The sequence below is a fragment of the Bubalus bubalis genome, chromosome 5, assembly GCF_019923935.1.
Source record: "Bubalus bubalis isolate 160015118507 breed Murrah chromosome 5, NDDB_SH_1, whole genome shotgun sequence".
NCBI classification, from domain to species: Eukaryota; Metazoa; Chordata; class Mammalia; order Artiodactyla; family Bovidae; genus Bubalus; species Bubalus bubalis.
Window position 1 is genome coordinate 43,786,028 of NC_059161.1, and position 61,964 is coordinate 43,847,991.

Consider the following 61,964-nt stretch of genomic DNA (forward strand, 5'->3'; position numbering starts at 1 on the left):
AATGGAGAAACAGACAGAGAAAATAGACTTATGGACATGGGGAGAGGGGAGGAGAGGGTGAGATGTATGGAAACAGTAACATGGAAACTTATATTAGCATATGTAAAATAGATAGCCAATGGGAATTTTCTGTATGGCTCAGGAAACTCAAACAGGGGCTTTGTATCAACCTAGAGGGGTGGGATGGAGAGGGAGATGGGTGGAAGTTCAAAAGGGAGAGGATATATATATATACCTATGGCTGATTCATATTGAGGTTTGACAGAAACCAACAAAATTCTGTAAAGCAATTATCCTTCAAGAAAAAAATTAAAAAATTAATATATAGAAATCTACATTTCTATACACTAACAACAAACTCTCAGGAAAAGAAATTAAGAAAACAATCTCATTTACCATTGGGTCAAAAAGAATACAATATCTAGGAATAAACCTACCTGAGGAGGTAAAAGGCCTATACTTGGTAAACTGCAAGACACTGATGAAAGAAACTTAAGATAATACAAACAGATGGAAAGATATACCATGTTCTTGGATAGGGAGAATTAATATTGCCAAAAGACCTTATTATTCAAGGCAATCTACATTCAGTGCAATCCCTACCAAAAGACCAATGACATTTTTCACAGAACTAACTTTAAAATTTGTATGGAAACAAAAAGACTCTGAATAGGAAAAATTTTTGAGAAAGAAAAACAGAGCCTGAGGAATCATGCTTCCTGACTTCAGACTATAATACAAAACTCTAGTAATCAAAACAGTACGGTACTGACAGAAAAACAGTCACATAGATCAATGGGACAGAACAGAGAGCCCAGAAAGAAGCCCATGTATTTATGGTCAATCTGCAACATAAGAGGCAAGAATATACAATGATGAAAAGACAGTGTCTTCAGTAAGTGGTATTGTAAAAACTGGGCAGCTACATGTAAAAGAATGAAATTAGAGTAATCTTTGTTTTTTATTTCTTGTCTAAGACATCTAGTGCAATACTGAATAGCAGGAACAGTGGGATCTTGTCTGACTACTGATCTTAAAGGGAACGTTTACAGTGTTTCACTACTCAGTATAATGCTTAATAAAGATTTTCTTTTAGATAACACATTACATTACAGAAGTTTCCTAACATTCTAATTGTTTTTAAATAAATGGATGTTGAATTTCACTGAACATTTTTTGTGTATATTGAGAAGTTTACATGCTTTTCTTCTTTACTCTCTTAATATGGAGAATTACATAACTGATTTTCTAATGTTAAAACAATTTTGCCTTCCTGGGGCAAATCCCAATTGGTCATGGTACATTATGCAACCTCTTCATTGTTTACATAGTTCACATAAGGAAAGTTGAACTAAGGGAATATAAGCCACTTTCCCAAGGCCACACAACTCAGGTACTTATTAAAAACCAACTACTGAAAGCTCGACATTCTGAGTAAAGTAGACTGGAAAAAAATGGATTCGACCTAAAAGGCGTTTAGTGATTACCAGCAGACCACTTTGTTCAGAAAGAACCACTCCGTCCCTTGGATAATAACATCTAGTCCTAAACTTGCCTTGCAGTAGTAGGACCCCAATGTTTCATTTAGAGTTATTCAGGGTCCCCATCATCTCATAACCTCTGAGAAATCTCTGAGAAAAACAATTCCATCTTATCAAGGGCCAGAATCCATAGAATTATTTGAGCCTCAAAAACTCAGACTTGATGTGATTACTTTCAGCTAAGTGACTTTATATAGTTGCTGTTTTTCCAGTTCTTTATTATATTTTGATCTATTGTTTAATGTCACAGCTGGAGTTAATATGTATTTTGTTCAATGACTCATTTTGATAACCAAGATACTTGGGTGCCAAGTATTCCAGAGTATTTATGGAGTTTTGTTTTTTTTTTATTATTCAGGTTCACATGTTTATCTGAATTCTCCTCTTTAAGTCTAACAATGCAGTCCCCAGAAATAACATAATCTTTTAAAAATGGGCAAGAACTGAATAACTACAAAAGCAGCAGCCAAAAACCCATGGAGCAGTTCATGTTTATGTCTTGGACATCTATATTTTCTGTCGTTTTTCACCTCGGTTGAGCCTGCCACCATTCATACCTCACTGCCAGTGACTGTACCAAAGTCCCCAAGCTTGTTAAGTGGAAAGTATCCCAGTTTTTTGTGTTATAGTCTCAAAATATTACAGATTAGGTAAACTCTAGTAATCTAAAATAAAAATGAGAAAAATTAATAAAATTTAGAAAATTTTAAAATTTTTCATAAAAATTAGAAAAAGGAGATTTTTGTTGCAGTTATTTACCAGTTTGGTGAAGCTTCTTAAATTGGTAGTTATTTATCAGTTTGGCCAAGTTTCTTAAGTTATAAAATTGATAAAGTGAGCATTAGAGCAAAACTGAAGAAATGAGCACTTTCATACCCTACTAGTGATAGAATTCAAATTTATATTTTTATCTGGAGAACGATGAAATAGTTTCTGTCAACATTTTAAATGCACATAGGTTTTGCCCTAGTAAATCCACTTCTAGTAATTTTCCTAGAGAAATTATAGGACAGATATAGGCAAATATAAATATCCGACAATGTTTTGCAGTATTATTTATGATAGCAAGATTTTTATCAATATGGGATATTTTAAATAAGTTATGGCATATTATATAATGGAATATTATGCAGCCCTTATGAAGGCTGATGTAGGTATATATTTATTAATAAGAAAAGATGTCCTTAATATATGGTTTAGTTTTAAGAACCAAAATATAAAAATAAAACTGTAATCTAGTTTTGTCGAAAAAATTTTTCTGAATATATGAATTAAAAAATTCTGAAAGCCTACCAAGTTAATAGTGGTTATCTTTGGGTGAGGTGATATAATGGATGATTTTCACTTTTCTTTTAAACTTTCTGTATGGGTAGGGATCCTTTATAAGAGAATATATTACTTTTATATTTTCATTTCAGCAAAAGACTTCCTGTGGAAAGTTTTATTAATTACATTGACAGAAGAGCTAAAAATCATAATTTTACTGTAATAACAGAGTAAAACAACAAATTTATCTATAGAAAGAGAACATTTGGTACACATAGTTTACTCATGAATGAGTCAGCCAAATTAAAACCTCAAATTACACCTTTTCCTGTCTCTTTATTGTTAAAGGAGAGCAAATCCCTAGGAGACTATTATAACTCTTGGTAAGACAATTCCCTTTTATCAGGAGCCAGGAACATGGAATTATTTGAAGATTAAAAATTTGGGCTTGATTTGATTACTTCCAGCTAAGTGGTTTTATACAGCTGCCATTTTCCCATTTCTCTATGTTATGATAATCTATTGTTTAATGCCATGGCCAGAATTTACATGTATTTCAATAAATTGCACATTTTTATAACAAAGATATTCACAAGGAAAGGAAGCAATTTTTAAATTTACATGCAAATAATTTTGAAGCATAATTCAAAATTACCTATCCTTGTAGGACTCACTCAGGGTTACCCTCAGGCCAGTAGAAGCCACAATTAAAGCTGCATTTGTTCTAATTATGCCTGGGAACTCTACATCCTCTGTGTAAGAACTCGCTTGGTCAGACTGCACAAGCAGGCTCTTCTGAGTCCCAGTTTCAGAGCAGAGACACTGTTCAGGGAGTCATTTCCCACAATACCAGTGTGCTGCAGTCCACAGGCTCACAAAGAGTCAGACACAACTTAGCACCTGAACACGCACACACACAATCTATCTGTTAAAGAAAAAAGACCTAGTACTTCCTTCAATTCTATACATTTTTGTTCAACTGAAAAGCATGTGGTGGAAGAGGACAAGGGGTTCATGGCTCTGAATGCAAGAACATTCTGTGAGCTATGGGCTAACGCAGGCTGTGGAGAGGGTGCCAGTCCAACCAGGGCTATGGAAGAGCATTGAGTGTTACAGGCAAAGACAGTATCACTGCTCTGAATAGATGGCTGGCTGAGAGAGAAAACTTCTCAGATGCCAGGAATCTGATGTGACTTGAATAGGTTTTTAGTAAGTACACTAAGAGCCAGAGGTTACAAAAGTGCCTAAGACAGAGTGCCTGCACTGGAGAAATGTACAGTCTTCTGAGGGAGCGTGGGGTTCAGGCCCAACCAGCAGAGGAGGTACTTATGGTTGCCCAGAGTACCTGGCACTCAGATGAAAGGCCACAGCCTTGCTTTTCTTACAGAGCCTGCCGCTGCCTGTACAGCCTTTAGCTGTGTGCTGGTCCCATGCCGACCACATCAGGTGTCACAGAAAATATAGATCCTTTTCCACACAGCAGTCCTTCAAGTACTTGAAGAGTTACTGCTGATGCCAAACCAGAATCACTCCCGTTCTCCAAATCCTTTGTGAAACTTTCCTTTTAGAGTGAAGCAGAGGGTGTTTACCTTCCTTGACCTTCCTGACCATTCTGACCTTCCTGGACTTAAGCCAACCAAGAAAGACTGTAGGCTCCTCTCTTGCATTCTAGTCTGTCTGCTCAGTCTCCCTTGGCCTCCTCGCCTACCGTTTAGCCTTGATGCTGTTTGTAGCCTCAGGGTTTTGGCTCCTGATCTCCTTCAGGATTTGGTCCCGGACTCCCCAATCACTGGCCCCTAGGGTTTCCCTCATTCAGTCTCCATGGACTCAGCCCTAAGCTGAAATTGGCCTGATACTGGCCCCTTAATAGTGTTCAGACTCTTCCTGCCAGTGCAAGTCTAGGGTCTCAAAGAAGGACATACATTTGAATCTGACTTTAGGAACTTATAATAGGGGCAAGCAATAAAGAAAAAGGAAAACTTGTATATTCACCAGATTCATACATTCATTACAGTAAAAAAATGTGTGTATGTGTGTGCTCATTCACTTCAGTCGTGTCTGACTCTTTGTGACCCTATGGACTGTAACCCAACAGGTTCCTCTGACTATCAGATCCTCCAGGCAACAATACTGGAGGGGGTTGTCATTTCCCTGGCTAAGGGGTCTTCCCGATTCAGGGATGGAACCCATGTCTCCTACGTCTCCTGCATTGGCATGCAGATTATTTACCACTAAGCCATGTGGGAAGCTCCCATAGTTAAAAATAACACTCTTTAAAAAAAAAAGTGTATGTACAGTGTGTGTACATATGTGTGTGTGTTTGTCTGTATCTGTGTTGGAAATGTAGAATACATTTCTCCCCTGCAATTCTTCTCTTCTTAATCTGAAGTTGTTAAATTTCTAAAACCCAATAAATATTAGCACTTTAAGAAATACACTTGACCCTTGAATAATATACATTTGAACTGGCTGGATCCTCTTATATGCAGATATTTTTCAGTAGTAAATACTACAGTGTTACATGGACTGTTGTTGGCTGAATCCCCAACCGAATGTGGAAGGACCATAGATACCAAGAGCCAATGGTAAATTACACATGTAACATGAATTAATACTTTGATGTTGTTCAGAGTCAAATGTGATAGAACAAGCTGTCTGTTTGTGTGAGCCACATGAGGCTGACCTCGCCCTGACTTGTGGGTTTGGAGCAGAAACCACAAGATGCACCTCCAGTTCTGTACCCTTCATGCGCCCTAGCTCATAGCTGCTCTCTCCTGAACCCTGGTGGCCCTAATTATCCTCCTGGGCATGCATTCTTTCATTTAGGCTTTTCTCCTTTATTTGCGTCTGGCTTATATCTCCAACTAGATTGAAAGGTCCTAGAGGCAGTGTTCCATGCAGACTTAGCAGACCAAGTGTCATAACTTTGTGAAGTCCCAAGTCCTAGAACAATGTTCTACATGTAACAGACATTCAATAAATGGTTGTTGATGGGAATGCTATTACATAGCTGGATATTGGTCTAAGAGGCCTGACTGCACAAATTGCTTAATCCTTAAATAAAAAGCTTAATTAACTGGAAGGAGTACTTTTCTGAACTACAGGTGGTATTTTGAATGCTAAATTTGTATTTTTATTCTGTGTTTGGTGCTCTTGCCTCTAGAATATTGTAGGGGAAATCAACCTGGAGAATGTGTGAAGCTGTTATTAGTCTTGATACAAGAAGTAGCTTGATTTAGTTTCACTCTTGATTCATCTTTAATTACCAGAGTTCATGCATGGAACATTCACCAGAAAATCAAGAGAAGGGGGTCAGAAGGACCACTTCTTCTTTTTCCAGAAAGTGCTTTTTAATGAATTTAATGGAAAACCCACATTTTAGTATGGTCATTTCAGCTAAACTTGAGTTTGAACCCCCTCTTCTTCATTTATCAGCTCTGGCATGCTATAATCCTCCAAGTTGCAATTTACTTTTTAACAAAATGTATATCATAATAATATCTGAGTAGATGAGCCAGCTGTTCAGATGGAACTAACCCAGAAGACTGTTATGGGAATTCAATGATACACAGGCTTTAAAACAGGGGCTCCATAATAATAACTAAAAATGTAACAATATCTCTGTTTCACTTCCTCAGCAACTTTGAGAGACTATCCATGGTATTCATGTACAAAAAGGTCACCCATTTAATTGGGTTTTTAGTGTTCAACTGTAGGGTGATAACCCTTCTGTGGTTATCACAGCCTTCTGGTAATCAAAGGGCCCCAGACACATATGCTCCTCGAAGGATAAAAATACTTTTAATACAAAAACCACTTCCTAATTCATCTGCTGAGTTTAGAGTATTTTTGTGCGTGCATGTCCAACCACTGAGCTTGCACAAAAGAATCTGACTTATTTTACTCAGCTCAAGGGTCACCTTCTCTAAGCATCCTTTCCAATTACCTGTCCACTGCCACCATCAGACTGAGGTAGATATCCTTTTGTGGGATTCGCACATGTGTATACATAGTCTCCTCCATATCGTTACAATTAAATTTCTATATTTATCTCTTCACTTGGTCTTTGAGTTCCATCAGAACCAAGACTGCATTTTTTTTTTTAATACGGCTTCTTTTTTTATTTTCTTTTTTGGCTGCTCTGGGTCTTTGTTGCTGTGTGTGGGCTTTCTCTAGTTATGGTGAGCAGCAATTTTATAGTTTCAAAGCATGGGCTTCTCATTGCAGTGGCTTCTCTTGTGGTACATGGGCTTAGCTGGCCCTTGGTATGTGGAATCTTCCTGGACCAATGATCAAATCCATGCCCCCCACATTGGCAGGAGGATTACTAACCACTGGATCACCAGAGAAGTCCAGAACTGTATCTTATTTATCTGTATGTCTCCAGAGAGTAGCTTATATGATAGCACAGAATAGACCCTATAAAAATGTGTAGAACAAATAAATGAAACCCTGGATGGGGCTAAGTAGGTGTAAATAGGGCAATGTGGAGTGTGTCCTGAGACTCTGACTTTTATTTAAGGTTATGTGGGTAGACAGTTTTATGAACATTCATGTTTGCTGTTTGAGACCTTTGCCCAGATAACTGATTCCTTTGCCTTTCCTTCCCTTTCAAAAACTGGAGAGCAAGATAGAGACACGAAATACTAAGAATACCACAGACCAATTTAAATAGAACTTCAGCAGGAAGAGTTAGCAGTTCATGAAATGTGTGTCGGATATCTTTCGAAAACTATGTGGGGAGAGATAACATCTTGGACCATGACTGCGCCAGCCATCAGGGGAGTAACAGACATGTAGGTTTTTTTTTTTTTTTTTCCAGTTGTAACTAGAGAAAAAAATATTACATCAAAAAAGAGTATGATATATTATCAAATGAAAAAAAGCACTGTGCCGAATACACAGTGTGATTCCAATTCCACAGCTGACAGTATTTTGGATGATATTTTTCCCTTCTCCATGCTTTTCTTTACAACAAACATGTATTATATTAACCAAAAGAGGGAAAAGTTATATGTTTTTTTTGAAGTTCTAACTTGTCATCCTATGGACTATTCTGTAGAAAGGACCCTTCTCTGTGCAGAGGACTAGCTGTGCAGGTGGAACTTCCCTGAGGAACTAACTGTCTTCTGCTTGACCCAATGACAGATGCTACACACGATGATACAACTTTAACATGGCCTGTGAGATCTGGCATGGTGTGGGTGCTCCATAAGTCCCCAGCCTCCTTCACCACTGTCCAGCCACTGTGCTTGTCTGGTAGCTCCCAGGCTGCTCCAAGCCTCAACTGGGCCCGAATGTTCTTTCCACATCATACTTTTTTTTCTTCCTTCATTAACTGTGTGATTTTAATCTAATATTTAATGCCCACGACCCAAATAAAACAACTTTGCTCCATGAGCACTCTACTCATTACTGAAACCCTAGTGTTAGCACAATGCCTGAAGGAGCATAAACATTTCTTTCTTTTTAAATAAATTCATTGGAACTCTTGGATTTGAGCCTTTTAACTTTTTTAGTTTTATATATATTTTTAATGAACGATAATTGCTTTACAGAATTTTGTTTTTTTTCTGTCAACATCAACATGAATCAGCCACAGGGATACATATATCCCCTCCCTTTTAAAAAAATTTATTTATTTTTTATTGAAGGATAATTGCTTTATAGAATTTTGTTGTTTTCTGTCAAATCTCAACATGAATCACCCATAGGTATACATATATCCCCTCCCTTTTGAAACTCCCTCCCATCTCCCTCCCCATCCCACCCCTCTAGGTTGATACAGAGCCCCTGTTTGAGTTTCCTGAGCCATACAGCAAATTCCCGTTGGCTATCTATTTTACATATGGCGATGTAAATTTCCATGTTACTCTTTCCATACATCTCACCCTCTCCTCTCCTCTCCCCATGTCCACAAGTCTATTTTCTCTGTCTGTTTCTCCATTGCTGCCCTGTAGATAAATTCTTCAGAACCATTTTTCTAGATTCTATATATGTGCATTAGAATATGATATTATTCTTTCTCTTTCTGACTCACTTCACTCTGTATAATAGGTTCTAGGTTCATCCACCTCATCAGAACTGACTCAAATGCATTCCTCTTTATGGCTGAGTAATATCCCATTGTACATATGTACCACAACTTCTTTATCCATTCATCTGTCGATGGACATCTAGGTTGCTTCCATGTTCTAGCTATTGTAAATAGCGCTGCAATGAACAATGGGATACATGTGTCTTTTTTCAACCCTTGTTTCCTCCAGGTATATGCCTAGGAGTGGGACTGCTGGGTCATATGGTGGTTTTATTCCTAGTTTTTAAAGGAATCTCCATACTGTCTTCCATAATGGCTGTATCAATTTACATTCCCACCAACAGTGCAAAAGCATTCCCTTTTCTCCACACCCTCTCCAGCATTTACTGTTTGTAGACTTTTTGATGATGGCCATTCTGACCAGTGTGAGGCAATATCTCATTGTTGTTTTGATTTGCATTTCTTTAATAATGAACAATGTTCAGCATCTTTTCATATGTTTGTTAGCCATCTGTATGTCTTCTTTGGAGAAATGTCTGTTTAGATCATATTCCCACTTTATTCCCACTTTTTGATTGGGTTGTTTGTTTTTCTGGCATTGAGTTGTATGAGCTGCTTGTATATTTTGAAATTAATCATTTGTCAGTTGTTTCAGTTGCTATTGTTTTCTCCCATTCTGAGGGTTGTCTTTTCACCTTGCTTATAGTTTCCTTTGCTGTGCAAAAGCTTTTAAGTTTAATCAGGTCCCATTTGTTTACTTCTGTTTTTATTTCCACTACTCTAGGAGGTGGGTCCTAGAGGATCTTGCTTTGATTTATGTCATCAAGTGTTCTGCCTATGTTTTCCTCCAAGAGTTTTATAGTTTCTGGTCTTACATTTAGGTTTTTAATCCATTTTGAGTTTATCTTGTGTATGGTGTTAAGAAGTGTTCTAATTTCATTCTTTTACATGTAGCTGTCCAGTTTTCCCAGCACCATTTACTGAAAAGGCTGTCTTTGCCCCTTTGTATATTCTTGCCTCCCTTGTCAAAAAGAAGGTACCCATAGGTGCATGGGTTTATTTCTGGCCTTTCTATCTTGTTTCATTGGTGTATATTTCTGTTTTTGTGCCAGTACCATACTGTCTTGATGACTGTAGCTTTTTAGTATAATCTGAAGTCAGGAGGGTTGATTCCTCCAGCTCCATTCTTCTTTCTCAGGACTGCTTTGGCTATTCAGGGTCTTTTGTGTTTCCATATGATTTGTGAAATTTTTTTGTTCTAGTTCTGTGAAAAATGCCTTTGGTAATTTGATAGAGATCGCATTGAATCCGTAGATTGCATTTGGTAGTATAGTCATTTTCACAGTATTGATTCTTCCTACCCAGGAACATGGAATCTCTCCATCTGTTTATGTTGTCTTTGATTTCTTTCATTGGTGTCTTATAATTTTCTGTTTACAGTTCTTTTGTGTCCTTAGGTAAATTTATTCCTTGATATTCAATTCTTTTTGTTGCAATGAAGAATGGGATTGATTTCTTAACATTGTTTTCTGATTTTTCATTGTTAATATATAGAAATGCAAGTGATTTCTGTGTGTTGATCTTGTATCCTGTGACTTTGCTAAATTCAGTGATTCAGTTCAGTTTAGTCGCTCAGTAGTGTCCGACTTTTTGCGACCCCATGAATTGCAGCACGCCAGGCCTCCCTGTCCATCACCAACTCCTGGAGTTCACTCAGACTCACGTCCATCAAGTCAATGATGCCATCCAGCCATCTCATCCTTTGTCATCCCCTTCTCCTCCTGCCCCCAATCCCTCCCAGCATCAGAGTCTTTTCCAATGAGTCAACTCTTTGCATGAGGTGGCCAAATTCACTGATTAGCCATAGTAATTTTCTGATACTATCTTTAGGGTTTTCTATGGGCAATATCATGTCATCTGCAAACAGTGACAGCATACTTCTTCTTTTCCAATATGGATTCCTTTTATGTCTTTTTCTTCTCTGATGGCTATAGCTAGGATTTCCAGAACTATGTCGAATAACAGTGGTGAAAGTGGACACCCTCGTCTTGTTCCTAATCTTAGGGGGAATGCATTCAGTTTCTCACCATTCAGAATAATGTTTGCTGTAGGCTTATCATATATGGCTTTTACTGTGTTGAGGTAGGTTCTTTATATGCCCATTTTTTGAAGAGTTTTAATCATAAATGGGTGCTGAATTTTGTCAAAGGCTTTTTCTGCATCTATTGAGATGATCATATGGTTTTAATCTTTCAATTTGTTAATATGGTATATCACATTGATTGATTTGCTTATATGGAAGAATCTTTGCCTTCCTGGAATAAACCCAACTTGATCATAGTGTATGAACTTTTTGATGTGTTGCTGAATTCTGTTTGCTAAAATTTAGTTGAGGATTTTTGCATATATGTTCATCAGTGATATTGGCCTGTAGTTTTCTTTTTTGGGGTTTTCTTTGGTTTTGATATTGGAGTGATGGTGGCCTCATAGAATGAGTTTGGAAGTGTTCCTTCCTCTGCAATTTTTTGAAAGAGTTTTAGAAGGATAGGCATTAGCTCTTCTCTAAATGTTTGATAGAATTCTCCCGTGAAGCCATCTGGTCCTGTGATTTTGGTTTTTGGGAGATTTTTTGATCACAGCTTCGATTTCAGTATGTATAATTGGGTTGTTCATAATTTCTATTTCTTCCTGGTTCAGTCTTGGAAGATTAAACTTTTCTAATAATATGTCCATTTCTTCCAGGTTATCCATTTTATTGCCATATAGTTGTTCATAATAATCTCTTACAATCCTTTGTATTTCTGCATTGTCTGCTGTAACCTCTCCTTTTTCATTTCTAATTTTGTTGATTTGATTCTTCTCTCTTTTTCTTGATGAGTCTGGATAAAGCTTTATCAATTTTGTTTATCTTCTCAAAGAACCAGCTTTTAGTTTTATTAATCTTTACTATTGCTTATTTCATTTCTTTTTCATTTATTTCTGCTCAGATCTTTATGATTTCTTTCCTTCTGCTAATTTCATGGGTTTTTCATTCTTCTTTTTCCAGTTGTTTTAGGTGTAAAGTTAGGTTGTCTATTCCATGTTTTTCTTGTTTCTTGAGGTAGAATTGTATTGCTATAAACTTTCCTCTTAAAACTGTTTTCCTGCATCCCTTAGGTTTTGAGTTGTGTTTTCATGTCATTTGTTTCTAGAAATTTTTTAATTTCCCTTTTGATTTCTTCAGTAACCTGTTGGTTATTTAGAAACATGTTGTTTAATCTCTATGTGTTTGTGTTTCTTACAGTTTTTTTTTCTTGTAATTGATATCTAGTCTCATAGCGTTGTGGTTGGAGAAGATGCTTGATATGATTTCAATTTTCTTAAATTTATTGAGGCTTGATTTGTGACCCCAAGATATGGTCTATCCTAGAGAATGTTCCATGTGCACTTGAGAAGAAGGTGCATTCTCCTGCATTTGGATGGAATGTCCTAAAGATGTCGATGAGACATCTCATCTAATGTATCATTTAAGATTTGTGTTTCCTTATTAATTTTCTGTTTTGATGATCAGTCCATTGGTGTGAGTGGAGTGTCAAAGTCTCCTACTATAATGGTGTTACTGTCAACTTCTCCTTTTATGTCTGTTAGTGTTTGTCTTATGTATTGAGGTGCTCCTATGTTGGGTGCACAGACATTTACAATTGTTGTGTCTTCCTCTTGGATTGATTCCTTGATCATCATGTAGTGACCTTCCTTATCTCTTGTTATATTCTTTATTTTAAGGTCTATTTTGTCTGATATGAGGATTGCTACTCCAGCTTTCTTTTGCTTCCCGTTTTCATGGAATATCTTTTTCTATCCTCTCACTTTCAGTCTATATGTGTCTTGAGGTCTGAAGTGGGTTTCTTGTAGATAGCATGTATATGGGTCTTGTTTTTGTGTCCGCTCAGCCAGTCTGTGTCTTTTGGTTGAAGCATTTAGTCCATTTACATTTAAAGTAATTATTGACATATCTGTTTCTATTCCCATTTTCTTCATTGTTTGGGGTTGATTTTGTAGATCTGTTTTCTTCTCTTGTGTTTCTTGACTATATAAGTCCCTTTAACATTTGTTGTAAAGCTGGTTTGGTGGTACTGAATTCTCTTAACTTTTGCTCATCTGAGAAACAAAATTGATTGATTTCTCTATCAATTTTGAATGAGGTCTTTGCCAGGTACAGTAATCTTGGTTGTAGATTTTTGCCTTTCAGTACTTTAAATATATCCTGTCATTCCCTTCTGGCCTGCAGAGTTTCTGCTGAAAGATCACCTGTTAAGTGTATGGGATTTCCCTTGAATGTTACTTGTTGCTTCTCCCTTGCTGCTTTTAATATTCTTTCCTTGTATTTAGTCTTTGTTAGTTTGATCAGTATGTGTCTTGGTGTGTTTCTCCTTGGGCTTACCCTGTATGGGACTCTGTGCCTCTGGGACTTGAATGACTATTTCCTTTTCCATGTTGGGGAAATTTTCAATGATAATCTCTTCAAATATTTTCTCATTCCCTTTCTTTTTCTCATCTTCTTCTGGACTCCTATAATTTGAATACTGGTGCCTTTGATATTGTCCCAGAGGTCTCTGAGACTATCCTCAGTTCTTTTTACTTTATTCATTTTACTTTATTCTGCACTTCAGAAGTTATTTCCACCATTTTATCTTCCAGATCAATGATTCATTCTTCTGCTTTAGATATTCTGCTATTGATTCCTTCTAGAGTATTTTTAATTTCCGTAATTGTGTTATGTGTCTCTGTATGTTTATTCTTTAATTCTTTTTGTCTTTTTAATCGATTCTTGCATTTTATCCATTTTGTTTTCAAGGTTTTTGATGATCTTTACTATCATTATTCTGAATTCTTTTTCAGGTAGTTTGCCTATTTCCTCTTCATTTATTTGGACTTCTGTGTTTCTGATTTGTTCCTTCATTTGTGTAGTATTTCTCTGCCTTTTCACTTTTTTTTTTTTAACTTATTGTATTTGAGGTCTCCTATTTCCAGGCTTCAAGGCTGAATTCATTCTTCCTTTTAGTTTCTGCCCTCTAAGGTTGGTCCAGTGGTTTGTGTAAGCTTTGTCTAGGGTGAGATTTGTGCTGAGCTTTTCTGTTTCTGTTTGTTTTTCCTGTGATGGGCAAGGTGAGTGAGATGCTAATCCTGTCTGCTGATGATTGGGTGTGTATTTTGGTTTGTTTGTTGTTTAGATGCAGTGTCCTGCACAGGGTGCTATTGGTGGTTGGGTGATGCCACGTCTTGTATTCAAGAGGTTTCCTTTGTGTGAATTCTCACTATTTGATACTCCCTAGGGTTAGTTCTCTGGTATTCTAGGGTCTTGGAGTCAGTGCTTCCACTCCAAAGGCTCAGGGCTTGATCTCAAGTTTTGCATGGGTCTATATATTCTTTTTTCTGCTGGTCAGGTACTCCTGTCTGCTCTCAGCTGGTGTCCTGCATGCACTTCTGTGTCTTAAGGTATATTCCTGATGTATCCAGGATTTGAGGGTTGTTTTTTTTTTTTTTTAATTTTATGGCTGTGCTGGGTCTTTGTTACTTTGCACAGGCTTTCTCTATTTGTGGCAAGCAAGGTCTACTCTTCCTTTCAGTGCATGCACTTCTCATTGCAGCAGTTTCTCTTGTTTCAGGGCACAGTCTCTAGACTGCAGGCTCAGTAGTTGTGGAACACAGGCTTAGTTGCTTGGCAGCATGTGTGCCGGGAGCCATCACGGGAGACCCCACCCATGACAAGGTCATGTGGAAGAGATCTGATGAGCAAGGCAGATCAGAACTCGAGGGACCCCCTGGATCTGCTTGAGCATCTACCCCAAAACCAGAATCTGTCTGTCTTACTATTTTGTGCCTTTCACCAACTCTTCTGACATTAACAGGGGGGTTATCCCCAACCACCTTTCTCTGGAAAAAGTCAACTTAGGGCTTTAGTTAATAAGTCTCCTGGGCATGATAGGAGTGTTTCAATTCAAATCCCTCTGATGGCTTTCTAGCTTGCCTGATAGGTTTATCCAGACTCTTGCAGCTACACATGTGATTGTTCACAGCCTCCCAACCATGAGAGACATGGGAAGCTTAAAACATTCTAAAAATATAGAGCCTTCCGAAGAGTTAAAAACTGTTAGAGTAGTGCTTGTGTAAGATTTCATTGTTGAGCCAATGCTTGCTGCTAAGTGCCCATATCTCTTATCCATTGTGCACCTGGGAGTGCATTAGTTAACATAGTTGGAATGTAAGAAAAACAAGTGGTAGCCTTGGAATTAACCACATCAGACCTTTGAGCTAATTGGTTCTTTCTTTGTTGTAACTCACTGCGCCTTTGCTCCGTGAGAATATAACTCTGTTTAGCACTTTCTGAGGCTGACATAGATTAGAAATATAAAGAAAAAACACTTCAAGGGAAAACAAGTTTTCTGATTGAGCAGCCCTTATCAAAAAAGGGTCATAAAATGTCCACAGGCCTCCAAAGCCAGAAGATAATGTACACAACATTGTTTATGGGAAAGGTATGCAGAAAAAATCCTGTTTTCAATAAAGACAAAACAGATGTAATGTTTGGGCTGATTCTGCATGACTTTGCATCTTTCATTTCCCTCTATGTACAAGTCAAGGTATAAAAGTTCCTTTTGAAAATAAAGTTATGGGCCTCACTTACTGAAGCTTGGTCTCCCCGTGTCATTCTTTCTTTCCTTTTCTTTCTTTCTCCCTCTGTTCTTCTTTCAGGATGACTCCTTGGGGCACAGGGGCTCTCTGAATTCACTTTTTTGCCTGGGCTTCTAAGACCCAATCGGGAAGGCACCCTGCGTCTTCACCAGGGAGGGGGCATCCTGCATCCTCACCCCACCGAGAGGGCACCTACAGCCTCCGTGAACAAAGCAAGTTCTGTGCCAGGAGCTTTATTGGCTTTCTGTGTAAACCAAGGAAGATCAAGCCTCTTTCTCTCCCCTTTTTTTTACTTTCCTTATCGCTGATGCCATCATCCTGAGGGTACCCCCGGATCCTGCTGGGGCTGGACCCCGGCACATGTGGAATCTCCTCGGATCAGGGATTGAACCTGTGTCTCCTGCATTGGCAGGCAAATTCTTATCCACTGTGCCACCAGGAAAGTTCAGCTATTTATTGTGTATATAAACGAATCACTGAAATAATACAAACAGAAATCAGAGAGGAAGATGAAGGAGACACTTTTACTGTGTCTACCCAGAGTCATAGATCTAATCAATGAATCAACAAGTATTTGTTGGGTGTCTGATTGCTCTCTGCTGGATACTACAGGAAAAGCAAGACTAATATAAAAAGAGGTGTCATCCTTTGGGAATTTCTAGTACAATACAAGATGAGAAAACATGTCTGGAACATAGAAGAAATACTATTAATCAGATTATATTGGAATCATCATGTTTTTAGCGTCCACCTAATTAGAAACAATATAGATTTTTCTCCTAGACTAAATCCATTCAAGCAAATGGTTTCAGTTTGAACAGCTTTTAAACAGTCAATGGTATTTTCCTTCCATTCCTATTCCTTGGAATTCTTTTCTACTTCCCTCACACTCCTTACAATTTAACATTATCCTACTTAAAACATATTGTTGATAGAACCTAGAGTTTATCTAGTGCCTTCCCTCATATTCATCTGAGAAATGTTTTTAAATGAAGCAATGTCAAAAAGAGAGTCTAGAGTGTAAAAATAAGAAGGGAGGAAGGCAAGGCAAGTCTTAGGAAAAAAAAAATAGTGAACACATCCACTGCACTTGCACTGTGCCAGGTATTGTTTTGAGCACTTCAAGTGTAAATCCATTTAACTGTCCAAACAATTCCACGTGGTGATGATGACTAGTGACTTATCCTTATTTGTTAGTATAGTTGAGGGAACTGAGTCACAGCAGGAAAATACCTCCACAGGTCACACAGATTGTCAGTGATGGAGCCAGGCAGTCTGGCTCTGAACCCTTGCATCACACTGCTCAAAGATCCCTGTACTTTCCTATCTCTCAACATCCCTTGTTCCCCTGCTTCCATCCCTCCATCACTGCCTCCTTTACTAGGCTTTCTATTTCTACCATGTGTTAACCCTTTCCTCTTCATTCCAAACTCCTAAGTTCAAATGCAGCTCCAAGGTCCTTAAATCATCTTTATCTTTGGACTTCCAGATTTTTCCATTTTATTCCACTTTCAATCAGTCCATGAGATGCCTACTTACAAGCTGTAATAATCATGTAGTGAATGAAAAATAACACCCACTACTGCACAACTGAATTCTGAAGGGATAAACTGGAGTTATGGTTTTCTGACTTGACACTAAATGCTTGATACTTGGTTTTACTGCCTGATGGCATGTCTGAAAAGTAATAATAGCCTATATTCATTGAGTGCCAACTGTGGGCTAGTTATTGTTTCAAGCATTCCACATATCAACTCATTTAATCACATAACAACTCTGTAAGGTAAGTTCTATTACCATTCTATTTCACAGTTAAAAAAAAAAAAAAAAAGAGGCATAGAGAGTTTAAGCATTTTTGCCTGGAGGACAGCCACAAATGGAGCCAAGAGGGGTCTCAGGTAGTTGACTCAAAGAGCCCAAGTCTTAACCACTGTGCTACACAGACTTTTACTTTCCCAACACTAACCATTTTCACATTTTTTTTTCTAATTTAAGAAGCAGAAGTTTCCTTCTAAAGTGACCCATGTCTGTTTTATATCTCACTCCAAAACTCTAACAATCCCTCCAGATGCCAGAAAACCCTCAGTGGCTTTCCCTTTCCCACCTAATTTTTTTTGTAACTATTTTTGCTCAGAAAGCTGCTGGAATAGAAAACATTCCCTGAGATTTTACAGTAACTGGAAAATTTACATTAATGATTAAGACCAAGTGTGTTTTCCGATATATGGCCTTAAATTGGAGTAACTTATCACAGATCATATCAAGGAAACTTGACCACTGGGGAACGTGGGTATGATTCCTGCACTACCCACCCTGGAATGTCCAGAAGTGATTCACACTTGCCCCCGTCTGTCTTCAGACCACCTCCCATGGAAGTCTGCACCCCCCCTCCCTCCCCCTTCCTCAGTGACTGTTATTTCTAAGTTGCCAACATCGCTCCCATATTATCAACATTCTAACTTCGTGGGAAGGGCTGTGGTGACTTTCAGGAAAGTGAATAGGAAGTGCTTTTCTAAACAGCCTGACAGCTGAGGGGTGGCAGCGAGATTAAAAGAAGTCTGGGCCGGACAGACAGCAGAAAGCCAGCCGTGTCACAAGAGAGATGGTAAGTCCATTTCTTTTTGCTATGGGAAGTGGTTGGATGGAAGAGGTTTGGAGTTGAGGCAGGCAGATAAGGATTCCTAAAATGTGGAATAGCAGTAGTTATGGATTTTTATATTGAGTAGCCCCATGGAGTTTGTAAGAATTTCAAAACCTGCTGCCCGCTTTGATCCTCCCAGCATCCTTTTGAGTTGCTATGCCCATGTTACAAATGAAGCTGCTATGCCTTCCAGAGAGGCTAGGTGTTTGACCTAAGGTGCACTGTTGGACTGGATGTGGTCTGGATCTGAATTTCTGTCCTCTTGCTCCACAGCTACTGTCTTTCCTAGCAGGGCTTACAGGGACTCTCTTGGAGCAAATCCTGGTTAACCCTCAACTCTTCTCCAGGACTGCTCTTCTGTCTGGGTTGAACACAAGGCTGAGCAAGTGCCCTGGTATAAGACTACAGTCAAATGGTTTCTCATCCCAGCTCTCCCATTTCTTTCTCTGTACCCTAGGAGTCTGCTGGGACTGATGTGGACTAGCCACACAGTTTCTGTTTCTGCCACAACTCTCATTCCTGCTAGTGACTCAGTTTTCTCATCTGTAAAATGGACAGAATAATAGTACTTTACTTTGTAGCATCACTTTGGGAATTAAATAAGCTGAAAAACAAGTAGGTCTGAGCCTGGCACATAGTTGTGGGTTAGTAGATGTTAGCAATTATTGTTATGAGAAAGAAAAGATTCTATTGTTATGAGAAAGAGAAGGATCTGAAATCCAGGAAAGATCCAAGGAAAAGGGCACTCATTAAATAAGACACAAACACATAGTTTTACCCTTGACTTGTGAGGTGTATCTCATACAGTCCTAGGATCTAAAAGCTTTCAGTCTGTGGCGAGAGAGGAAGCAGACTGTCCCTGTTTTTGAGCTCCTTTCTATGGAATACCAGAAGAAAGTACTGCTTATATTCACTTTACCCCCATTTCTTTGTTTTACTATAGAACAAATTTCAAACACTTTAGTGAGGATTTTCCAGGTTGGGTTGAACAGGGATAAGAGGATGATGAAAAGAAGAGGAAGGAGTTTAAGTCTGTCCTGAGTGTGAACTCCAGTTGATGTAAGAATGTAGATTTCTTTTATCTCTTTATCTCTTGCATATTTTTCCTGAATTGGTCAACTTAAATGAATAAACAGTTATTTCTTTCTTCCATCTATTCTCCCTGGGATCCTCCTTTTAGAGGAATGTTAACAGACTGAATCATGGAGTTCTTTGAGATTCTAAGAAAGGTGCAAATCCTTTCCCAGATGAAATGCCAGACATCCACATAAACATTGAGCTTTATGGATAACTGCAGGGGGTCCCCAGACTTCCATGTCTAAGAACCCCACTCTTTCACCTCTTGTGTTTTAAGCTCAAAATTTCTCCATTGGCTTCTTGGAACTAGGCTGGGACTCTGCAATGAAGTGCTAAGAACTCCAGCCCTGGAATTGTTTTAAATATTCCGAAGACAAGACCTCTTCCTTTGCCCTGGAGCACATTTGTCTCTTGGGATTCGGGAACCCCAAACTCTGCTTGTAAATTCAAGTTCAGAATGGTTTCAATTAACCCTAGGACATGAGGAAACATATTAAGGTTTATCGGCTGGTGTGTTTTCAACCAGATGGATCTCAGAATGTGGGAGCTCTAAATGGGGAACTAACAGTTAAATTATGCCAGCGTTAGGGTATCAGTGGGCTAAAGAGGAGGTCTGGGTTCACTTTCGTCTATGCCTTTTAACCATTTTAGGTCTGTTAATTCTAGTTCTTACTCTTCCTTTCATTAGCTATTTTTCAAAACATGATTAAATGGTTCACATTCTCCTGGGCTGGCTGCTAGGTCTTAGAAAGTTCAGCTTCAGAATTTCATAAGTGGAAACTTATTAATCAAACCCCCCAAAATCAAAGTGACTTACTATTCAACAGGCAGCCTTGGGAAAAGACCCTAGACCTGACCCTAAAGGGTAGCATATGGTGTTTCACAAATGGCATTTACTACATTGTCTTCTAAGTAATTCATTTCTCTGATTGAAAAGCAAAATAGAAATTTTATAAAGTCAAATACATAAAATGAATCTTTTGTATTTTAGAGATATAGTTCAGTGATGGTCCAGATGACTTAAAATCTTTTAAGTATGCTACTTTATTTTTAATATTAATAGTTTACCCTATATAATGGTGATCAGGAATCTGATTTAAATATATACATATGCTTTGATTCTTAGTTTTGATGTCCTGGGTTCCTTCCTGTCTTTATTTCTATTGGTTATTTGGTTTTTAGAGCACTTTGTTTCACTGTTTCATTCTCTGCTTTTAGGCTGGGCCACTAAAAGCTATACTATATTACCACCACCACCCAGAAACTTAAGGGAAACTATATGATCAGCTGTACTACCTAGAAAATCTCGACTCTGCCACCAAGAAGTTTCATAATTCTATCTCCTCAATGACTGTCACATCTTCCTACCGCCTTTGCATTCCCATTGACCCTCTTTAATTTTCTTTCCTTCCCATAGGAAATTTCTAAGACAAAACAAACTGATTCTGTAGATATTATAATACCCAACATTTGCAAATATTCATTTGGTACCCCGCCATGTACCTAGCAGTATGCTAGAAATACATGTAAATAAATGTTGAAGAGAAATAATTTGTTTAAAATCACCTGTAGACTAGCTGGAGAAGGGAAATCCCATGGAAATCCTGGGAAATCCCAGGGACAGAGGAGCCTGGTGGGCTGAAGTCCATGGGGTCACAAAGAGTCAAACATGACTCAGAGACTGAGCACAGACTTATTACATTTTGAATTTGAAAGTATACAGATTATTACCACAAATTTTTAAAAAGAGAGAGAGAGAAACATCATCTATTCAGGATGCTTCTCTGTTCAAAACCCTGGCAGTTGGATTCCTTCTGCAACCAGTATTTCTGACTCACACGATTTGGCCATGAACCAACTCCTTTTCAACTAACCCCCAGGACTTCCCAATTTTCAGCAGCAATCAGACTACATCACTCCCTCTCTTAAAATCTGCTTGCTGCCCCACTTGACTTGCACTTAGAACAAACATGTCATCTCCTTGTTTTGGTTCCCAAAGCCCAGAGTGATCTGTCCCCAGCATCATCTCATCCTTCGCTTCCCCTTGTTCATTCCATTCCAGCTGCACTGCTTTCTTCCTGTCCTTTGAACACGCCACACTTTCCTTCCACTTTAAAGCCTTTGTATTAGCATTTCCTTCTATCTTTAATGCTCTTCCTCCTGTTTCTCTCTGCTTTCTTCTGGTCATTCTGCTCTCAGTCTAAATGTCACCTTTTTAGAGAGATCTTCCCTGACCTCCTTCCTGTCTATTATCACTACCCCATCACTCTATCACATAACCTGGCTTTAATTCTCTAACTACCCCTTATCACTAGCTTCTGATTTTTATGTTTACTTGTTCAGTACTGTTGTATATGTGTTGGTGTTTGCTTCATTGTCTGTCTTCCATAGAATGTACATTTCATGAGGACAGGAACTGTATCTTTTTAATCATTTTAATGCCATTGCCTGGAACAGTACCCGACACATTGTAGGCACTTAATAAATCGATAGTTATTGAAATAAGTAGTGGGAAAGAACACAGGCAATACAAGGACATGCCTATCTTGGTGTGGGGAGGAAGAGGTTAGTATGGGGAAGGCTCCTTTAAGGAGGAAATTCCTGGTCTACTAGAGCTAGGCACCCACAGAGGGAGAGGGTGCTCTAGGCATAAAAAGAACATAGGGAACATACAGTGTATTCTGAAAAGTACAAGATGTCTTGTTATAAATGCATGGTAGAATTGTGGCGGAGGAGAGGGGTAATTGAGGAGTAATGGCAGGAGATGAGACTAGATAAATAAGAAGCCTTATCTTGAAGAGCCTCGAAGTGTCATCTTAAGAAGTTGGTATGTATTATTCAGGGAATAGAAACAGCTGATGGACTTTAAGTAGTGAAGCAATATGATCAGATTTTGTGTTAGGAGTATTCTGATGGCATTAGAGATAAAGAACTGGAGATGGGTAAACTTGAGAAGAAAAGATCAAGGGGAAGATGATTTCTTTGGTCTGGGAAAGAAGTGACAATGTCTGAATTAGTGGGGCAGCAGTAAAATGGAAATCTGGAGAATAGCCAGGTATCTCATCAGAAGGTAAAGTCCATGGGGTTTGATGGCAGATTGATGTGAAAGGATCCTTGGTCTTCCTTCCCCGTTCCTACTTGATGGAGGACTTGAGGGTCTTTGTGGGCAAGTAGGTTGTGGGGCTTGGGTCAGGGATACTGTTAATAATAAGAACATGCATACTTTATATGAGCCCTGTTTGGTGCGGGAGCCTTTCAAAGGGACACACCCACTCCAGAAATTTAATGGAATTTGCCATCTCCTCTCCCTCTTCTAAGAGCTGCTGCTATCTGATGCTTATCCAGGCTTTCTTGAGACACACCAGCTATGGTAGGTCCTGATTTCTCTACCTCTCCTCCACTGGCCACTGTCCCAACACACCTCCTTGAGCTGGCCCCAAAGCCACCCACATGGAGTTCAGTGAGTGAGTCCTGCTCCTCTGTTCTCTCACATGGGACGTGAGCCATCATGCCCTTGTTTCTCTCACACTCCAAGAGAATGAGACAAAGTGCCTAGAACATATTTTTTGTACAGCCTTCTTATACTCTCTCTCACCACACTTTTTTTTTAATTGAAGGAGGACTTCTTTCCAATATTGGCTTGATTTCTGCCATATATCAATATGAATTAGCCAATAGGTGTACATATGTCCCCTCTCTCTTGAACCTCCCTCCCACCTCCCGTTCAATACACTTATAAATTTGATACAATCACTGCTGTAACCCTATTGTACTTAATTCTAATTATCACATTTTCCCATCATTTTTCCATTCAGCATGCTTCCATTTTACTTTCAGTCATCCCCTTGCTATTTTTTCACTTATTTGTTCATCTATTCATCTGTAACATACTTTTAATACCATTTTATTTGTTTATTTATGGTTGTGCTGGGTCTTCGTCATTGTGCAGGTTTTTCTCTAGTTGCAGAGAGCAGGTGGGGGAGAGGGGGCTACTCTTGGCTGCAGTGCACAGGTTCTCATTGTGGTGACCCACCTTGTTGTGGTTCCCAGGCTTTAGAGCACAGGCTCGATAGTTGCAGCACACAGGTTTAGTTGCTCCATGGCATGTGGGATCTTCCTAGACCAGGGATTGAACTTGTGTTCAATCCCTGCATTGGCAGGCAGATTCTTTACCACTGAGCCACCAGGGAAGCCCTCTGTAACACATTTCTTAGGCAGTAAGCATCTGTTCTCTACTATGGCTGGGGTTCAGATGTAAGTCATAGCCCTTGTCCTAAGATGGCTCTGCCAGCTGCTCCCTCCAGCTGAGTGCAAATAGGTTTCTTCTGCATTTGGATTGCAGACTTCATGCTCAGGAGGAAAGTCAGGGGTGGAGATGCTGATGGAGAGCCACTGACATGCAGATGACCATAAGGAGGCCTCAGGAAAGCAGAAGATTGATGAGAAGAGGGTCCTGGAGGCAGGAGCCCAGGGTAATCTCTGTCTCTGCAAGTGAAGGCAGAGTTGACGTGGATTCAGGAAAAGACTGAGAACAATCACTCAAGATGTCAGAATAGAAGCAAGAGAAGAACCAGGGAAGCATTTTAAGCAAAAGGAAGTAGTAATATTTATTGCTACAGAATGGTCAAGGTAGATAATGATGGAAAGACTGCATCGGGTTTGGTCATTGGGATGTCAGTGGTAAAGTCAGCAGGAGCAGTTTTGGAGGCAGGTGAGACTAGGAGTTGAGGAAGAAAGAGGAGGCAAGGAAATTAATAAAACTGAAATGTAGAGGAAGGAGAAGAATCAGACAGGACCTAAGCAGAAGACAGGGGGTCTAGGGAGAGACACTGAAGGTTCTGTCTCTAAAGTGCAAGGCTGTGGTCTACAACATAGGCAGGAGAACAGAATCACCTTTCTGTGGTACCTTACCTGCCAACTTTGTCAGCCACCCAGCATGCTGGCAGACATGGGATTACCACTGGGATCTAAAAGCTCTATGCAAAGGTCGAGGGGAAAGAAACACTTCCTGCCCTTTCTACTTTGTCTCTGCCTCTCTCTTCACCCCACACTCACTTTTAATTCTTTGGAAAGTAAAATTAAAGACAAGCACAGTGGAAAGCAGCTTTCATGAAGGTTTACACAGGCACAGGATGTTATTCCAATAACCCTGTCTCAGACTCCTTCCCAGTGACTTCCGGTTTGATGTAGGCTGCCAAAGAATATTAAAATAAAAATGAACAGAGCACATGGCTTCTCCTCAGGAGGTATTTCCTGGTGTTTCAGCGCTTGCTTAGTCACAGACACCAAGACAGAGCCCTTAACTCTTCACCATCCTAGATCTAGTGCTGCCTTGTCCTAAAGGTAACAGTGAAAGTAGGGACAAATGTGAGAACGCTTTCTCACCCCAAGGAAGTTTCAGAGGAAAATTACTGCTGAAAGGAAGGCTTTTAAGCATCATTCATCTTCCATATCCACACACCAAATGCTTGTCAGTTGCCAGTGAGTCAAGGAGCCATCTTAGAGTTAACACAGAGATTTGCTCTCAGAGTCCATGAGCCTTCTGAAATTGTCCGAAAAATTGCAAGTGCGCAATTTTTAAAAAAGAATCCTGATAATGGCTTTTATCAGCCTTTCAAAGGAGTTCATGAGTTCTTTGAGAATAAGAATCACTGTGCTTTATACATATAAAAAGGATAACCAACAAAGACCTATTGTATAGCTCAGGGAACTCTACTCAGTACTCAGTAATGACCTATATGGGAAAAGAATCTGAAAAAGAAGGAATATATGTATATCCATAACTGAATCACTTTGCTGTACACTTGAAACTAACACAATATTATAAATCAACTATATTCCAAGATAAAATAAAAATTAAATTTAGGGGAAAAAAAAGAATCACTGTGTTAAGCCAACATACGTTCCAGTGAGCAAGCATTGGCAGGTCATCTGAACTCACTGAGTCTCAGTGGTAGGCAGTGATGGTAGTCCCAGACCTGCTATAGAATGCTGGAGAAATGCTTAATTGACTTGGTAGTCATCTTTACAGTCTCCTGCCACTCTTATAGAATGAGAGGTGATTCTTGGTATAATTGTGATTTTAGAAAACAGAAAAGGATGGTCAGATTAAAGCAGGAGACACACAATAACTTGCATTTTCCTTTCTCAGGTGTTGTGTCTTAACAGAAGCAATTGCCAGTCCTCTAAAATCTTAAAAAGTTTAAAACCAGCACACACTCTCTTTCTCTCTCTCTGTCCCTATTTTGCTAAAGTAAACCATATTGAAAAGTTTACGCAAACAACTTAAGACATAAAATGGTTCTGCTGGGACAGTGGGTGGACTTGGAAATGCAGATGGGGGTAGGAGCCTCACTGGCTCACTATTCCAACACTCTTCCTTGAGCTGGTCCCAAAGCCAGAGAAACCTGTAGAAATACTCTCCACAGGAAGAAAACCACTTTCTCAGGGCACAGGAAGACCACTCCCTAGATGATAAACACTACGATCCTCTGGTCTACCTGGGAGAAAGCCAGCAGATTCAAAGGCAAATATTGAATCTCATTAGCTACATTACTGTGCTCTCACCAGCAATATTTTTGCTTCTGTCCTTGCCCCCTATCAAAATCCTGGAAAATTATATAACCTCTTGAACCCTTCTAAGGGGAGAGCTAAATTTTTAATCATAAGTTTTAAAATAAAAGACGGAATTTCCAGTGAATTCTAAAAATTGGCCTTTCACAATAAATGTTACATCATTTCCTAGAGTTTATCCAATGGAATAAAATACCACCGTGATCTGATAGCACTTAAAAAAAAAAAAAAACTAGTTCCTAATAATAGGGAAGTTAATATTTTTTCTTTTTTGTTGTCTCTTCTTTAATACCTATTTCTATTTCATTTCCTGTACAGAATTTTAACCTAATACATTTTAAGCTTATTTTATTGATAACTATGTCATATATTTTTATATAAATAAAAATATAACTAAGTTGAAATGTAAAAGATTCAATTTTATGAAATCATAAATCTCTATGTGTTAAATGTTTTCCTTTTTGATAGAGTTAGCATAACAATTACTTTTAGTACACAATTTAAAAATAGCATAAACAATACTGTAAGTTTTAATAAGTAACTTAAACTTCCATATTTAAAATGGTATTGAAGACACATCTCTATATAAGGAGAGGGGCTTTTTCCCTATCCATGTAACCTTGTGTGAATATTATTTATTGATATAATCAAACAAGCTCATCATCAATTCTATTCCTATATTTCATTTTGTAAGGATTTTATTAAACATTAAGGACCTTTATTCATTTGAATAAGTAAATGGAAATGGAAGCTTCTTATAATGATGTCTCTCAATTCTTTGAACTCCTTCCAAGTTTCATGTCCCAATCAAGTTAATGAAAAGAGAGAAATGGAAAACTCCTTGACATGAAAAGGATTTGTTTCACTATCATTTGAAGCATTCAAGTTGTCAGATCTACACCAATACTTTGGGAGGTTTCTGTTTGGCATACCGGATGTTTTTTACATACAGAGACCAGGCCTAATGATTAATAAGAGTTAGGTTACAAAAGGTGTGATTTCTTTTGTAAATGGAAGAAGTAGACACATTTGTAGGCAGATTGGTTTTAGGAACGTGTACATGTTGAAGATAAAGTTGGGAATCTGAACAGAGATTTACTTAAATTCTCCCTGCTTATGTACCCCTTGGGAGGCCAAGCTCATTCTGGTTTGAAGACTGCTGCTATAGCAGGTGGCATGACACTCGTTGGGTACTGAATTGAAAGTGGTGTAACAATAACTGGTGATACAATATAATCCACAGAGAACTCTGTGGGATTAAGTTCCTACTAAGGGGATTATCCGGAGAAGGCAATGGCACCCCACTCCAGTACTCTTGCCTAGAAAATCCCATGGACAGAGGAGCCTGGTAGGCTTCAGTCCATGGGGTTGCTAAGAGTCAGACTGAGCGACTTCACTTTTACTTTTCACTCTCCTGCATTGGAGAAGGAAATGGCAACCCACTCCAGTGTTCTTGCCTGGAGAATCCCAGGGACGGGGGAGCCTGGTGGGCTGCCATCTATGGCGTCGCACAGGACTGATTGGATCTCCTTGTAGTCCAAGGGACTCTCAAGAGTCTTCTTGAACATCACAGTTAAAAAGCATCAATTCTTTGGTGCTCAGCTTTCTTTATGATCCAATTCTCACATCCATACATGACTACCGGAAAAACCATAGCTATGACTAGGTGGACCTTTGCTGGTAAAGTAATGTCTCTGCTTTTTAATATGCTGTCTAGGTTGGTCATAGCTTTTATTCCAAGGAGCAAGCATCTTTTAACTTCATAGCTTCAGTCACCATCTTCAGTGATTTTGGAGCCCCCCAAAATAAAGTCTGTCACTGTTTCCACTGTTTCCCCATCTATTTCCCATGAAGTGATGGGACCGGATGCCATGATCTTAGTTTTCTGAATGTTGAGTTTTAAACCAACTTTTTCACTCTCTTCTTTTACTTTCATCAAGAGACTCTTTAGTTCTTCTTTGCTTTCTGCCATAAGGGTGGTATCATCTGCATATGTGTGGTTATTGATATTTCCCCCAGCAATCTTGATTCCAGCCTGTGCTTCATCCAGCCTGGCATTTTGTGTGATGTACTCTATATATAAGTTAAATAAGCAGGGTGACAATATACAGCCTTAACATTCCCCTTTCTCTATTTGGAACCAGTCTGTTGTTCCATGTCTGGTTCTAACTGTTACTTCTTGATCTGTATACAGATTTCTCAGGAGGCAGGTCAGGTGGTCTGGTATTCACATGTTTTTAAGAATTTTCCACAGTTTGTTGTGATCCACACAGTCAAAAACACTTTAAACATGTTAATAGATTTGATGAAATCCCAACATAAGGGAGCTTATGAGAAGTCATCCTTGCTATAGATTCAAGGCAAATAGTTTATTATTCATTTATTAATAAAAATTATATATGTCTACATACATGCATTAAGCTTTGAATAATATTATAGACATACATTAAAATAGTAAAGGAAGAAAACATAGATCAATAATGCAGAATAGATGGCATAGTGCAGCATGATTAATTGATGTTCTGTGCGTCAAAGTACAGGCCACACAACTGCGTGGATCAGGGAGGTTTTGTGAGACTTCCTATTATTCTTGAGTATGGCATACCAGTTTTTAAAGGGAGATTATTGCATAATAATAATGATAGCATTTTTAACATAATACTACAAAATGCATCATAAAAGAAAATACTAGTGGCACCAAGTTGTTACTCAATAAATATTTGTTGAATGAATGAAGAAATTAAGTCTGTTCTGAGCCTTGATGCAATGTTCACCTAGGGGATGACTTAAGCAGAGTAGCGAGAAATAAAAATAGAGCAGAAGGCTTGAGCCACCCCCTAATGGAAACAGACAGGTCACTCGAGACCGTGATTACTAAGTAGAAGTGGTTGGCCACATTGATTGCACATGGACACTAAAAGGCAGTTTTCTTGTTTCAGGCCAGCTGCCCAAAAGCCATCTGGAACTGGAGATTTCAGAGAGCGATCTTCAGAACTGTCCAACTCCTTTGCTTCAGTGTCCTGATCTTCGGTAAACCTTATGCTAACCTTTCACTTGGTCCTCAGAGATGAGGGTAACTTCTCCAAATGGGCAAAGTTAAGGATGGTAACCAGTTGTGAGGCATGGGAAATCTGTCCAAGCCCAGATTCCTGGACGGGGGGAAATACATCCAAAACCACCATATTGGTAGAAAAGGCTAGGGAGAACATACAAAAATACACCTAGGGCCAATTTATGCATTAGACTCAATAGACACAGGCCTGCATTACTTTTAGAGAGCCACAAAAATGCTGTAATTTCTTTAGAAATTATTTTCTTCTAGGCCAAAGAAAATGTTTTCATGTACAATACTAATATGTTCATCTTTAAACCAATGCAGTTATAAAAGTTTTAATTTTATTACTAAGGAAGGGGATTCTGAAGGCAAAATTCTATGCAAATCAGAATCTAGCCCTGGTGATATCAGAATAAAGTCTTACAGCAAAACAATGCCATAGAGGTGCCTATGAGGGAAGGCAAACAGAACCAACTCTCATGTGGGCAGCTGAGAAAAGGGTTGATTAGGAGCAAGGCCTCATAAACAGGAAAAAGAGCCATTTCCAGGCCTGATTGCACCTCTTCATTTGGGAACTGGCCTCTTCTGGTGGGGGTTAGCTCCCACTGGCTAGGTTAACACTACTTTGTGTCCTAATGCCCTTTATACTTTTGAAGGGCACATTCTTTATTTCATTTGATTTCATAAACATTCCTTTTAAAGGCCTGTTTTAAGTGCTATTTTAAAAAGTGAGTAAGCAGAGATGGAGGAAGTAGAGTAATTTATCAAAGGGAAACAGCCTGGAGTAATGGGATGAGTGTAAGATTGCAACCCAGGAGATACGATGAGCCTCTGGCACAAACCTGGTGCTTTTACTCAACAAGTATGCAGGGAATGCCTGATTAGTGCCAAGCTCTTTGCTTGGTGTTAAGAATCCAGAGGTAAAAAGAGACCCCCATTAGGATTAGCAATCTAGCAGGTGTGGCCCATGTCATACAAACAATGTTGCAACACCTGGCAATAAGGAAGGTGCAGCTAGAGACAGGGTGCCTGGAAGAAGGAACACCAAGCCCCCCTGGAGGACTCATGGAAAGTAGGTGGAGGAACAGTTTACCAAGCCTAAGCAGAAAAGGGGAGCCAGAGGAGAAGGAAGAGCATGTGCAAAGGCATGGAAGTGGGTGACTTCTGTTTTTGCTAAAGAAAAGTAAATATGGTGAGTGGTGAGGCTGGACTAGCAGGTAGGCTCCGGATCATAAAGCATCTTATTTTCCACGTGAAGAGGTAGTACCTGTAGATAATGAGGGAGCCATCAAGACATTTGACATGTCATTTAAATGGCACCCCATTCCAGTACTCTTGCCTGGAAAATCCCATGGATGGAGGAGTCTGGTAGGCTACAGTCCATGGGGTCGCAAAAAGTGGGACATGACTGAGTGACTTCACTTTCACTTTAATTTGGGCTTGGGCAAAGTATTTAACATCTCCTCCATTTCTAAAAGAAGGTTTCTGCTGCTGCTGCTGCTAAGTCGCTTCAGTCGTGTCCGACTCTGTGCAACCCCATAGACAGCAGCCCACCAGGCTCTGCCGTCCCTGGGATTCTCCAGGCAAGAACACTGGAGTGGGTTGCCATTTCCTTCTCCAATGCATGAAAGTGAAAAGTGAAAGTGAAGTTGCTCAGTCGTGTCCAACTCTTAGCAACTCCATGGACTGAAGCCTACCAGGCTCCTCCGTCCATGAGATTTCCCAGGCAAGAGTACTGGAGTGGGTTGCCATCACCTTCTCTCCTGCATCAGCCATAAATATACATATATCCTCCCCTGCCTTGAACCTCCTTCCCACCCCTCCGCTCCCACCGCTCTACATCATCAGAGAGCACCGAGCTGAACTCCCTGTGTTATACAGAAACTTCACTAGCATCTATTTTACACATGCAAATGAATATGTTTCAATGCTACTCTCTCAATTCGTCCCACCCTCTCCTTCCCCCATTGTGTCCACAAGTCTAGAAGAGCACATTTTCTTATTCTGACTTAAAGTGTATCAATACTTTTAACTAAAAGATGGAAACCATTCTTTTTCCTAAAAACAACTAGATTAGACATAAAAGGATCATGCTTTTGGTATTTCTCTGCTAGTCAGACTCATCTGACTATACAGAAGTAACTTATGCTCACAACCTCTTTCTCATTAGGGATGCTAACTTGATCCTCACTCTCCTTTATTTAGAGCTAATAAACCAGAAAGAAGTATCAGCATGGACCTACCACTACAGCAATAAAACATATTCATGGAATTATTCCCGGGCATTCTGTCAGAAGTACTACACGGATTTAGTGGCCATCCAGAATAAAAACGAGATTGCTTATCTCAACGAGACCATACCTTACTACAACTCTTACTACTGGATTGGTATTCGAAAGATCAACAATAAATGGACCTGGGTGGGAACCAACAAGACTCTCACTGAGGAGGCTGAGAACTGGGCTGACAATGAGCCTAACAACAAGAGGAACAACCAGGACTGTGTGGAGATCTACATCAAGAGTCTGTCAGCCCCTGGCAAGTGGAATGATGAGCCCTGCTGGAAAAGAAAGCGAGCACTCTGCTATAGAGGTAGGGGCTTCTCGACTCTAAAATCTACGTGTTTTTTAAAAAAATGCCTTCCCTGGTTCATTAATATAGCCCCTGAGTCAATAACATTGAGTCTCAAAGTCAGGGACATGGGAACAAAGAGCGAACTGTCAGTCAAGCAGCATTATTGACCATCTTGAAGAATATAAGATCAGGATTAGAAAAAACTGGCCTTTTGAAGCCAGAAGGAAATATTAATATCATTTGGTCCACCCTTATAATTTATAATGGCCAAAATAGATGCTCAGGAAGTTTTGGTGTCCTAAAATTTATGTCCATACCTTTTCAGTATCACTGGGCCCTAGAATAAGAGACTGTATAGTTTGAGAGAGAATTTGGCCTTGTCTCTAGGACAAGCTACAACCTCATCAACACAGACACTCATTGCTTTTGTAGTATCATTTCTAATACGAATCCACCACAGGTGTGCAGTGCCTATGCCCTCAAAGAGTCTCTTGCAAGAAGGAAACTCTGTCCTTCTCTATTCTGTCATCCAAGTGGCATAGACTTAGGGAGGAGGGCCTGGCTGGCCAGTCATGCTCTGTACCACCTAAATCTCATCTATTCAGACCTATGACACAGCTGCCTATAAGGTCATTTGTCTTTGATCATGAGTAGGTCTTAAACATCTCATTCAACTCCTCTGCCATGTGGTGCTGGGCATAGACTTAACACAGGCAAAAAGTGGAAAGGCTTTGGCCCTAACTTCAGACAGGTTGGACTCAAAGAAGGAACTTGCTTGAAGTCACATAATAGTAGGGGGTGATTATGTAAGTGTGACCCCTGCCACCCCTCATCTAGTTCCTAACCTCCATGCTGTGATATCTGTCATAGGAGCTTCCATAATAATACAACTTTATGAATGTGATTGGTTAAGAGCCACAACCTATTTTGTACCACACAGAGGAGCTTCTCTGTCTACCCATGTACTGGTAGCTCCATTTGTCCCTCTGTGTCCGCAAATGGCAACCCCTCTTTAGGCCACATTAAATACAGCCTAAAACAGAAGTCAGGCAGTACTGATGAACCAGTAAGGGCAGGAATAGAGACCCAGACTTGTGGATACAGTGGGGTGGGGGTGGGGCACAAATTGAGAGAGTAGCACTGAAACATATACATTACCATATGTAAAATAGATAGCTAGTGGGAAGTTGCTGTATAACACAGGGAGCTCAGCCCAGTACTCTATAACAACCTAGAGGGGTGGGATGGGGTGGGGTGGGCATTGGAGGGAGGCTCAGGAGGGAGGGGACATATGTATACGTATGGCTCATTCACACTGCTGTATGGCAGAAACCAACACAACATTGTAAAGCAACTATCCTCTAATCAAAAATTTTAAAAATAGAAGCCAAGCAATGCTCCAGCAGGCTCCTACGGTATACTTCACAGGGAACAGGCTGGCTCTCCAGGGGACTCTGTGGTTTTCTGTTGTCTGGCTAGCTCGAGGTTACTCAAGTGGGGCTAAGACTTGGAATAAGAAACCAGCTTTTCTTTGTACCTCTTAAGAATGCCTGTGATTCTGACCCTTCTGTATCCATGCAGCCTCCTGCCAGGACATGTCCTGCAGCAAGCAAGGAGAGTGCATTGAGACCATTGGGAACTACACCTGCTCCTGTTACCCTGGATTCTATGGACCAGAGTGTGAATATGGTGAGCCCACTATTTTGTTGATTGCAACGTGGTCCATGGTCTTGTGATAGAGGTGATGCCAGGAAGCAAATCATCATGTTGGAGGCTCTCCAGTGGGTACAGGCTAGTCCTAGGTCCTCTCTTTACCATCTGTCAGTCTGCCCCACTCAAACTGGCCAATCACACACTCGGGGTTAAACCACTTTATTTTTAGAGTGAACACATCCTCCTAAAATTTCAAAATTTAAAAGGGAAAATGTAAGGGCAGTAAAACAAAGAGAACTCTTTCAGGCTAATTTTGTTTGCTGGAAATAAACACCAGTGAAAGTATGATCATTTCCCAGGATGCAACCAATACAAGAGCTTCCCAGGTGGCTCAGTGGTAAAGAATCTACCTGCCAATGCAGATGCGGGTTCAATCCCTGGGTCAGGAAGGAAATGGCAGCCCACTCCAGTAGTCTTGCCTGGAAAATTCCATGAACAGAGGAGCCTGGCAGAATATAGTTCATGGGGTTGCAAAAGAGTCGAACATGACTGAGCAGCTAAACAAACAAAACAAATCAATACAAAGGAACAGAGTAAAGATGAACAGGTTAGAAGCCCAGGGAGATTGATACAGATGGGTTATACAAACAGTTTCAGCTTTTAGCAAACCTGACATTTGCTTTCAGTGTGCAAAGAAAGAAATCAATATTTTGTCCTTACAGTCAGAGAGTGTGGCGAGTTTGACCTTCCTCAACACGTGCACATGAACTGCAGTCACCCTCTTGGAAACTTCTCTTTCAACTCTCAGTGCAGCTTCCACTGCGCTGAAGGGTACACGCTGAACGGACCCAGGGAGCTGGAGTGTTTGGCTTCTGGAATCTGGACGAATTCACCCCCACAGTGTGTAGGTATGTACACCCAATTCTTTTCCATTCTCATTGACAACTAGAATTTCAGAGGGGACAAGAGGCTTTCTCCTTTGAAAACCAAGAAGATCTACACTAAATGGGACATTGTGCTTATTACTACTGCCCACCAACCAGAGTAACACTAGTTTTAATTTTCATCTGAGGAGTGAGGGAGTTTAATTCTTGATTCTCATGCAAAAGCATTACAAAAAGGTCCCTCTTCCTTTGTTCATTGCAAAGTGAACAGAGTGCAATAATGACTCGCGGGTTGGGTATTATTAATTTGAGAATTTCACCTTGCTTCTTTAAAAAGTAAATAAAGCAAGGATGTTTGGGTCTTTCCAAAAAGCTATTGAAAGTACCATTTTACCAACCAAGTTCAGCACCTTGCCTAACACTTCGGGAAGATGTAGCAGCTATTGCTGGCTTCCCAGGTGGTATTGTGGTTAAAGAACCTGCCTGACAACGCAGAAGATGAAAAAGACACAACAGGTTCGACCCCTGGGTTGGGAAGATCTCTTGGCATAGGAAATGGCATCCTGCTCCAGTATTCTTGCCTGGAAAATTCCTTGGACAGAGGAGCATCCATGGGGTCACAAAGAGTTGGACATGACTGAGTGCATGCACACAGATACACAGACACACACACACAGCTGTTGCAGCATCCTAAGGTTTCCAAGGTGCTGGGCATGACACCAGGCCTCATGCAATTGCTCTGTGGTTGTTTTTAGCTGTCCAGTGCCCAGCTCTGAAGTCTCCGGAGCAAGGAAGCATGAGCTGTGTCCAGTCCGCAAAAGCATTCCAGCACCAGTCCAGCTGCAGCTTCAGCTGCGAAGAGGGATTCGCATTAGTTGGGCCAGAGGAAGTGCACTGCACAGCCTTGGGGGTGTGGACAGCCCCAACTCCGGTGTGTAAAGGTGAGTTCCAGGAGGTTGGGGATGTATAATGTCCACTGCATCTGGTTCTTGCTGGGAGCACAGATGAAACCACCCTGAATCACACCTTGACTCTCCTTTTACCTACCACTCAGCTAGACTGGGGGCTTCTCTGGTGGCTCAGATAGTAAGGAATCCACTAGCAGGGCAGGAGACCCGAGTTTGATACCTGGGTTTGGAAGATCCCCTGGAGAAGGGAGAAGCTACCCACTCCAGTACTCTTGCCTAGAAAATTTCATGGAAAGAGGAACCTGGCGGGCTACAGTCCATGGCGTCGCAAAGAGTCAAGCAACTCAGTCATGTCAAGCAACATGACTGAGCGATGCACACACACACACACACACACACACACACACACAGAGCTAGATTGGGTTCATCTGGGATAGGAAAGGAGTGTCAGGCTCTAGAAGAACAAGAGGCTGATTTTACTATTGACTGTAAACAAAATTTAGAAGTCCTCCTCTCCCCAAAACTCACTGCCCTCAAGTAATTTCAGAATGACCTCATTCATAAATTTCACCTAAGATGGAATGGTGACATCTCCATCTGTAAGTAGATTCTAGAAGACTTACCAGAAGAGGTTTCTAGCAGTAAAGGGGATAGAGGACATTTGATAAAAGAGTCTTGAAAGAAACTTTTATTTTAAAGAGATTTAGGTCCTCCTGAAGCTTGGTTCTACAAGTCTGGACAAACATCATTAGGATCTCCTGACCCTTACAGATTCCTAGCTCCACTTAGATTTCCAGAGGTGGTTTCACCATTGCTCTCCCAGCTGTGAGCATGGTTCTTCTCCTTCCTCAATACCTTTCTCTATGGCCTTGGTGATTCTGGCCAGCTATGCAGAGTGAGTTCCTGGAAGCCCCTACCAAAGGAATCCTGGACTGTGTCCATCCCCTCGTTTCCCTTGCAGTAGCTCTGGCTGCAAATTTGAATGCAAACCTTGCCATCGAGTGAGGGGCAAGGACAAACTGCTGCCTTGGCCCTGGCTGGGGAACCCCACCCTTGCCAGCCTTGAAGGGTAGGATTTTTTCACCAATAGCCCCCAGTCCACTGGGAAGTATAAGTTCATGCTGTCTATTTAGGTAAGGAGTCTTGACACACTGGGGAAGATCAAGGGCTTTTAATATCAGTATGATCTTTTCCAGACTCTGATCCTGAAATGGGTTGTTCAGCCCCCAGGAGGGATGGTTTTTTCCTCTGTAAAATGAGCTATGAATTGCAAGGAGCTTCTGTGAAATGAACTATGAATTTCAAGGAGCTTTAATAAGGATGAAGCATATAAAAAGTATACAATTAAATAGTATGTATAAAGTACCTCGCAGAGAGCCTTTGTTTCTGCCTCTTTTTTCCCTGCCTGCCTCACCGGTGTCTAGAAGCAGTGGGTCAGTGTCCTTGCTATACTTCAGACAGAGTCAGAACAGCGGCTATCAGGACACACAGACAGATTGCTCATCACAGTCCTTGGTGGCAGTCTTTGACAAAGGAGCAAAGGAACACTGTGACAAAGGATCAAAGAGAGGCTGTGATACAATCCAAAGCAGGTATCTAATACCACAAAACTGCGTTCTGTGCAACTGCCTCATACCTCACACCAATTGTATCTTATCAAGCAAAAATGGGGAATAGCATAGCAGGAAATTAAATATTAGATAAGTGAATTCCTGGAAGACCTGAATTATAAGCCCAGCTCTATTACTGTCTACGTGTGAGACCTTAGGGATGTCACTTAAAATTTCTAAACCTCACTTTTAATCTGCAAAGTTAGAGAGAAACGCTAGAGGATCTTTGGAACTTAAATACCTTGATTCTGCAAAACTTAGAGGTCTAAGGTCACTGTGTGCAGTCTTTGTATTCTGAAAAACTCCAGGAGTATTCTGGAGATGAAATGCTTTGTCAAGGAAGAGCATGAGGAAATCAGCTTTTATCAGAACTGAGGTCACTTGTGGCTTAATTATGATCAGGAACTGACCTTGGGCTGCACACTCACTTGGCAACCGAAGTCTGTTTAGGATGACATCCTGTGTTCCAGAAACAAGGCTCATTTAGAATCCTTTTATTGGGCTGGGTATTAGAGTGTCAACAATAAGCTATGTTGTTTTCGCTTTTTCCTTAAAAGTTCAGTCTGGCTATATCTCCTCTGTACAGATCCAATTTTCACAAATATTTTCAATGAATATTTAAAGAGTACCTTCAATGTCCCAAACACTGCCAGGCTCTTGGATACAATTCTGGATGACTGACATCAGCCACAAAGAGACTGCAGTCTAAGGGGCAGAGTTATAATACGGCATGAACAGCTCAAGCACAGGGGCTGTGGGAGCATGCTGGAAGGGGTTCTACCCTGAGCTGGGATGGACAGGGCAGGTTTCTTAAGCAAAGTGTAGTGTAAGCTGAGACTTGAAGGGCAGGTGAGAAATCCAGGCAAAGAAGGGGAGGGGAAGGGAAGGTGCTCCAGGAAGATTCCCCATTTGGAAAAAGGACGATTTGGGGTTCTGAATATACTGACAATGTGAGTCAAAAAGATGCATGATCTCTTGAGGGGCTCTTCTGCAAAGGAATTGAGCCCTTCCACCACCCAGTGTCTGACAATCACTATTTCCGTTTAGCCATTGCCTGTGAGCCCCTGGAGAGTCCTGTCCATGGAAGCATGGATTGCTCCCCGTCTTTGAGAGCATTTCAGTACAACACCAGCTGCAGCTTTCATTGTGCTGAGGGTTTCACGCTAAGAGGAGCTGACACAGTTCGATGTGCTGATACGGGAGAGTGGACAGCGCCAGCCCCAGTCTGTCAAAGTATACTGTGACATCATAATGTTGCTTCCGTGCCTTTCAGCTTATTAAAGGCATCAGCATCTACATTTAGTTCTGTCATTCAGTTATTGCTCAAACGTTCACTGAGAATCTATCCTGTGCCAGACCCTTTGTGCTGGGCGCTCAGGATGAAGTAGTGTGTGAAGGCAGTCTTAGGGACATGTTCATTACAGCATCCTGAAATGCAAGGTGAGAGCTACACTGACTGACACAGATGTGGTGAGTTAGCATGAAGGACAGGGGGTTGAGACAGAGCAATGATACATGAGGAACAGCATGGTACAGTGCAAGAGTAATGGCAAGACTTAGTCCAGTTCTGTCCTGTCCTGACAACAAGCTCTTGGTCTCCCTGAAACTCAATGTCACCTGCAAAGTAAAGGTACTAATATTTGCCTTACCTACCCACCTCACTAGTGGTTGTGGATTAAAGTGTGTAAATGCAAGCTTAAAACTGCATGAGCTTCATAAATGTAGGTAAAATAATGATAAGAACATTACTTTGTAAATCATATGTCTCTGATCTGATTTTACAAAGTCATCTCCTTTAAATAGCTCCTGTTCTCAATATTTTGCTCTTGAAGAACAAAATAGGGAAGCCACTAGGATTATTTTCTTTTACAAGGGGGAACCCCACACAGAATTTATGTCCCAGAAGTGAAATACTATTAATAGCATCTTATGTGAGATCCCAAGCAATTTATGTGAATCTCCTGGGTCAAAGTATACCCTGATTTTAAAATGAGGCAGTGGTTTGAAAGCAGGGTCTTGAAGAGAGATGTATACACCCATGTTCATAGCAGCACTATTCATAATAGTTAAAATATGGAAGAAACCCAAGTGTCCCACACAGATGAATGGATGAGGAAAAATGTGATGTATCCATACAATGGAATATTATTCAGCCTTAAAACGGGAGGAGACTCTGGTTTCCCTGGTAGTTTAGATGGTAAAGAATCTGCCTGCAATGCAGGAGACTCAGGTTCAATCCTTGGGTAGGGATCCCCTGGAGAAGGGAATGGCAACCCACTCCAGAATTCTTGCCTGGAGAATCCCATGGACAGAGGAGCCTGGCGGGCTACAGTCCATGGGGTCGCAAAGAGTCGGACACACTGAGCGACTAACACTTTCACTTTTCTGACATATGCTACGTGGATGAATTCAAGGACATTAAGCTGAGGGTAGTAAGCCAGTCACCAAAAGACAAGAACTCAATGATTCCACATATGGGAGGTACTTAAGAGTAGTCAAAATCAATGAGACAAAAAGTATTAAAATGGTTGTTGCTGGGGACTGGAGGGAGTGAGTGTAGGTAGTTACTGTTCAATGAATACAGAGTTTCAGTTGGAGATAAAGAAGAATGTTTTGGAGATGGATGGTGTTGATGGTTACACAAAACTATGAATATACTTAATACCACTGGACTGTACACTTAGAAATAGTTCACTGGTAAAAGATAGGCTTTATGCAATATGTATTTTACTACAGTTAAAAAATGGAAAAAAAAAAAAGTGAGGCAGTAGAGGACTAGATCACTACCATGATGGGGAGGCTTAGGGAGGGGAATGGGATCTATTGTCTGAGAGACAAAGACACAGAGAGCACTTCGACATGCTTAAAAGGGAGAGGTTCTTAAGGGGTCACTGGAGCCATTCTTGTCTGCAGGCAGGTAATAGAAAACTGGCTTATTCTCTTAAGCATCCAGATACATGTTTTCAGTAACTCCCTTGATAGGCCTTCCTAGTGTTCTCCACTCTGACAGGCTAGGTCAGCATCTGATGCATAGCTATAATGATTTTAAGACTAAGACTACTACTGATATACTGCTGGATGCTGCTACTACTATTAATAATAATAGCAATATATAATATTTATTGAACATTTTAGTCTAACTCCATGAGGTCGTTAAAAGTATTGCTCCCATTTTAAAGATGAGAAAAGACTTCTATATAAAATACAGGTGTTCTCTCCATTTAAAGCCATATACTTCATATGACTGAGATCATAGTGTACATATAATGTATATTCTGCTTTTTCACCTAACATTGTACTTTGAGACACCTCTCATATCTTTTCAAGGTACAATAGATAATATTCCTTTCATGGCTCTACCATAGTTAATTTTCAGCCTCTAATTAGTGGCAGTTATGTTTGTTTTCAATATTTTGCTCTCACATATGAGTAAAAAAGGGCTTCTTTGGTGGCTTAGCTGGTAAAGAATCCACCTGCAATGCGGGAGACCTGGGTTTGATCCCTGGGTTGGGAAGATTCCCTGGAGAAGGGAAAGGCTACCCACTCCAGTATTCTGGTCTGGAGAATTCCATGGACTGTATAGTTCATAGGGTCACAAAGCGTCGGACATGACTGAGTGACTTTCACTTATGATAAATGATAAAAATTTAGTGGTATTTATGTTTGTTTTCAGTACTTTGCTCTCACAAATGATATAAAATTTCTCCAAACTGATTTTTGATATGCATCTTATTACATACTTAGCATCAATTCTTGGGTCCAAAATTACAATATTTTTAAAACTATGGATGCATATTATCAAATGCTTAACAATGACTCAGCATTTCCTCATTAAGTCATTCAACTGGCATTGTGACTATATGATACTTTTCTCATCCTCCTGGTTAAACACACCCAATTCAGAGATCCCTGTTGTTGGCATTAGAAAGAGTTAAGGGGTGGGAATCAATGAGTACTTGTGTATCACTCCTTCCTCACTCCCTGCTTCCTCCCTCCTTAGCATTGCAGTGCCAGGATCTTCCGACCTCAACTAAGGCCCGGGTGAACTGCTCGCATCCCTTTGGCGACTTTAGGTACCAGTCGACCTGTAGCTTCACCTGCGATGAAGGTTCATTCCTGGTGGGAGCAAGTGTGCTGCAATGCCTGGATACGGGGAACTGGGATGCTCCTTTTCCAGAATGCCAAGGTAGGATGAACTCTTTCCAGTGTCTTGGAAACAAATTGTAGAGTTATTTCAAAAAGCTCTATTTAAAAGATGTTGACTGTCTAGGGGACAGAAGCTTGATATGGACTAGAAAATGAATAAACACTATCATCAGGAAGCCCTGATTATCAGGTCACATGGGGATCCCATGTGCAGAGGCCTTGAGTGGCTGGCAGATACCACAAGCGACAGAATGTCCAACAGCAGGACAGGGGAGTGGGCTGAAGGCCCCTACCATGGAGTAGGTTCACTGTTCTCACTTCACTAAAGATAGTCCCTGGAAACAAGGCCAGGGGAAAAGATAGTCCCAGGATGTTGTTACAAGACTAATCTGGCACTTTAGTCCTAGGAAACACAGAGTATAGTGTTGGAATGGCAGGTAACGCATGGGTTTAATAGGAGAATGGGAGGGGCAGCATTTACAGGTGCCCGGCTGCAAATAAGATTGGAGAAACCCGCTTAGAGTAAAAGTGAAGAGTGATGAAAACAGAAAGAAACTAATCTACACATGCAAAGTTACAGGATTCTCAGAAGAAAAAAAGTACCTATTCACTATAATCATCTATATCTGCATTTCACTTGATATAAAATAAAGCCAGTTATTTAGTGAAATAGAACTGGTTCTGATCATCTGGGTTTGGAAATTGAAAGATAGATGTATACTTTTTATACTCCCCATTCCTTTTTCTACCCAATTATTTACTTATATTTATGACAAATCCTACCTTTAAAAGATAACATTTGTATTTATAAAAGCTCTAGAAAAATAAACAAAAAAATCTTCTTACATACTGTCCCCAAAATATCCCACCCTAAAGTAGACACTGGTTATGTTTCTCCCTTATTGTATAAATTCCTCCAATGTTTTCCCACTTTCCCCTCCACACAATTAGTATTTTTATGAGGCATATATAAGCTTAATAATAAAATCAGATAGGTAAAATGCTAGACAATTCTGCATTGTTTGCCTTTGCTTTTCACTTTGTGCCCACTTTCAACATGAGTAAAAGCAGACAGATACATGTTGTTAATAAAAAGGAAACCACTTGCTATTCAGGTCACACATAAGCACACACACACGCACACTACTATTAAGTTAGGGCAACACAGAGTGAACAAATGAATGAACAAAGGGGCTGACCAACTCAACAGACTGCATGGTTTTTATCCCCAGACACAAGGGAGCCTGGCAAGCCCTGGGTGTAGGGCTGAGCCCACCTTCCGAGCTGGGTCTGCAGAGACCAGGCTTAGGATTATGACCTTGGCCCCTCAGCTCTCACCCTGGTTACGCTGAAGCCTGGATGCACTACAAAGTCCACAGGACTATGGGGAAGAACTTGGGAGTCCCTGAGGGCGTTCCAGAGCACAGCACCTTTCCGGACAGCCTTGGGCTGTGCAGGGCACAGATTACAGTTCATTGCCCCATACCAGCCTGCCTGTGGGTGTTTCACAGGAGGGAGGCTGACACTCACCACGGCTTCCTGTGACCTTCTAGTTCCCTTCCGCTTTTAGTTCTTTGTTTACTCTGACTGAACTTTCTCCTCTTGCTGCTGAGCGAGCATCATGTGAAATACCCAAATGTGGTCTGGGCAGGAAGGTACCATGAGGCTTGCAACCTACTAGCTGTTGTAATGTGCCCCAAAATGTGTTATCAGTTTCCTTTTCCAATGCCACACCCCCAAACCCACCTTCCCACCCCAGCTATCAGAAGGCGAAGTCACAAAGGAGCTGCCAACAGACTCAGGGCACCACATTCACGGCACCACATTTGTCCTTACAGTTCATAGGCTTCTTGACTTGTCTCCTCTCCCCTCTCCTCACCCCCACACTGAATACAGAAAGAGTTTTCAAGTGGTGGAAAATACCAGGTCTTTGGACAAATGGATGAGATGGGGGATGTAGCTGGAGAGAAGAAGGGGAGAAGGGAAAAGACAGGTACAGAAAATGCTCACAAAGCCTCAAGCAGTTCAAATCTGTGGCTGAAAGACAGCCCTGGTTCATCCACACCACCACTGTCTCTGGTCTAAAGCCACACACGACCCAATCAGGCCAAACAATGAAGAAGAAACACCCTAAACCATGTATTCATTTTCTTTTTTAAACCCAGTGTGTTTCTTTGAGTTTTATTTCATTAATTGGCTGAGGGATATCTTGGCAGCCATTAACATTTGCATACATAGTGTTTTAACTTTTGAACCTTATGAAAATCCTAAGAGCTATGTAATGCTATTATCCACATTTTAAAGGTGAATAAACATACGGAAATTCAGAGAGGTTAAAGTCACAGAGCATGATCTCCAACCAAATCAAATCCTCTAGCACCACAAACTCCACACGGATAAACTGTGGCAAAGAACTGTGATATCTTGTTGACCATTTTTTGTAAGTAGACAGGCAGAGTCATTTGCTGCTGGCCACTGTAGGATGAGACTGGTGGAAAGAGCATTTGCAGATGGCCAGTTACATTACCTGCCTACTTTGTGCCATGATTTTTTAATTTAATTTTTGCCTATGATTTTGTTAACTTATTATTTTATATAATAATACATTTGAGGTTCTCTGCAAAGCAAAGACTGTTATTTTTCCCATTTCATAGATGAAGCAACTGCGGTTCCGTATGTTTACTGTCCAGAGGTGCACTGCTACTGAGTAACAGAGGCAGGTTTTGGACCCAGAGGTCATCACTTGGTTGGGCGAAGGAACTTTTGGAAGGGGAGAAAGTATTTTACTCCATTTCGCTATTTCCAATCACTTGTCATTGTTTTCTGGCAAGGTTATTGGGTCTACCTCTGAAGAAAGTGTCAAGGGAGCAGTCACTCCCACTCCCATCCAGGGGTAACTAACATGAGTTGCATCACCATCACCATCTTTCCCAACAAAGTGCCAGCATCCTTTTAAATCACCTCTAAAGCTCTTTTAAATCTCTTTAGGGGTAAGCGTTTCAGAATACCAACCCACTGTCAGCTGCCGTTTCGCACATTCAGGACGTCTAACTGGTGACTGGTACCATGAAATTTAAACAATCGTCTAACCCAGTACTGCACTGGTCTGTTAAGGACACACACATACACACACACACTGATTTAAGTGGCTGTGTTCTAAAACAATCTCCTCTCTCCTCCTTGGCTATGCCCACGCTAGCTGTTACCTGCACAGCTCTGCCAAACCTTCAGAATGGAGAAAAGACTTGTGTCCAACCTCTTGGAGGTTCCAGTTATGAGTCCACATGCTGGTTCACATGTCATGAGGGATTCTCTTTATCCGGACCAGAAAGACTGGACTGTACTCCATCTGGACAATGGACGGGTTCCCCACCAACGTGTGAAGAAGGTAGGACCATGGGTTTATCCTTTCTTATGGCTTCTCAGGTAACAGTATAGAATGGAGCATCATCATCAGGCATTCATGTAAATCTCAAGCTAAAGAAAGGCTTCTCTTAAAGGCATAACAATCTAGACCAAAAGCTTCCCCCCTCGAATATTATTGTAACAATAACTTTAACCATTTCATAGTTCCATAAGGTATTTCAGTGTCATTGTGATGTTTGATGTTTATCACAATCCTGAAATAAAGAGGACAGGCAATATTATTGCCATTTTATGGATGAGAAAATAGAGGCTCAGAGATTAGGTAATTTATGGAGATTCATACTATTAGTGATGAAGCTCAGCTATGTCACTGGCACTTTTACTTCATTATAAAGAATTTTCATGCTACACTCTTATTCATTCCCACACCCTCCTTCACTGAGCATTGCTAAGCCCCAGACACTGAGCTTACCTCAGGGGTGTGTGTGATTCCATCCCAGCCCCTTGAGGATCTCACAGTCTAAGGATTTGTGTATAGCCTCTCCTTGCTCCAGTTCCAAATGGATTACAAGCTCCCTGAGGGCAGGAACTGCGCCAACTTCACCTTTGCATGTCCTGCAGCAGCTAGACAGGAAAAAATGTAGGTGCGTGACAAGTATCTGTTGAACCGAATCTTCTCATTTGCTGGTTAAATTTATTCAAGCTCAAGCCTTATTGACAATGAATTAGTGGATCCTCAAAGGCAATGGCCAGGTCTTAGCTATGATTCCCCTGAAACTTCTGGCTGACACATATCTGGTATATGAAAGTGAAACTGTTAATCACTCAGTTGCGTCTGACCCTTTGTGACCGCATGGACTGTAGTCTGCCAGGCTCCTCTGTCTATGGGGATTCTCCCGTCAAGAATACTGAAGTGGGTAGCTGTTCCCTTTTCCAGGGGATCTTCCCAACCAAGGGCTTGAACCCAGGCCTTCTGCATTGCAGACAGATTCTTTACCATATGAGCCACCAGAGATAGTGTGCTCTAAAGTAGAAGTTTGCAAACTGATTCATTTATAGCTCATGTTTACTTTCAAACATCATCATTTTGCTCTGTGACAACCTAGAGGGCTAGGATGGGGTGGTAGACGGGAGGGAGGCTCAATAGGGAGGGGACATACGTATACCTATGACTGATTCATGTTGTGTGGCAGAAACCAACACAATATTGTAAAACAATTATCTTCCGATTAAAAATAAATAAAAAAAACAGTCATTACACAATTTAAGTTGCAGGAATAAGCAATTATATAGTATTTTTTTTACCTGTAACATATGAAACCCAGAATAAAAGCAATATTCTCAAAATAAAGTCACCATTTTTTGGTTCTTTTGTTCTATTATTCCATGTACTACAGTCAGGAATAATAAAACCAGCAATAATAGCTAATTTTTATTGTTTGCTTAAGTACCAGCTATTATATTTGCATTTTTGCATTCAATACACACAATCCTTAACATGGTTATCATTATCCCTGTTTTAAAGATGAAGAAATGGAGGCTTGAGAAGATAAATAGCTGGCAATGGTGTGTGTGCTACATCTTAGCTACAAAGTGTGCTGTTAGGATTCAAACCCAGGTCTAGCCTGATTAGAGGACTAGAGCTTTTACCACTGCACTACACTGCCACCCAGTGGCCAGTTTCTAAACCCCACGTCAGCTCAGCTCAGTTCAGTTCAGTCGCTCAGTCCTGTCCGAGTCTTTGAGACCCCACATACTGCAGCATACCAGGCTTCCCTGTCCATCACCAGGTCCCAGAGCCTACCAAACTCATGTCTATCGCGTCAGTGATGCCATCCAACCATCTCATCCTCTGCCGTCCCCTTCTCCTCCTGCCTTCAATCTTTCCCAGCATCAGGGTCTTTCCAAATAAGTCAGTTCTTCGCATCAGGTGGCCAAAGTATTGGCGTTTCAGCTTCAATATGAGTCCTTCCAATGAATATTCAGGACTGATTTCCTTTAGGATTAACACGTTGGATCTCCTTGCAATCCAAGGAACTCTCAAGAGCCTTCTCCAACACCACAGTTCAAACGCATCCATTCTTTGGCACTCAGCCTTCTTTATGGTCCAACTCTCACATCCATACATGACTCCTGGAAAAATCATAGCTTTGACTAGATGGACCTTTGTTGGCAAAGTAATGTCTATGCTTTTTAATATGCTGTCTAGGTTGGTCATAATTTTTCTTGTAAGGAGCAAGCGTCTTTTAATTTCATGGCTGCAGTCACCATCTGCAGTGATAGTCATTCGTAAATTCCACCGCTCTTGTCTAGTTGCAGCAGCAACTGCAGAGTAGCAGTGGTTCTAAAATGAACTTTAGATGAGTGATCAAATGAGTGAATATGTTTTTAGAAATCTATTAGTGAAAAGAGCTAAATACTTATTCTTTCTTATTCCTTCTTGTGGGATGAGCACTAGATTAATATCCAAAGACTTGTATTGCTCTTCCCTGAAGTTATGGAGTCACACAGAAGATCATGTCACACCCTGATATTCTCAGCTCCAAAAGGAGAGAAGTGGACAGGACACCTCTGAGGCTTTTCCCCTGGATGAGGATCCTGTAGGCTAAAGTACATAAAATGCTACTGTGCGCGCATGTGTGCTGTCTTGTCCGACTCTTTGTAACTCCATGGAGTGTAGCCTGCTAGGCTCCTTTGTCCATGGGTCTCTGTCCACGGAATTTTCCAGGCAAGAATACTGGAGTGGGTTGCCATTTCTTCCTCCAAGAGATCTTCCCAACCCAGGGATCTAATTTATATATCTTGCGTCTCCTGTATTGGCAGGCAGATTTTTTACCACTGTACCACCTGGGAAGTCCAAAATGCTATCATCTATTGTCAAACAAACAAACAAACAAACCACTACAAGCCATCCAAGGAATCTAGGACTTTGATAGCTGATATCTTAAGGGCTTGTGCTTCATCACAGATTTCTCAGTCACTCATTTGTTTATTCCATGGGCATTTATCACGAGTTCTGTTTTTCCACATTCTGTTTTAAGGCTAAAAAATTAAAAAAACAAAAAACAAAAAACCCTGAGATAGAAGAAATACCTCACTGAAGTTTTTTGTTTTTGTTTTTCTCATGAAAGTTTTAAATCATACATTGCAATCAACATGGTTGTTAAATCTGTAATCTCTGAAGCCCCCATTCCTCCTGACTCTTTTCCACCTCCTTTTCTCCACAAGAGGTGGCATTTCAGACCTGGCCCTGCCCAGTGTCTAAAACCAAACTTGACCATGGGCAGCAGCTTTAGTGAGCTATGGGCTTTGGAACTGCCAACCTGGTCTGAACCTGATAGTTAGCTCTGGCTTTGGACCTGTGTTTCTATCTCATTCTCTAAATTTAGGCTCTAGATTTAGGCAGAGAGTTCCTCTTCTTTTCCCATATGCCTGAGTCCATGAATTTTGAAACTTTCAGCAGTGAACTCTGATTCTTACATGGTGTTCTGCAGAGTCCTGGACTCTATCAGAGGGGATTGAGGGCTACCAAGTACATAGGGGCGATGTGGCAAGTGGAGCACAGTCTCTTGTTTCATGGTGCAAAGTGGGGCTCCATTTTTCTGAGTAAGTCCACAGGTATTTCCCTTTTTGTTAGAATGTCAGTTTCCTGGGCTCTCTAGGACTTGAGCTCCACCTGCATTTCCTAATCTTCCCCCTTGCCTTTACCCACCAGGACCTGAATTCTTTTCCCTGAACATAAGCGGTATTGAGTTGCTCCTATCTGGTTGCTCTGTCCCCTACATTCCTGGCTGTTGGGCCACTATCCTGATACGATGACTGTTCCCTCAATCACGTTGTCATTGACTCTCTGGAGACCCTGTTCAACTGCTGGACCTGACACCTAATGACCAACCTCACCTTGATGGGGAGGTATGGGTCCTGGTTTTGAGTCCCAATCCTAGCTCTGTCCTTCTGCCACGCCCCAGCTCATCCAAGATCTAAAGACTGGTGCCCTCTAAGCTCTGGCCTGGCTCACGTCTCTGTTTCATTTCTCCACTCCTCAAACCTTTATCTTACTCCGTGAAGATTGCCAGTCTTTATTTTCAAAGTTTGAGTTTAGAACCACCAACTCAATGAAATTTATTATGTACACTTTTTTCTTTCCAAAAATTTCATGACAAAACCAAATTTGACTCAAGCTAAAAAAAAAAATAATAATACACAGAGACAAAGAATTCATTAAAATTAAAATAATATAAAGCAATATTTTATCATTGATGACAGCATGTCTGTGAACCCACTAATTCATGAATTCACATGCCATCATGTTCCCCTACGTCACCAAAGAAAACATCAATGAAGACGGTTTTAATAGACAGCATTGCTTTGAAGTCCATGAAAATAGAGCATTAAGTATGGTAATAAAACCAGCCCTTATCCGTTTCCTATTCTTCTTGTAAAGTTTTTAATAAAGTTTTAGAGTAGGCTCAAGAATATGACTACTTTTTTGTTGTTACCCAGAGAGGTCATCTCTTGGTAAAAAGCTCGTCCTCTACCTCCGCACTAGGCCCCCTCACTCCACCAACTTCCTAAATTTAATTCAGCCCCCATTGCTGAGTGCCCACCACTTGCCAGATCTGGAATGGGCTTCCACGTACCTCATCAAGTCTGCCCCTCAGACCGGAAAACAGGCTTCGTTGTGCAAGTTAGTCAAATCCTTCTTAGGGGCCTTTGATTCGACGAGGTCTATGTTTACAGAAGAGGGTTCAAAAACTTTCCTAGACACAAAAGGCTGTGTTTATAACCTTGGCAGAAAAAGACTCATAGAACTGAGACCAAAGCATATCCCCCAAGTAGATTTAATGCTGTGGAATTCTCTTTGTATGCTAGGGGTCACTTAAGTCAATTTTTAAAAACAGGAACTCCTCTTGTTTCTTTTCATATCATGTAAAAACACTTGTCAGAATGCATCCAAATTAAATTGTGCCTACTAACATTCATTCTTTTGACAAATATTTTTAGACCCCTCTACTCTGCGTTAGGCACTGTTGCCTGGGGTATAGCTGACATTATGTATTTTCTGGGAGATTCTGAAAAAGCTATTTGAGGGAAAATGTTCATAAATGATTTAAAATCTATGACTTATACAAATAGATAATAAATGTTTGATAAACAGAATTGATCTGCCAGGCATGGATTCATTAATTACTCAACAATTTCATAGTTCTAAACTGAAATTAAATATGTTACTTTGGCTATCTGAATGGTTTCACACAATCAGGATCCACAGTCCTTCAGTGAACAGCCCACTCCAAAAAACGTGGGCCAGCAGGTAAAAACCAATACTTTTCCATGAGGCATTGCACAGGGCTTCGAGAGGTTTTTTTTTTAAAAAGCAAAACAGCTAAGCAAAATGAGATTTATCTGACCAAGGCATTGCTTTCAGATAGCCTTGGATTTAAAGAAAGAACAGTCACTTAATTTGGCAATAACCCAGCGTGAGTGAAAGTCACTCAGTCGTGTTCAACTCTTTGTGACCCCATGGACTCTACAGTCCATGGAATTCTCCAGGTCAGAATATTGGAGTGGGTAACCGTTTCCTTCTCCAGGGGATCTTCCCAACCCAGGGATCGAACCCAGGTCTCTGGCATTGCAGGTGGATTCTTCTCCAGTTGAGCCACCAGGGAAGCCCAAGAATACTGGAGTGGGTAGCCTATCACTTCTCCAGGGGATCTTCCCTACCCAGGAATCAAATCAGGGTCTCCTGCATTGCAGGCAGATTCTTTACCAGCTGAGTTCCCAGAAAAGCTCCAATAACCCAATATTTGTAGATAAATAATAGTCTCATGTCAGAGAATGTCACTGACAGAAAGACATGATCCTAAGATAAATATGTAACTTCAATAAATTTATAAAAATAGTTTTTGAGGGAAATAGTAAATTCATTTACTCATACACTTGGCATATGGTTGTTGAACACCACCTCTTGAGATCCTGCAGTGTGACTGTGGGAGACACGAAGATTTATGATTCTCAGGTTTAGGAGCTTTCCATCCAGGAGACAAGGGAAGAGTTGACATGTGATATGATAGCATGAGAGTTCAAACAAAAACACTAATGTGGTTAGAGGAGAAGACTTCAGGCTGCAGTGATCAGAAGAGGCCTTGGAAAGGCAGTGTTTGATTGGATCCCAGAGGATGGCTGGGATTTTATTCAATGAAAATTGAAAGAAATTTAGGGTAGTGGGAGCCAAGGCCCAGAGGCAAGAGCACATGAGGTCAGGTAAGGGAATTCCCGGGGAACACCCTAGCTTGACCAGGAGATTTTGCACTTACCTGTGCTATGAAACTGTGGTTTTTTTTTGTTTTTTTTTTTTTTTTTTTAAAAGAAAGCCTGGGGATCCAAATGGAAGGAATAGTAGTTTAGGACAGAACACGATCATTGCAGGTGTAGATGTGCTGAATTTGTGGAGATAGCAGGATATCTAACCGGAAGGAGTTTCAGGCAGAAGGAAGGACAGAAATGAAACCTTGGGCTGCCCTTATACAGAGCGGATGGTGATAGTCAGGGAGGCCACAGGGTCTCTGAAGCAAAACGTTTAGAGAAAAGAGGATGAAATGGTGAATTCTTGAGTCTGACTGCTTAAACCCTTGACTCCTTTATTTTCAGAATTTCTCCCTATACTCCTCTTTGCAAACCCACCATCCTTTCCCCTGCTCTCTGCACTTCATGACTTGTGTTTGTTGTGAAATGTCTGCTACCTAGCAAAACACCCAAGACAGTGGTAGTGCAATTTGTTGAAAACGTGAATGAATTAATTTGGTGCAAAATAGGGTTTCCAGATCAATTTGGAGATTGTGACATTCTTGATTTGGTTCTCCAGCCATCAAGTGTCCAGAACTATCTGCCCCCGAGCAGGGAAGCCTGGACTGTCCTGACACTCATGGAGAATTCATTGTTGGCTCAATCTGCCATTTCTCCTGTAACAAGGGCTTGAAGCTGGAGGGGTCCAACCATGTTGAGTGCACAACTTCCGGGAGATGGATAGCACCCCCACCAACCTGCAAATGTAAAAGATACATGTCTTGTATCCTTGCAAGACAGCTCTTCTTCTAGAAATTTTCTCAACAAAAATAACAAATACTTACAAACACTCTTACTATGTGACAGGTACACATAATATTATTATTATTGTGAAAGTTTCACTTCTGTCATGAAGTGGGTTATCTATTGGGATACAGGAAACATAGCCTATGGATTTAAAAGATATATAAGGAGAGGCAGGACTTTTTCATATTTGTGAATAAAAGATATACTAATTTTTAAGCACAAATTTTCTTTCATAACTTTGGCCTCTTTTTCTCAAAGAGCTTTGTTGGGTCCATTGAATAGTTTCCATTTCTTCATCACCAGCTGAACACTAGGGGTGGAGTTACTGGTCAAATGTTTCAAATCAAGGAACTGAAGTGGGGAGAGGTCAGTTGTCATCTCTCTGCCACGTGGCAAGTTAATGACAGAGCCAGTGGCAACTTCCTCACCTCACATTTCATGTTGACCTTTGGCCTGAAGATAATGAACACCTCCCAGTAGAGCAGCAATGGGCAAGCAATTGGTCTATGCGTATTTTGCTGAATTTTCATATTTCTACACCCATTATTCTGGTTTTTTTTTTTTTTTGGTTTTGTTTTCTTCTTATTATAAGTAACATTGACATCCTCTCCCCAAATTCTTCTTCTGGCCAGGAGAATCATCTCTTCAAGGATAATTTTAGATAATTGTTTTCATCTGGTTTTCTATGGTGGTGGATGGTTTAGTTGCTAGGTTGTGTCTGACTCTTTTGTGACCTCATGGATTGTAGCCTGCCAGGTTCCTCTGTTCATGGGAATTTGCATGCAAGAATACTGGAGTGGGTGCCATTTCGTTCTCCAGGGGATCTTCCCGCACCAGGGATGAACCCGTATCTCCTGCATTGCAGGCAGATTCTTTACTGCTGAGCCACCAGGGAAGCCCCTGGTTTTCCATACCTGATTTTAATAGTTTTCCTTAACTTCCTTAAGGAGCTATTGCTAGAACCTCCCTGATTATGAAAGGATGAGAAGACAGTTACTGTACGTCAGTCTTAACTCTGTTGTGCTCCTCTTAGTTGGGAGCTCTGTAAATTGAAACATTTTCTTTTCACAGTGGACACAGTATCGGCTCCTGCTCCAGGGGTGCAATGCCCAACGCTCATCGCTCCAAAGCAGGGAACAATGTCCTGTCAGCACCATCTGAGGAACTTTGGTTTGAATACCACTTGCCACTTTGGATGCAAAGCTGGATTCACACTCCTGGGAGATAGTGCTCTCCAATGCAGACCTTCCAGACAATGGACAGCAGCAGCTCCCACGTGCAGAGGTAAGGTGAAACAGCAGGCAGCTCTGATGCTGTCTTCTAGCATGCTAGGCATTGTCCATGCCTGTCGAAATCCTACCCAATGCCAGTGACCACTTCAAGTGTCAGCTCCTCCATGAAACCCACAGCAATCCCAATTAGAAATAATGAGCAACAGGCATATCATGTTTCCCCTTCCTTACATCACAAGCTAATGCCCTGGTACTCCTAAAGGAGGAAACATATGGAAATAAAAAAATGTGTTAGAACCATAAGCATGCTGAACATGAAACCAGCTATATGAATTGTGAGTTACAAGGTACAATTCTATTAATGATGTGGCCATGTAAACATTCCATATTTCATAACTGGAACCCAATTAAAAAGATAAATTATGAATGTTACCTCTTGAAGACCTATACCCTATGCATGAAGCAGTGTGTCTCTTCCATCATTGTATTCCCTATGAAGCACAGAACAGTGCTTTGCAAATGTCAGTATTGCCCAACAACATTTGTTAAATTCAGTCTCCTGAGTTGAGTTAAATTTGAGTTAAATTTCATTTTCTGTACACAAATTTGGGAGAATATCCTGAATTGCCCTGAAAAACAGTTTAAAGAGAATAGTGGTCTCTACTTCTTTCAAACTTTCAGAGGCCAGGTATGCTGAACAATTGTTATCTCAAGAAACATGTGCTGACATGGCAGTTAATTGCCAGTGGTAGTAATAATAATATTTAGGACAACAGTATTTTGAGAAGCAAAATTCTGTAAATAGTATTTTTGTGGGCAAGACTGATCAATCCACTGGAAGTTTATTTACTGAATCGCCACTTTCTGCCCTCCTTAGTTCTTCGGCTATCCTTCGTTGAGTGTATATCTGTATGTTTGATGTTGGAAGAACTTGTGGGAATGTCAAAAATAGCTCATGTCCTTTCTGATCTTTTGTATTCCACCACATCTACTGGAAACCCTAGCCATGTTTCATATGAAACCATAATCTTTTATGTTCATTCTGTATGTTCACTTTTCCTACATTCTTTTTTCTTCTGCAGCTGTCAAATGCTCCAAGCTACCTGTTACTGAGCCAATAGTGATGAACTGCTCCAACCCTTGGGGAAATTTCAGCTATGGATCAACCTGCAGCTTCCATTGCCCAGAGGGTCAATTACTTACTGGCTCAGAAAGAACAGCATGCCAAGAGAATGGTCAGTGGTCAACGACCATGCCAACCTGTCAAGGTATGTGTCGCATACAGGTTAGGAAGTCGCTTTGATATGGAAAATAATGAAATCAGTTTTTCTCCTCTGTGTGTTTCTTAACAGTGGTCTCGCTTTCTATCACTGGGTTTCCCCTGAGTTTAAGAATTGTTTCACAATGAATCAAACAGAATCTGTGAATCTTATGCAGTGCAGTGGGAATCAAATTTAGTGACTCTGTATAAACAATCACCACTACGTTTTCAAAGCTCCAATGTGTGAAATGAATCCTCTCATTTCCTTATAATCTTTGTGTAGTATTGGATTGGCCAACAAGTCGAGCTGGGTTTTTCCATAAGATCTTACAGAAATACCCAAATGAACTTCTTGGCCAACCTAATATATCTTGAAGTTCCAAGATGTTTTAAACGGAAGGTTATTTAATGAAGAATCCTAATTCATTATTTCAGAAGACCTTTGTTTACCATATACCTCCCCAAAATACCACATGTCTTCCTTAATCAAGCTCTGCTTGTAAGGTTTATTTCATCTCCTTCCATTTTTTTTCCTCTCTAGTAGCTTGTTGTAACTACTTTCTGTCTTAAAAATGAATCTTCAATTACCTTCCCCCTCAAATTACCCAGTTTATTGTGTTTGTCCAAACTGCCATTTAATCATCTAATTCCATTTATTGAGTCCGTACCTTGACTCCTTAGAAATTATGTTTGATATTTAAACATTAGGAAGAAAATCAAGTCCTGCTTGTGTCCCATTCTGTTGGAGTGATTTGCAACTTCCAGGCTTTTTGTGCTGGGTTGTTAGCACTGCCAGGACCTTGGAGGACTTATTTGATCTCACACCTTAGTGCTGTTGGGGCCCTTCTGGGGGAATGATGGTCTTCTGCACAAAACACTTCTTATGTCTCACACGTGTGTGTGTGTTTGTTCTGCAGCAGGGCCACTGACTATCCAGGAAACCCTGACTTATGTTGGTGGAGCAGCAGCTGGTACAACAGGCTTAGTGACAGGTTCAATTCTCCTGGCTCTGCTAAGAAGGCGTTGCAGACAAAAAGGTAAATTGGAAACAGTATTCTCCTTATTTTCTTCTTTCATGTGATTTGGGGCAAGGCAGTGAAACCACAACTTCAGTAATTCATGTCTTAAAACATTTGCATTAGAAGAAAATAAAGCCAAGTTAAGTGGTCTTGAGAACCACCCCCATCAGAGTCACATTTAGAGGGGGGGGCGAGAAAACACAGATCCTCATATAATGGAGATCTGGAGATGGGCCTGGAAATCTGAATTTTTCAAAAGTTCCTCCCCACCCCAACTCCACCTATGCACCTTTATAAGGCCAGTGTGCATACTGACACTTGGGGGCTTCTGGTTCAGGTAACCTTGGTTATTGCCAAAACTAACTAGAAAGGAGTTATACTTCATTCATTCATTCTTTCGCACAATAGCCATTTATTAGTCAACTGATTAAGTAGTGTAACCCAGAATGATGGTCCTTGATAGTAAGGAATGTATAATTCAGTAGGTGACTTCAGGTTAAATCAATGCTAATACTGAAGTGTATCAAGTGCATTAGGGCAAAAACGCTACCTGACTACTCCTGGAATACAAAATAGAAAGGTCCCACCCAGACTGATAGGGCAGAAAAGGCTCATTTAAGTTTAACTTTGAAGAATAAGAGGGATGGATTTTGCCAAAGGAAAAAATCAAAATAGAGCTACAGCAGAGATAATAGCATGTGACAAAACCTAAAAGGGCAAAATACCTGGGAAAATGCTATGTTCAAGAGTTTATTGCACCTGAATTGGGGGAAAAAAAAAAAAAAAAACTAGTGGAGGAAGTGAAAAACAAAGCGGGAAGTGTAAAAGAGCTGCTGCTTTAGTAATGACTTGGTATGAAAGCTAAGAGATGTGTATGTGCTCATGAAAACTTGTAGAGCTAATTCAGGATTGAGGCAAGAAAGTGACCCAAATGGATGAAGATTTTCTATAAGGGAAACTGTGTTTCTCGGATTGTTCATCAAAAGATAGCTTTAGCCTAGGAATAAAAAAAGAGAACCCTCCCTTAAGAGTTCAAACATCCTTTCATTGTCTGCCTGAGATGCTCAGCCTGTCCCTAAGTTGAGAAGCCTCTTCTTTTTTTTAAGTTGATGTACAATGTTGTGCCAATCTATACAGCTAAGTGACTCATTTTTACACATACATACATTTTTTTTTAAATACCCTTTTCCATTATGGCTTATCCCAGGAGACTGGATACAGTTCCCCATTCTATACAGTAGGATGTTGTTTATTCATTTATATGTAATAGTCGGCAGCTACCAACCCCAAATTCCCAGTTCATCCCTTATCCTCCCATCCTCCCCCTTGGCAATCACAAGTCTGTTTTCTATGTCTGTGAGTCTGTTTTGTAGATAAGTTCATTTGTGCGATATTTTAGATTTCACATTTAAGTGATATAATATGGTATTTGTCTCTTTCTGACATGAACAAGCCTCTTCAAATAAGCTAATGAGGCTGCCCATCTTTCCTCATGAAACTGGGGGTATCAAAGGGGTCAGGAATGCTCAAATCCAGGCACAGAAAGTGGCTATGTTAAAAGTACCTGCCAGCACTCTCCTGGAATTGAAATTTCAACACCTATTCTTCACTTCTCAGAAGAACCCCTTGTTCCCTATTCTCATGCTCTCTCCTTTCACAAAGCCACCATTGCATTAGGCTGATTTTCCAAAGTTCCTTCATATACTCTCCTGTGAGTGAGTGAATAGGACAACAGATAAACAGTAACTCTGCTTAAAGACCAAAAATCTACAACCAGTCCCTCCATGCAACATCTGTGCCTGCTTAACCTAATCCAGAAGGCAGAGGCAAGAGCTCCTAGACCCTGATCCTAATCTCCATCACCATGTAAGAATCCTGTTCCTGCATCTTCCCCAAATTCTTTCTTTAGTTTTGAGATATTTCCAGTGAACCCTCTAAACTATGGAGAGGGATCAGCCACCACCCATCCTCTAATATCTATATAATAAAAAATTCATTTGTGGGGATGGAATGTTCTGGTCTGCCCCACTTTGATTTTAAACTTTCTAGGATTCCAAGTTCAAATACTAGGAAAAGCCTGAATACTACATCCCTCTCCTGCAAATTCTAAGTGCACCTTCATTATCACACTGAAAGCTCAATCATGCCCTGTAATAAATACACTTGTTCTTTTCATTTCACCTAATATTTTCTAAATGTATTCAGGCATGAGATGCTTTCTCCTTTTTATCTACCCATGGGATGATTGACAGACATGCTGCCATGTTTAAAGTGTCCGCGATCAGAGTTCAGTGTCTGGATTATGACAGGAGGCCCCTGATAGTGTATATGATCAGGGAAGGAAAACACCCACTGTTATGTTGGTTTGGGTTTGTTTATGCAATTAGCTTGCCCAAGCTCAGTTGGTAAAGAATCTGACTGCAATGCAGGAGACCCGGGTTGGATTCTTGGGTTGGGAAGATGCCTTGGAGAAAGAAATGGCAACCCACTCCAGTATTCTTGTCTGGAAAACCCCATGGACAGAGAGTCTAACAGGCTACAGTAAATGGGGTTGCAAAAGTCGGACGCAACTTAGTGACTAAACCACCACCAAATAATGATTAAGAGAGTATGGACAGAATGCAAATGCAGAGGGCCTCAAGTGCAAAGAAATGGGTTTTGAGAACCGATGGTCTCAACAACACCAAAAGTAGCCAAGGGGATGAAGTCAGGGACCAGAGGTAGGAGGACAGGTTGTTAGAAAAAGAGAAGAGAGGAAAGATGAGCGGACTCTGGAGTTGCATACTGCTGAATGTTTAATTTAGCCTAAAACAGGTCCCACCTCTCAGGGAGGGATTGTTCCCAGTAAGTCCCTTATAATAAGCCTGCCTGGAAACCAGTCTGCTGACTTACCCCAATAACCCTATCGCTGATGGCCTTTCCCCTTCATCTCATTGTTTTCTTTTAAACCAATCGTCTGTGTCTTCTTGCTTGTTTCAGATGATGGAAAAAGCCCCTTGAACCCTCAAAGGTAAGATGGAAATGTTTTATGGTTAAGTTTTTCTAGTTTGACTTTTTAATTCACTCTATGAATTATTAATTCACTGTATGAGTATGTCAGAATGACTATACAGACACGCCTTTTATGAAACAGTCTTTGGCAATGTCCCCTAGACTAATTCTGAAGCAAAATTTACCAGTAATATGTCCCAGAAACACATAATATTTTTTAAAAATCACTAAGTGCCCTAATGATAATATAAAGGAGAAATACAAGATACAAGGGAAAGTGACATAGAAATAATAAACTGGAACTGGGGTACCACACTAGCAGTGCTATGAGGTCATCCATCAGATACTTGTACCTTCAAGTAGAATCACTATGAAGGCAACCGTCAGAAAGGTCAGCTGACAGGAATATTCTATTAGTGAGTCAAACAGTATCAGAAGTATTGTCAACACCAACCTGATTTTTTAAAATGATGAATTATTCTGGCGAAGAGTTGGAAAACCTGTTATTATCTTCTCTTAATTCAGATGGTAATTGTGTTTTAAAAGATACACACAAAAAACTTAACATTTATATGTAAAGCTGATCAGTTCTAGGCTCAGAGATTTTTCACCTCCAGGAATGTTGAGTAGCTTTTCTAAAGTTGTGTGGAGTGTATAAGACAATTCTTTTGTGCCTTGGGCATTTTAGGACATCCAGCATCCTTAGTCCCTGCCTAAATGTCAATAATAAGTCTTGCTCATTATGAAAATTTTAAAAAATTGCTATAGGGAGCAGTACTACCATTCTTTGAAAAGCATTGCCATATGATTAAGTATTAAGGGTAGATTTTTAAAAGGATTTCCTCTTACCGGGAAGAGGCTACAACAGGGGTCAGAGCAGGTATTCAGTACCTAAAGTATCAACAATAACTTGGGTATGAAGCACAAAGAAAATTACCCAGAACAGTTAATTGGGTTCTTGAAAATCTCTTTGATTTTTACTCTTCTTTCCCTCTAAAGTCAGAGAATTTCAGGGCTGGGTGGTATTTCATGGTCTCTGGATGAACTTTGTGAAGGACTGGGGTCAAGGACAAAGCATCATATGGCAAGTTCACCTTTGTGTTTCTGTTCTTTAGCCACCTAGGAACATACGGAGTTTTTACAAATGCTGCGTTTGACCCAAGCCCTTAAGGTAAGTTGCCTATAGATGTATTTTTGAAGGAAATAGACAGTAGGAAAAAGAAGAATATAAAGCTTGCCTTTTCTTTATATAATCAGGAGTTACGCTTTAAGCATATATTAAAGTTCAAACTATGCAGGAAATTGTGTTGGCAGTGGGAGACAGGCATAGCAGAAGAGTGACAATAGATGGTGAGCATATAGGAGGATTTCCATTTACTCCAGGATATAAATGTTCTAATTAGACATAACTTATTTCAGGATGTATGACATTCCCATTACTGGCTGCTAGATGGTACTGATACTGTAGCCTTGCTTGATCACCAGAAATCATGACAACTAGAAAAATTTTACAAACTTTATGGAGCCAGTTCCCTATGCAACCTGCTGGGAAAACAAAAATAATAATATATTATCATATAATTATCAAAAATAATATGATATTATCATATATTATGTTATATTATCATATAATATCATATATGCCATATATGATAATACCTTCTTTCTCCCAAAAAGCTCAGTGAGTGGTTAAGTTTCCTAAATAGCCTAGATGACAGAATATCTGGAATCTAGAAAAAGATTATACAAAGCCTTAGAGGGTACATATGATGAGAGCTTTCTTTGATCTTTTTCAGGAAAATACAATAATTTTAATTTTTGCTGTCATTTTCAGAGACCTGTCCTTGTCTTGGTGACCTCGTCCAACCCCCACAGGATCCTATTTTTGAACATCAGCTTTCCCGAAAAGACTTGATTATAACTGTTGAGTATTTGCTGCCGTTTTCTGTAAATACTTGTGAATAAAGGACATGGAATTTCCTTTAGATTAGTTCTGCACCAGAGCAGACGGACTGGACCACAAGCCCCAATTCTCCACCCACCACCCCTTCCTGCTCCATTTCCTCTTCCTCCAACACAAGCCTCAGAAGCTGGGCCTGAGTCTTTCTGCGGTGGTCTGTGGGCTTTGGCCTAGCTGTCACTTGCGGTACTAATTAGCTAGAGTCCAGAGCATCTGACTCACCAGAAGACCAGACTGGAAAAATAAAAATGCCTCTTTATTTTGAGACTGGAGGAGGTTCTCCTCTACTTTGTTGGAAGGCAGGAGGTGTCTCTGACTTGAGGGAATTTCTATAGGATTTCCTGGGTCTTCAGTGCTTGCTGTTGGTGAAGCCTTTTGGACTTCCTTGAAGCTCCAAGAGAGGCCTCTGGATGGCACCAGAGGCTGCAGAGGCCGCAGAAGACTGGTGCTCCAGACAGGAAGGTACACGTCACTGTAGACCGTCCCTCCGCCGTCACTCTCCCCCAGAGGACCCAGAGACCAATCCTTGAATGTCTAGTTAAAAGGATTCCCTAAATGCCATGTTCTAGTGTTTGATATTTTGCTGAATAAAGTCTGTATCCATCACTTTGTTGACATTAATGTAATACACAATCATGGTTGTCCCAATTACAAACTCGAGACTAGAGTCAGCAAATATGTATCTTACCACCACCCACAAGAAGAAAATTAGAGAAGCAGAAAAGTCTTCATCGCCTGAATGTGTTTTATTTGATTCACATATTTAATAAATATGTTATTAAAAGTTACACAGTACTTATCTGAAACTGATACAAAAAATACAGAGCCAAACAATATAGCTGTCCTTTCTGTGAAAAGTGAGGCAATGAACATGTCACACAGACTAGGTAAACATGCAAATAAAAATGCAAATAAAACACGCAAATAAAAATGGTGAAACAGTCTAACTAAAGGTTACAAGGTTTTGCAAGAATTTTGGTAGTAACCTCGAGATTTAGGGACACGCTGCTTTTAAAAGGTTTCACTGTTCTAGAGTCTTTTGGACTCTGTGGGAGAGGGAGAGGGTGGGACAATTTGGGAGAATGGCATTGAAACATGTATAATATCATATATGAAACGAGTCACCAGTCCAGGTTCGATGCACGATACTGGATGCTTGGGGCTGGTACATTGGGATGACCCAGAGGGGTGGTATAGGGAGGGAGGAGGGAGGAGGGTTCAGGATGGGGAATGCGTGTATACCTGTGGCAGATTCATGTTGATATATGGCAAAACCAATACAATATTTTAAATTTAAAAAATAAAATAAAATAAATAAATAAAAGGTTTCACTCACATGAAAGTGCCCACAGCACCTCTGACTGCTCACTTTATGCTGATCACTAGGCTCAGTATTAGGGCTTCCCTTATAGCTCAGTTGGTAAAGAATCTGCCTGCAGTGCAGGAGGCCTGGGTCCGATCCCTGGGTCGGGAAGATCCCCTGGAGAAGGAAATGGCAACTCACTCCAGTATCATTGTCTGGAAAATCTCATGGACAGAGGAGCCTGGTGGACTGCAGTCCATGGGGTGGCAAAGAGTCAGCCACAACTGAGCGACTAACACTTACTTAGGCTCAATATTATAGGAGAATGATTATCAGCCCTGTGTCCTGAGTCAGAATCTATATTTTGTAAAAATCCCCCCCCCCCCAGGGAATTCTGATGGCTTACCAGCTTTGTAAAGCACTGATATTATAGATGAAAAAGGATATGGCACCGTTCCTGTTCTTCAATAGCTGATAATGTAACTGGGGACACAAGAGACACCAATACAAAGTGACCGAGAGTAATAAGTATGTTATTTGAAGAGTGTGGTAGGAATTCATAAAATGGAAAAGTCAGTTTGTCCCAGAATCAAGGAGATAGGTGAGACTCTGATTGGAATTTACAGAGTGGACAGTGAAGAGTAAGAGAATGGCATTCTTAGTAAATCAAATACTGTCAGCCAAGAAGCAAAGACAGAGGTTGCTGAGGAGCCTGACATCATGGAGGTCCCATGTGAGGTGCTAGATTACAATTTATTGAGAACTGTTGCAACAAATCCTCTGTCCATGGGACTTTCCAGGCAAGAATACTGGAGTGGGTTGCCATTTCCTTCTCCAGGGGATCTTCCTGACCCAGGGATTGAACCCATGTCTCCTGCATTGACAGGCAGATTTTTTTTTACCACTGAGCCACCAGGGAAGCCCCTGAGACAAGTCATAGAGAGAAGCTTGGAGGCAAGTAGATTCAGGGAGCCCAGGGTAAGTCATAATGATGCTTCAGACAAGATAATTCTCAGATTCTCTGTACATAGCAAAATTATATCTTAAAGCCATGAGAAACAGCCAGATCCTCTGAAATACATAAGGAGCCCTGGAGGCAGAAA

At 40.5% G+C, this 61,964-nt stretch overlaps 1 protein-coding gene across 1 annotated transcript; it reads left to right on the forward strand.

Annotated features, from left to right (window-relative positions):
- The first annotated feature begins 17,963 nt into the window (after positions 1-17,963).
- Positions 17,964-60,164, forward strand: LOC102397837 (selectin P). Its single transcript, XM_044943047.2, has 14 exons — positions 17,964-18,121; positions 28,747-28,837; positions 31,068-31,454; positions 33,018-33,125; positions 33,812-33,997; positions 34,729-34,914; positions 40,492-40,677; positions 43,837-44,025; positions 52,167-52,379; positions 53,410-53,595; positions 54,506-54,625; positions 57,587-57,617; positions 58,714-58,769; positions 59,433-60,164. The coding sequence occupies exons 1-13, from the start codon at positions 18,119-18,121 to the stop codon at positions 58,766-58,768; spliced, it is 1,941 nt and encodes a 646-aa protein (XP_044798982.2). The 5' UTR covers positions 17,964-18,118; the 3' UTR covers position 58,769; positions 59,433-60,164.
- Positions 60,165-61,964: the final 1,800 nt, after the last annotated feature.

What these genes read in the sequence shown, in the direction of transcription:
- LOC102397837 (XM_044943047.2), top strand. An exon ending in TGGACCAGAGTGTGAATATG is followed by an intron (nt 33,126 to 33,811) that starts GTGAGCCCACTA and finishes TTGTCCTTACAG; the next exon opens with TCAGAGAGTGTGGCGAGTTT. An exon ending in TCCTTTTCCAGAATGCCAAG is followed by an intron (nt 40,678 to 43,836) that starts GTAGGATGAACT and finishes TGCCCACGCTAG; the next exon opens with CTGTTACCTGCACAGCTCTG.